A 72,089-nucleotide genomic window follows, 5' to 3' on the forward strand; every position below is an offset into this window, starting at 1 on the left:
AGGGCCATGCTCCTGCTGAGGCTCTGGGGACACTCCTCGGCCTTGTCTTAGCTCCTGGTGGTGGCCACCAATTCCCGGCATTCCCCAGCATCCAGCTGTAGCACTCCCATCTCTGCTGCTCTTATCCTGTGGGGTTTTCCTCTTTTTCTCTAATAGGGACACTAATTATATTGGATTAGGATCCACTTAACGATTCCTCTTAACTTGATCACATCTGCAAAGTTCCTATTTCCAAATAAATTCACATTCACAGATAATGGGGCGTAGGACTTCAACATCTCATTTTTGGTGGGGGACACAGTTCAACTCATGACAGATTTTTGTTTTGAGACGGAGTCTCACTCTGTCGCCTAGCCTGGAGTGCAATGGCACGATCTCAGCTCACTGCAACCTCTGCCTCTTGGGTTCAAGTGATTCTCCTGCCTCAGCCTCCTGAGTAGCTGGAATTACAGGCACCCACCACCATGCCCAGCTAATTTTTTGTATTTTTCTTTAGTAGAGACGGGGTTTCACCATGTTGGCCAGACTGGTCTCAAAACCCTGACCTCAGGTGATCCGCCTGCCTCAGCCTCCCAAAGCGCTGGGATTACAGGCATGAGCCACCACACCCAACCCATGACAGAAATCTTGAAAGTGATGCATGCTGTGCCAGTTGTGTTTCTATGTGGCAGACATGAGGCAAAAAAACCACAAAAAAACAAACACCCAAATTCCCTAATGAAGTACTGAGAAGAAACCTCAACCCTGTCAGGGGCCATCTGTATTAAGAGATGAGGTCACCTTTGGGCACAAACTCTGGGAGAACATCTTGAACAAGATATGGTAGAGACAAGGCGTCCATGACACCAGTGAGAGTCAAAGTCAGAACCAGTTACCCCGAGAAGGTAGGTATAGATTCCGGGGATAAGAGAGGTCAGATCTCAAACAAAACCACTGCAGCCTTGACTGCTAGTTAGACATGAGACTTGACTCCAGAGGGCAGAGATGGCAAAGGACACCAGTCCCGATGACCCTGATTCTTCACCAAAAGTTCATACACACTCCAACCTTTTTCCTGTCCACGCAAATGCCACTGAGAAAATTTAGGGGTTTCGAAGTACATAAAAGGACCGTTTCAATGATTGCATTGGATTGGACTCAGGACTACATAAAGATGTTCAGGTTTTCCACTGCAAAGGAATCTGCATAGACACAGTCCCATGGCCAACCTGCACTAACCCTATATATGAGTGTTGAGGACTCTTGCAGGCTATTGAGGCTTCATCTCTGTACCACCTGTGGGTGTGAGTTTACTCTCCCCGCGTTCAGTGTGCATGAGTTGAAAGGCTGGAAAGCACTGTTGGTCTCTCTTCACGGATCCTCATCTTGAGACCAAGACTAATGAGGAAGCCTTCTAAAGCCTTGGTATAGTCAAGATTGATGTTACAAGAATTCCAGCCAGGCGCGGTGGCTCACGCCTGTAATCCCAGCACTTTGGGAGGCCTTGGGAGGCCGAGGCAGGCGGATCACGAGGTCAGGAGATCGAGACCATCCTGGCTAACACGGTGAAACCCCGTCTCTACTAAAAATATAAAAAATTAGCCAGGTGTGGCGGTGGGCGCCTGTAGTCCCAGCTACTTGGGAGGCTGAGGCAGGAGAATGGCGGGAACCCGGGAGGCAGAGCTTGCAGTGAGCTGAGATCCAGCCACCGCACTCCAGCCTGGGTGACAGAGCGAGACTCCGTCTCCAAAAAAAAAAAATAATAATTCCTTCTGAATATGCAGGCAGAAGTAGAACAGAGCCAAGAGGGAAAGCAAAGGATGGCGCCAGGGAAGATTGATCTGTGGGGTGTTGAAGGAGAAAGGCAGAGCCAAAATGCTAGGCAGGCAGCAGGTGCGGGGGGCAACCAAGTTGAAAAAAGGGCCAGCAAGCATATTTTCACATGGCTGGAAGCTCTTGTACAGACCCTGTGCCTGGGGAGGGTTGTTTCCTTAGAAGAGCTGGACTGGAAAAGATTCCAGAATGAACCACTTTCTGTGCAGTGAGAACCAAGAAATTAAAATGTCCCAAGGGAATTGGAGTGGAAACATCAATAACTCAGATTGGCTACAAATGGGGAAACTCAATACAATTGGCTGAATCAAAATTCATAATATGCTTTAAATGTACCATGTTAGGAATTTTTTCAAATTTATCATTAATGTACTGAGACTTATAGGCTGAATTTGAAAGTTTTAGACTTGACGTTGCAACTCCTTTCTCCTTTTTAGTTTGTGAATACGTAATGCTACACACATTACCCATAATCTAGTAAGAAACTGGTAAAGAGCCATCTCCTGGTGATGTCTCTCTCTGACATTCATGAACTTTTATCCACAAAGAAAATGTGTGACAACCCACAATGTCTTAAAATTGAGACTTGAAGCAGGGAGTTTTGTACACTTAAATATGGCCTTTGCTGTCATAGGGGCCTCCTGGGTAGAGTCAGTCTCTATGCATTGTTATGGAAATATTTCTCTTCCCTCACATCTTATTCTTAGTTTTGTTCTTTTTGTTCAAATATTTAAATTTGGGCTAGATTGGAGAAGAAGAGGATTATTATTTCTGACACATGTTACTTGAAAAGAATGATTTCTTTTTCCCTAAGTGTAAAAAGTAAATTTATTTTTAAAAATGGGACAAACACATCCCTAGGCTTAGCAAATAAGAATATTTAAGTATTTAAACAGCTATTTATAGTTTACTACTTAAATTTACTTATTCCTCTTGATATCTTAGAGTCCCCAATCTTTTACACCAGGGAGCAATTTCATGGAAAACAATTTTTCCACTGACTAGGGTAGTTGAGGGGGGATTGTTTCAGGATGATTCAAGAGCATTACATCTGTTGTGCACTTTTATTATTACTACATTGTAATATATAATGAAATAATTATACAACTTACCATAAGGCAGTTGGTATGGAATCAGGGGGAGTCCTGAGCTTGTTTTCTGGTAAGTAGGTGGTCCTCTCTGGGGCTGATAGGAAACAGTGACAGATCATCAGGCATTAGACTCTCATAAGGAGCATGCAACCCAGATCCCTCGTATGCGCCGTTCACAGCAGAGTTTCGCTCCTGTGAGAATCTAATGCCACAGCTGATCTGACAGGAGGTGGAGCTCAGGTGGTAATGGCGTCACCCACCACTCACCTCCCGCTGTGCGGCTGGGTTCCTAAAAGGCCGTGGACCGGTACCAGTCTGTGGCCCAGGGTTGCGGACCACTGTCTTAGATAAGGAATATTTATTTACCATGAAGAAAATATCTGTAGGTGAAATGCACACATAAGTATGTATAAATATGTATTATATATATGCATAATTATACACACGTAATCACATTATATTTTAAAATGTTTTTCATAGAGCAATGCCAGGAACTATTGCTACAATATCTATCACCTGGGATGCTTACTGAAGATGCAGACTATTGGACTTCTACACTGATCTACAAAATCAGAACCTCTGGGTAGAACCAGGGAATATGCCTTTTTAAACAAATTCCCACCCCTCACCCTATGCACACACATTCTAATGCAGAGATTGTCAATCATCTTCTGTAAAGAACAAGATAGTAAATGTCTTAGGCCTTGTGGCCCATACTCTCTCGGTGCAATTATTCAGTTCTGTCATTGTAGCACAAAAGCAGTTATAGATACTATAGAAATGATTGTGCATGGTTACATTTCTATAAAACTTTTTTCAGGCACACTGGAATTTCAATATCATAAATATTCACATTATTAAATATTATTATCTTTTTACAATTAAAAAATAGTTTTAAAATGTTAAACTATTCTTATCTTCGGTGGCAGGACAGATTTGGTCTCCAAGCTACAGTTTGACGATCCTGAAAATTTGAGGGTAATTTAGCTAGATTGATGGCAAACAATATAAATGATAGGCATTTATAAATATTTGTCCAGAGCGAAAGATTGTTATGGTTTAATGTTACTTCAACAAGAAAAGCACACTAGTCCTTTCTATGTAGTCATGCTACATGTTTGCCAAAAGATTAACAACTTCAGCTAAGAATTTGTACATGTCTAATTCTTGCTGCTATTATGAATGAATACCAATATTTTCTCAACCTATACATCAAACAAATCAAAATAAGTAGCTACAAACTTATGCTGTAAACCTTTTGCTGGCAGATAAAAAAAGAAAGTGATAATATATGATAAGATGATTTGTGGACAGATGACCTGGATCAATCCATCCGTTGTATAGTCCAAGGAACAGTAGTGAGAAAACATCAGTTCAGGTCAACAACTTTCTCTCCTCAATTTGTTTTCAAATCCTTCCTGCTATTTATTTTTGAGACAGATTCTCATGCTCTCACTCAGGCTGGGGGGTACTGGTGTGATCTCAGCTAACTGCAACCTCTGCCTCTTGGGTTCAAGCAATTCTCCTGCCTCAGACTCCTGAGTAGCTGCAATTACAGGCATGCGCCACCATGCCCAGTTAATTTTTGTATTTTTAGTAGAGACAGGGTTTCACCATGTTGGCCAGGCTGGTCTCGACCTCCTGACCTCAGGTGATCCACCTGCCTCGGTCTGCTGAAGTACTGGGATTACAGGTGTGAGCCACCACACCCGGTTGGAAGAGAATGGATCTCAAGAGAATGACTCTACCACTGAGCCTTGAACAAAATCCCAGAATCCAACCTGGGCCCCACCACAGCAGCCATGAATTCTGCTTCACTGGACAGGGAGCCCATCACCAGTGACCTAAGCAGATGACCGGAGGACCTGCTCCTCTGTTTGGCTGGCACAGGCCCTTGAATCTGCATATGAACTGGGGATTAGCATGCACGAATGCTGCTGGAGCATCTTCACCTTGGTGAGTAAGATTAGAGGTTAGATTTAACAAACTCAGAATAAAATTGATTCCTGCTAAACAAATATTTGTTGATCAGCTGAGTATAATGTGGATTTTGTTTACCAATTTTCTTGTAACAATTATTTCTACATCAATTATACCCATATCATTAATTCTACATCAACAATCGCACAAATTTCAAGAATTAGTAATCAATTGTGAGTACAGTGATTTATTTCAATTTACTGAAGGAAACTTAATTTATGGAACAAGAAATAATAATTTTTGGAGAAAGCTTAATAATATGAAAGTCTCAGAATAAGCAAGAGTCTTACCTGATTCTTATATTTCGGCTACACTGAGTGCTACTATGACAAAAGGTGACAGTTTAGTAGGAATGGTGATGTCTCCGCAATAAAGATACTATGTAAGATTCCTGTATAATTTAAGCACCAATGAAGTTGAATGGTAAGTTGTTTAAAAAGCAATTAGATCACAGGAATTTCTTTCATTGTGTTTTATCACATTGGCAACATCTCACCACATTTGCTAAGGCTTGAGTTTGGGTTAATGAATTTGACTCACAGGATTTGGTAAGGGCAGGGTTAAGGTAGATTCGTGTAATAGATAAACGATGCTGATTTAATTATTCCTCCGTTTTCCGTACAGAGCGTACTTTCAAAATCTCCTTTACCGCCTTCTGAATTATAAGGCCATAAATAATTCAGCGGTGCCTTTACATGAATTCCTATTTTGTTAATCGTGACAACATGTGAACAGGTTTACAGATATGGGCAGAGCAGGTTATTACCCGGTCCATAGGCAAAGCATGAGAGGTGTGAGGGAGAGTGCCTGGAGGTCCTCAGGCCCTGCACGGCATAGCCAGGCTCCCCAGCTTCCAGCCTTGGCTTCTCTCTTGCTATCTGTGGGATCGTTACCACATATACAAGCCATTTAATTTCTTCCGACGTCAGATATTTTTTCAGCTGTACATACAGGAATTAATTACATTGACGGCTTCCAAACCTGGCTTATCAGAGTCACTTAGCAAGCTTTTAGGCAACATGGATTCTCTCATTCTCTGAGATTCTTACTCAAGGTGTAGTGAAGAACTAACCCTACCTAAAGGAGGTCTGACCTTGATCATCAGCTACTGGGAGGTGACACGTTGGCCACTAGGATGTCCTGCATGATAGAAGTGTCTTTGGAGCATTGGCAAAGTGACTTCTGATAGGGGCTTTCAGGCACACAATATTATTTTCAACTTTTGGAGAAACTGGTGACAAAAGGTCTTTAGCCCAGACCTCCCGAAGGGGAGGAAGAATGAAAGTCAGCCACGCAGGCAGTGTGTGAGGGAGCAGCTCACAGGGACAGAAGCGCACTTCCTTGGCTGGCCATACCCTGTGGTGCCTCCTCACAGATGCTGGGAGGGTATGCGCCTCTACCTGCGGCTGGCTCTAATTCTCATTTACATCCATTGCCTGTAGCAGACCTTACTGTGAGTACAATAGCTTTCACAGAGTTCTGTGAGTCCAGTGAATTATCAAACTTGAGAGCAGATGTGGAGACCCTCGAATTTGTAGTCAACTGGTCTTGAGCGAGGGTGGTCCCCAGACTTCTGGCCCATGTGTGCAGGGAGGGCAATCTTAAAGGGATTGTTTCCTTAGATTTTTGTTTGCTTAACCTGTTGTATCCCATGTGCTTAAAAGAAGCTGGAGATTGTTAACAAAAGTTTGCCAGGCACAGTGGCTCTCACCTGTAATCCCAGCACATTGAGGCAGAGGCAGAAAAATCACTTAAGCCCAGGAGTTTGAAACCAGCCTATTGCCTGGGCAACATAGCAAGACCCTGTCTCTACTAAATAAATAAATTAAAAAAAATTAAAAACCCAAAAGTTTGAAAGGTATTGCAGGCCATATGACATCAAAAGTTTCTTTCCATGTCTAAACTTTATTTATTTTTATTTTTTATTTTTTATTTTTTATTTTTGAGACGGAGTCTTGCTCTGTCACCCGGGCTGGAGTGCAGTGGCGTGATCTCGGCTCACTGCAAGCTCCGCCTCCCGGGTTTACGACATTCTCCTGCCTCAGCCTCCGGAGTAGCTGGGACTACAGGCGCCCGCCACCGCGCCCGGCTAGTTTTTTGTATTTTTAGTAGAGACGGGATTTCACCGTGTTAGCCAGGATGGTCTCGATCTCCTGACCTCGTGATCCACCCGTCTTGGCCTCCCAAAGTGCTGGGATTACAGGCTTGAGCCACCGTGCCCAGCCTAAACTTTATTTTTTTATCTATTTTATCTATTTGCTTATGCATTTGTTTTGTATTTAAACCTGAAGTGCAGAAAGCTGGGTGATCCATATTCCTTAATTCATGGAATATTATCATTTTTGGTCCCTGCAAAAACTTGTGCCTTTATCTTGTTTTGTTTTGTTACTCTTTATCCCAGGTTGACCTTCTCATTTCAGCGTGATGTGTGTTCTTGTGTGCACATGTATTGTTGGACATATATATCACATAGCATCGATTGTGGTTCATGAATTTTTCTTTCACAGAAACAATATGGCGCACTATAGAACCTTGTTTATGACGAGTTCATTCAGCACTATGTATTCAGATGGGTTCTGGTTCTTGTGTTATATGTAATTCACTTTTGGCATGCCTGCAAAGCCTTCCACGAAGGCATCCATCACATTTGCTCTAGTGTTGAACATGTGAGTTGTCTCAAATTCTCCACCATATCATATGACATCAGGATGAGCATTGCTGTCAGTGCCTTTTCATGGGCCTGGGTGAGGGTTACTTTGAGACCCACAACCAGGAGTGGGATCTGGGACACAGTGGCTATGCATACTTAATTTCACCAAGGACTTTCCAGGAGTTGTAACAATTTACACTTCCACCAATGGTGCATGAAGATTCTTAGACTGCCACACTCTTGCTAACATTTGGTACTATCCTACTTTTTAATTTTCACTTAACTGATTAATTTCCCCTCTGAATAACCACTTCATATCCTTAGCCCAATTTTCCGTTGAAGCTTTTTTAAAAAATCTTTTTGTTATTGAGTTGTAGGAGTTCCTTGTATTATAAACAGGTTTCACTATTGCAAATATCTTGTCTGAATCTGCCTCTAGTCTATTAAGTTTGTATACAGCATCTTTCATTTAATAGCCATTCTCGATTTTGAATCGTTAAATCCATCAGTGTCTTTCCTTACGATTTATCTTCCTGGGGTCATGCGTAAGAAATCATTTCCAACTCAAAGTCACTGAGGTATTCTCTATTGTCTTTATAGGTTTATCTTTTACTGTTAAGTCTTTAAATAGTGGTGGTAAATATTTAACTTTATTTTTGAGTCAGTTTTCCTGCATCATTTATTATTAAACAATCTGATCTCAACCACTGACTATGATGCTCTTTGATAATATACATCAGGTTCCCTCAATGAGTCATGTAAACACTTGAGGCTTTTAGTGATTTTTCTGTCTTCTTCATACTTTTTGTTTCTGTGCCATATTTGTTTTAATATGACTTTCAGTAATTCTTAATATGTAATATGGTGAAAATCCACACTTTGCTTCTCTTTCTGTCTTTTAGTTTTTATTTTATTTTATTTTATTTTTTAAAAACAGAGCCTCAGTCTATCTCCCAGGCTGAAGTGCTGGAGTGCAGTGGGGAGCTCACTGCTCATTGCAGCCTCGACCTCTTGGGCTCAAGGGATCCTCCCACTCGGTGTCCCAAGTGGCTGTGACTACAGGCATGCACGAGGTCTCACAATATTGCTCAGGGTGGTCTTGAACTCCTGGCCTCAAGTGATCCTTCTGCCTCAGCCTCTGAAAGTGCTGAGATTATAGCCATGAGCCACCATATCTGGCCTTCATTTAAATTTCAAAATAAGCTTGCACTATTTTGTTTAAAATTCTCTTATAATTTAGATTGGATTTACAACAAAGATTGTACCATTTGATTTTTATTTGTTTATAGCTTTTTTCTGTAGAAAATCCTATTCCGGTCTTGAACTCAAGTAAACCTCCCGCTTCAGCCTCCCAAAGTGCTAGGATTACAAGTGTGAGCTACCATGTGCAGCCAAATCATATTCTGAAGTTAATAATTTTGTCTCTTCCCTTTCTATCGATATGCTTCTTAGTTCTCGGGCTCGTCTTATTTCTTTGGCTGCATCTTCCCTCCGTTACCTTCCATACTGGAGGTGACAAGTAACCACTCTTACTCTCTGTATTCTTAGGTGGAATTAATAGGTCTCCACTGAGGACTATGTCTGCTGTTGGTTTTGGGATACAGTCTTTATCAAGTTGTAATATTTCTTTCTTTTCCTGGTCCCCTATGATTTGGTTTTCTATTACTAACATTTTATTTGGGATTTCTGTTTACTTCAGTAATCACAAGTGAAAAAGGCCTATCATGCTTTTTTGTTTGTTTTTCCATTGTTTTTATAAATACAGTCTGTAATCAATGTTACATTAACTAAGAAAATGAGCTGGGTAACCCTACTTCTATTTAATTTTGAGAAAAAGTATTTTTAAGATAGGAACAATGTGTTCTTTTAATGTTTAGTAGAATTCACCTAAAAAATTGAGTGTGAGCCTGTGTGTTGTCTTTCCTTTCCATGTTTTATTAATATTTGATATATTTGCATTTTTTATCTTCCCAGCACAAATATTGGCATCATACATTTTCCCAGAAATGTAATTATTTCACCTAGATTTTCAAATTTATTGGCATATAGATATTCCTAATATTAATTTGCCATTTTTTCAAATGTTCATTCTGTCTGTTTCTCCTTTTACATTCTGTGTTTTATTTATTTATAACCTCTCTCTCTTTCTCTTTCATTAGTTTTGCCAGAGATTTGTCCATTTTTAGTCTATAGTGAACTAGCCTTTAGATTTTTTTTTTTGAGATGGAGTCTTGCTCTTGTTGCCTAGGCTGGAGTGCAATGGCATGATCTCTGCTCACTGCAACCTTCTCCTCCCAGGTTCAAGTGATTCTCCTGCCTCATCCTCTCGAGTAGCTGGGATTACAGGCGCCCACACCACACCTGGCTAATTTTTGTATTTTGGGTAGAGATAGGGTTTCACCATGTTGACCAGGCTGGTCTCGAACTCCTGACCTCAGGTGATCCGCCTGCCTCAGCCTCCCAAAGTTCTGGGATTACAGGCATGAGCTACCACGCCTGACCTTAGCCTTTAGTTTTTCTATAGTTCTATATAAATCTCTATTTATTTCATTTACTCCCATATCTGTATTATTTCTTTCCTTCTTGTTCCCTTGTTCCTTTATGTTTATTTTCTTGCTCTTTTTCAACTGTTTTTTTTTTTTTTTTTTGAGGTGGAGTCTCGCTCTGTTGCCCAGGCTGGTGTGTAGTGGTGCGATCTTGGTTCACTGCAACCTCTGCCTCCCGGGTTCAAGCGATTCTCCTGCCTCAGCCTCTTGAGTAGCTGGGACTACAGGGATGCACCACTATGGCCAGCTAATTTTTGTATTTTTAGTAGAGATGGGGTTTCACCGTGTTAGCCAGAATGGTCTCGATCTCCTGACCTCGTGATCCGCCCGTCTCGGCCTCCCAAAGTGCTGGAATTACAGGCGTGAGCCACCGTGCCTGGCCTCTTTTTCAACTTCTTAAGTCAAATACTTACCTCGCTGTTTTCCAGCTTTCTCCTTCACCAAATAATTCATTAGAAGCCGCATGCTGTTTTAGCTAATTTATACATGTGCTGATGTGGAGTATTTTATTTAGTTTAAATAATTCATGATCCCCATATAATTTGTTCTTTAACCAAAATTCATTTAGTAGTAATCTTCTCAGGTTTCAGATATTTGAAATTCTCTTTAGCTCTTCTTTGTTACTGATTTATAATATTACTAAACTTAGCTTGGGTCATTGTGACCTAAATTTATTATTTCACTGGAAATGGCAAAATGGTAACTTGATTTGAGTTACTGCTTCTGTATTTATTAGCTGGAATTCTTCTATAAAGAAGAAATATCTCTTACCAACCATTTTCTTAACTTGAGTTAGAATTGGTAAAAGGAATTCAGGATGAATTTTTGATTTCTTGCCTTCACAAATCTTCAGAATCATGGGCTGCTGTATTAGCAACCTCTGGTGGTGGCCACTGCGCGTGCTTTGATATCACCAAGGCACCACAAGCTTTCAGTTTCTTGAAGCGTTGCTATTCATTGTCATCATTATTACTTTTCATGCTAAAATATCCCCCTATTAGGCCAACAGAAGCACCTTTAGATGAGTTCCTGTGTCCCTTTGATAAGACTCTGTTAGTCTTTAATGACTGCCTTACTTTCTAGTATAACAAAAAGTTAATGCCAGGAAGATTTAATTTATAAATTTGCTGCCCTAGACATAGCATTGGAAATAGCTCCAAGGTGTTCAGGGTACATTTAGTGGAAGTTGTTATTTAGAGGCCACAGTTCGGGTGCTAGTGGTCCTTCTGTTTCTAAGCTCAATGTTTCTAGTCTGGAAAATACATATATATATTTAAAGCAACATATAGAATTGTACTGACGTTTCTAATTAAGATTTAATATTATAATATTTTTACATTACCTATTTTGTTTCATTTGCTCAGAAAAGCTACTTCTGTCCTGGCATAGGTCACCCTTTTATTGTTGACCCTTATGTTGTTTCTTTTTTAAAAAAGTTGCCCTTCCCCTTAGTTACTTTGGAGTTGACATATAGCAAACACTATTCTATTATACTATTATAGTATATATATATAACATATATATACACACATATATATAATATACTATTATACTATTCTCCACTTTCCTTCTTTTATTTTATAATACAGTCTAGAAAGCCGTATTACTATATAGAGTTCCTCTCTATTGCTTTTTATAGTTAATTACATATATTCCATCTTGTGGATGTGCCAAAGTTTTTCAACCAGACTTCTGTTGATGGTCATTTGGGTTATTTCCAGTCTTTGCTAGCAGAAATAAAGGCTTAAAAAATATGCAAATATCATTTTATGTTTTTGTCTTTGAGGTAGATATAAAAGCCTCAATGAGTTAATTCATATGCAACTTTTCTGTCTCCAGCTGAATTCCTCTCCTCAAGTGTTGCATGATTTTGCATTCTTACCGACAATGAGCACACATAATTCCCCCGTGGTCTCGCCAATAGAATATGTTGTCAAATATTTGGATTTTTACTGAGCTCATAAATACTACATGGTATCTCAATGAAGTTAATACGCTTTCTTTTTCCCATGAGCAAGACTAACTTTTTTGAACGATCCCTTTTTCCTTGTAGTTTTGCTGGTTGTTTCCTGATAGACTGTGAGGCAATATTATTGGTCAGTAAGTGTTTATAATCACAAAATCCTAATATCTACTGTTATTTTATTACATAATGTCAGCTGTGAAATTTTTGCCTTGAATGTTTGTTTTGTGTTTGGGTCTCTTGGCCTTCTTTTGGCTTACATGTGTCTAGTGTATCTTGCTCAATCTTTTCATTTACAAATGTCCTGGATCTTTTGGTTTTAAGTGTGTCTCTTGTAAACAACATATTGCTCATTCCATTTGATTTGTAGATTACAAATCTGGGAATGTCTCGATCACTAAGTGCAACGATTTACGTATTTCAATGAGTCTTTTAGATTTATTCTTCCATCTATTTTATGCTTTCAAAAAAATATGTCAGTATTTTTCACTGTTTCCCACGGTGCTGGTTTTGCCTTTTCCTGAAAAACCAATAGTAAGTTATTTATTCATGTGTAATTCATGAAATACAGCTCATGAAACCTAAATATATTTTTCTTAATTCTTAGTTCTTTTTTTTTCTTTTGAGACAGGGTCACCCAGGCTGGAGGGCAGTGGTGCCAATCATGGCTCAGTGCAGCATTGACTTCCCAGGCTCAAGCTATCCTCCCACCTTAGCCTCCTGAGTAGCTGAGACTACAGGCGCATGATACCACACCTGGCTAATTTTTAAATTTTTGGTAGGGGCAGGGTCTCACTATGTTGCTCAGGCTGGCATTGAACTCCTGGGGTCAAGTGATCCTCCCACCTTGGCCTCCCATAATGTTGGGATTACAGGCGTGAGCCACAGTGCCTGGCCTGTTATATCTTACAGAGGGTTTTGTCTTGTAAAACTTCCTAGGATATATATGATGGAGACTATTAAGTAGAAAAATTCTAGTTTCAATGTTATAACAATACTGAAAATAACTCCATCATCTTCTGGCTTATTTTGTTGCTGATGAGAAGTCTGATGTTTATCTGATTCTTCTTCCATTGTAGGCGATCTGTTTTATCTTTCTAAACATTTTTAACTTGATGGCAGCAATAATCTGCCTTGGATTATCACTAAGGAAAAAAAATCACAAACAAAATGCTCTCCTCCACCTGTCCCCCATGCATGCTCCCGGCTCACTTTTTTTTGGGTCTGCCATCTTTCCGCATCCTCCAGGAAACAGCCACCTTCTCTCTTCCTGGAGCTGTCAAATAGCTTTAATGTCATTTTCTCACATCCTTCAAATTCTCACTTCCATGGAATCTCCAGAGCTGCGGACTGGGGAAGGAGCTGGCAGTGCCTATGAGTTTGTCATCCTGACAGGAGCTGGAACAGCACCAATTTCACTCAAACCTTAGGCAAACAGTCCAGTGTGTATATGTGACTTTAAACCAAAGTTACATAACTTCTGAGTTACTTTTTGTTGTTTTAACACTATTATTTGATTCTTTCAATATTCTAACCTACATCCATTTCCTTGATACAGGATAATTACATATTTGTAACACCGATGTCATTATTATTAAAATATTTTTCTTCAGTTTAGCTGTTTTCTTTATCATTTTTGCTAAATAACAAGGTATGTTCAATATGTTTGATGGAATTGTGAAAAAAATGATACCTTTTTTCATCTAATCTGGATGTATACGCTTGTCATCAACAAGCAGAGGAAAGCCTTTCATTGGTTTTGGTGAAAGAAAAATTTATTTCTTCTTCAGCCAGATCAGAACGATTCTCCTTGAAGCTATGCATGTACTCCCAGATATTTTCTCCTGGCAAACCAATGGCTGGAAATGTGCTTCGTGATCTTTTTTTCTAAGTGGTGACAGGGCTAAATGTTTCCTAAAACTGAGGCCTGAAGAGAGAATCTGGTCTGACATCCAGAATAGAGTAGAAGATATCTACCACCAGTGGGTCTTCTACCCTCGTTCCAAGGGAACACAGTTGTGAGAGAAAAACAGAGGAGACTATTTTATGTATAAATTATTGGGGGTAGTTGCTAGCTTTTGAAATTTGGATTTAAGTATTCTTTATTTTGAACTCTCTTACACTTGCTGTCTGTCCATCTGGCCATCTCAAATTAGAAAGAGGATTCTGACAGAAGAGAACTTAAGAGGAAAGACGTACCCTGACCAGAGGCACCCATAGTACCCAAAAGAGAAACACAGAGGGAAGACTACTGATACCAAAACATCTGTTTTTGAACATATGGAAAATCCAATTATAAGAACAGGGGTGCCTGTGAAGCACACAGACTAAAATGGTGAATTTAAACTGGTTCTGTGCATAAATTAAGCAAAATTCTTTTATCTCTTATACCATCGCCCTTTTTACATTTGTGTGTGTGCGTGTGTGTGTGTGTGCGCGCGTGCGCGCGCTTTATTGAGATTTGTTGCCCAGGCTGAAGTGCAGTGATGTGATCGTGGCTCACTGCAACCTCCGCCTCCCAGGTTCAAATGATTCTTGTGTCTAAGCCTCCCGAGCAGCTGATATTACAGGCACCCACCACCACGCCCAGCTAAGTTTTTGCATTTTTAGTAGAGACAGGGTTTCACCACGTTGGTCAGGCTGGTCTTGAACTCCTGACCTCAAGTGATCGGCCCACCTCAGCATCCCAAAGTGCTGGGATTACAGGCATGTGCCACCACCCGGCCTAATATCGTCTTGACTTTTTAAAACTCAGTCATTTGATACTGATCAAGCTGATCACGCGAAGACTGAGGGCATAGACAGGCAATCCAGAAGCATCCTGTGTGACCAAGCACGGTCTAGAGTCAAGCACCTGCTAGGATGAGTCAAAACAGGCACCAGGCATGGTTTATTTACAGAATACACGTAGTTCCCACCTCAAAGGAAATGTATTTCTCCAGGATGAATTTTTTACTATTTGTATATCAAACATTGTCTGTATTTAATAGACAAGGAATAATTAAAGCAATCAATATCTTTTTCTATAAATAATTTTTTTTTTTTTTTTTTTTTTGAGACGGAGTCTCGCTCTGCCGCCCAGGCTGCAGTGCAGTGGCCGGATCTCAGCTCACTGCAAGCTCCGCCTCCCGGGTTCACGCCATTCTCCTGCCTCAGCCTCCCGAGTAGTTGGGACTACAGGCGCCCGCCACCGCGCCCGGCTAGTTTTTTGTATTTTTTAGTAGAGACGGGGTTTCACCGTGTTAGCCAGGATGGTCTCGATCTCCTGACCTCGTGATCCGCCCGTCTCGGCCTCCCAGAGTGCTGGGATTACAGGCTTGAGCCACCGCGCCCGGCCTATAAATAATTTTAAGTACACAAATAATTTAGAATAACTATAGAAATCTAGGAAAACATTCTCTATAACGCCACAATCCCCAAATAAATATTATTTAGAACTTGTGTGGCCAGGTGCAGTGGCTCACGCCTATAATCCCAGCACTTTGGGAGGCTGAGGTGGGCAGATCACCTGAGGTCAGGAGCTCAAGACTAGCCTGACGACCAACATGGCAAAACCTCATCTCTACTAGAAATACAAAAATTAGCTGGGCATGGTGGCACACACTTGTAGTCCCAGCTACTCAGGAGGCTGAGGCAAGAGAATCACTTGAACCCAGGAGTTGGAGGTTGCAGTGAGCTGAGATTATGCCGCTGAACTGTAGCCTGGGAGACAGAGCAAGACTCTGTCTTAAAAAAAAAAAAAATATTGTGACCATTTATCTCAATATTTTACTATCTGATTTCTAAATCACACACACAGAACTATTCTGAGTTTATCAATCATATATAATTTTTTCCTGTCCCCTAGCTACTTCACATTTTTTAACGGCTGTGTAATATTCCATGTTGTGAATGTCTTATAATTTAGTTTTCACAATGCTTTTAAATTTTGAGACATTATTAAGAATTTTTAATGAGGAAGGGAATTACAAGGTATGATTAATTTAACTGATTTCTGATATATGGCTTAAAATATTTTGGTTTCTCACTTCTTAAAGGAGGCAGTAAACACGCATATGACATCTGCTAAGACACAAAAAGCTGCTCATTAAAGGTGGAGAAGATAATTATTATGACCAGGTGAAATTCCTTCAATTATTTTGTTTGTTTAACATTGAATTAAATTATAGTTTTTGTTAAGCTTTCAATATTCCTGAGACTCACTGACAGATGGCCGCGTTCTTACATTTTGCTTCCCTCTGCTAGGGTTGTATTTATGTGTATGTGCTCATGTAATTTTCGTGAACTGCATGGAGGAAGTAAGGCATTCAGAATAGAAGGTGTCGGGAACCCGTTTTTATCCACACCAAATGTCCTTGGCTGTTTCCAAAAATTTGCTTTAAGTCAAAGTATTTAAGTCTTCATTTTTAGGGCCCACTGATTCATTGTGTTTATAATTTTCATTTGAAATCCAGTTAAAAATCTTTGAAAAGCTCATTGGTCTTGAGTTGTTCTATCCTTTTAAATCAATGATGGATTATGTTACTTAAGATAGGAGTGAAATTAAACAGCGGCTTTTCTTTAATGTGTGAGGAGTGCAAAACAAAACTATTTTTTAGAATATTTATGCTTCTACCCATGAAAAAAATCTACCCACATATATGTTTCTTGAAAACTATGGTGTATCAATCAGGGTTCAACCAGAAAAGCAGAACCAGTAGAAGGCCAGTAGATAGGTAGGTAGATGGTTAAATGATAGATATATAGACAGACAGGTTAATATTTACGTTTATTACAAAGAATTGGCTTACATAACGTGACAAGGTGTGTATGCAAGTCTGAAGTATATACAACAGGCAGGAAGGGAAAGATCACAGGCAAGTTGCAACTCTGGGAGCTAAAACCTCGAGTCTTTGGGCTCCATGAAGTAGGCCTAAGCCCTCTTTTAAGGGGTTCATCTGATAAGGTCAGGACCGTCTAGAATACTCTCTTTTGATTCCTTAAAGTCAACAGATTGGAGACTCTACTTACGTCAACAGAATCTCTTCACAGCCACATACAGATTCACATTTGATGGAACACCTGAGTTTGACGGAAAACCATAGTTTAGTACAGCCAAGCTGCCACATGAAAAAAATTCATCACGTGGAAATTAAGTAAATTGAGTTTCAAGTCCTATTTTCAATGCTGATTGAAAAAAGTCTGACACTCTTGTTTTTTGTTTTTGTTTTTTTTTTCTAGCTGAAAAAATTAAAATGGACAGCATGACTTTTAGCAACTTATTCGTTTTCAGTTTGTTGGGTTTGTCTGGTATGCATGGTTGGGAATATACAAATTTTATATACCTTTACTCCATTGTTACTGACTGTTACAGTTTATAAGATCTTCTTTAAGCTCTTAGCCACCATTTGCATTAATATTAATATTTAATACAATTATGGCTAATATTATCCTCTGAATGCTTTTACATAATAATAGCTTTGCACTTACACAATACTTCTCTTCCAAAGAGCTGTGAGTGCTTTGTCGACATGAGCAAGATTTCTCCCCCTTTGTAAGCTGTTCTCTAGCCACCCCCAGAGGAAGATTAACACTTTAGAACACAACCTCTATGTGTGCTTGTAGCAGAAATGATCAGTGTTCTTATAGCATAAGATACTTCTCTAGTAGGTCCTAGGGGGATTATTTCATGTTTTAGGCACGACACAAAATCTTACATGGAATAAGTTATTCTTTACAGTTGTGAAACTGAACACAGAACAATGCACGCTGAGAAAGTCTGTATTTTTGCATGCTGGATAAGCTGTGCCAAAACAATATACTGTTCAGTTCAATAGCCTTTTCACATTGGTTTTTGGAAAGCAATGGGTGAAGTGTGGTTGGTGTAGCAGTCTTCCTACTACATACACAGGGGAAGGTTTTCATAGCCAGGAAGAGGAATGTTCTCAGTTTTAAAGGGATGCTAAAAACCCAAATGCTTTCTCTTTGGCTGGAAAAATCAGAACCAGTCTACTGTGTTCGGATGAAGGTCAGATCATATGCTCCCCTGGAACATATACCATCACTAAGCAATAAGTAAAGCTGATAATCCAGTTCAGATGACAATGGACTAGGGGGTCATGAAACTTCTTGCTGGTTTTGCCCTAAATAGTGCTATGATTTAAGCAATATGTCAACTTCTCTAAGTCTCTGTTACTTCATGTATATGGATAGATAATTTGTCTAAATGGCATTTCTGAAGTTCCATTTTGGGTCTAAAACTTGAGAATAGTTTAGAAGACAGCAGTAGAAATTACTTAGAGAAAGGGTATGGCTATTCCCATTTGATTTTGGAAATGTTTCCTTTTTGTTTTCCCCTTGATGCCAAATATTTTTTATACCTTATGGGCTAAAGACATCAAAGATACTACAATAAAAATGGATAAATTCAATAATTATTTCAGAAAATACAGTGATTTTATCTGGTTTTAAATATTTGAATGGTATTTACAAACTTGGTAAAATTTAACTTTCAACCTAAAATTACAAATCTAAGCCAATTCCTCATTTATACGTTTAAAATTGTAATCCCAAGGCAAATCTTTTAGATTCTCTAGGATGCAAAATCCTTTTAAACATTATAATTATCTAAAATACCAAATAAGGCCGGGCGAGGTGGCTCACACCTGTAATCTCAGCACTTTGGGAGGTTGAGGCGGGCAGATCACTTGAGGTCAGGAGTTCGAGGCTGGCCTTGTCAACATGGCAAAATCTTGTCTCTACTAAAAATACAAAGAATTAGCCAGGCGTGGTGGTTCATGCCTGTAGTCCCAGCTATTTAGGAGGCTGTGACTCAAGAATTGCTTAAACTCAGGAAGTATAGGTTGCAGTGAACTGACATCGTACCACTGCACACTAGTTGTCTGGGTGACAGAATGAGACTCCTTCTTAAAAAAAAAAAAAAATTAAAAAAAATAACAAAAACAAATATACAGATTATTATTCTCAAACTTAACATGGAAGTCTTCATACTATTTATCCCATCAATATACCTAATTTTAAACCTCCTGGGTTATTTATAGTCACCTATATATCCTTTATGGAAACAAATTTTTTATCCCAAGTAATTCAGGTTGCATCATTGATGAGCTGAGTTTGTGCATTCAAAAATTTTGGCTGGGGTATGAGAACTGGAGTGGAAATCCAGGGCAATTTTTCTCAAAACCATGAAAGACAGACTGAACTTTCGTTGATTGTGTCTAGGTCAAACAGGGCCCCACGTCCAAACACTACAAGTGGGTTGGATTGCATTTTGATTTGTCTTCAGCTCCCCTGATTCAGAGCTCTAATTGAGCCTGCAACTTCCACTTGGGCTATTTTACCCCTCGTTTAGAATCAATGAAGGCATTTGCTGTTTAGTTTCATTCTGATTTTTTTTTGCATACTCATCTTACAGCTATTAAGAAGTTATTGAATTGGATTCTGCCCAGCTCTTGTGTCTCTATCTGACTGTATCACAACCATGGCTACTTATTTCACTCTGAGGACATTGTGCATTTTTCTTCAAATATACTATTTCATTTGAGCCCTATCCTTTCTGATGGGGAGGACAAATGTATTAATGTTATGACTATTGTTGTCACGATTGTCCCTAACTTATTTGTTGAGTTTGAAGGATATCCCTAGAAACTAATATAGTAGCTACGTGGTACATAACAGGTCTGTGTCAACTTGCTAAATGAGTATCAGCTCTGAATTGTTATTATGAAATATCAGAGTTGTGTAGTTTAAAAAATCCTATCATTCATTTCTCCAATTCAGATAAATCTTCAAGATCCCCTCAACTCATAGAATATTGAATCCTAAAATCACAATTAAGTGGGCACGGACCTTGAGGCAGTGCATTCTGTTGCCCCAGTGACCAGCTGGGCAAGCACCCACGGCTGTAATTCTCAGACTTGGGTTCTTGCAGCCTCCAGCCCACAGGCTGGGCCTCTTCCTTACAGGGTGGGCAGCAGCGGACCAGCACTGCAGCTCCTAGACAATCCCAGACAGATGTGGGAGGAATTGCTTCTCCACATTGACCCCTCTAAGCACAACTCCCTTCTTCCTGAATCTGGGCACCTGACTTCAAAGGCTCCACAACATAATTCTATCTTCCTCCTCCCCTATGGGTTGAGCCTTTTCCAAATAGCCTGGATGGGAGAGGCTTCTGAATTCCTGGAAACTTCTGTTTTGTGCCATGCGCAAGGGTGTGTGCTTGTGCCCACACACACACACACACACACAGCAAGGAGACACAAGTCCTTACTGATTTGTTGCAGTGGAGAAGAAATGGCAATAGGTTAAAGAAAGAAACAGGAGTTGATAAGTCAACACATTATCTTTCAATATGTATTTTGAATTAGTAATTATAATAATAAAATACTTATTTAGTGATATACGCTTTACAAAATGCTTTCATATATACATATTTAAATGATGGCCATGCTCAGGACTCATCTTCGATGAATTGAATCAGTCTCTAGAGGTGGCCCAGGGCTATTTCTTTTTAGGGTTTTCTAAAGGATTTTAACATGCAAGCAGGAGTGAGTAACAGAACTGAAAACACTGCTTTTCTGATTTCCTGTGCCATGCTTTTAACATGGTATCGCAGTAATCACTGGCATGTGGTTAATACGGACATTAATTCTTGCTGCTCTGTGAGGTAGACAGGAAATGGTTTCTCTAGGCCTTTCTGTGGGTCCTCCGCCATCCAGGGAAGGGATTCTCCGAAAGCAGCGTGGCAGCAGGGAGCAGGCAGCAGACTACAGAATGCAGGTGCTCCTCTAGGTCCTGCAGATGCAGTTTCTCTTGACTCGGTGCAGATACTGCAGTCAGAAGTGTTCCTAAATGGGTGACATCATGAGCTGCAGGGAATTTACAGTCCCTCGGCATAAACTCGACTCAGCAGATCCCACAGTGTTTGAAATGCGGCCTGGGTAGCAGGTAAAGGGCGCAGCAATTATGCTTTTGTGTAGGGAATTGGCAAGCGTGTGCCCCAGGTGTGATGAATCTCAGCAAGATTTGGGGTTTCTTTCTCCAGTGGGCCTCTTTGTCACTATCAGTCATTATTTACATCACCTTTTTCCCTCTTGATCTATTTTGTGTGTGGGGACAGACACAGAAAAGCTGTGACTTCTTGCTGTGCTCTTGCTGCTCAGTTTATAATATAGTTTTTTAGGGAGGACTAAGGTGAGCAGGCAGCCTTCTGGAAAGGACAGTCTTCCTACTGAGGGCTCTAGGAGCTTTATTTGGGTGATACTGATTCCCCTCTATCAGTCGGTTGGAAAATATATTTGAAAACGCAGTTGAAGTCATTTTAAATGCACCTGCTTTATTGGGTGGAGGGTGGAAATCGTATTTACACAAGAACTAAGTCAAATGATTAGGGGAGAAAATCATTAAAATATGTGCGTTAAATTCTTTTCAGCTTTGGTTTTAAAAACTTATGTTTTGTGTAAGCTGATAGCACTACTGTCACTGAGGATGGAAAAACCTGAAGATTAAGGGGGTTAATAAGAAAAGCCATTGTTTGTAAAATAAAGATTTGATCAGGAAAGAGAGTGAAACTTGGAAGGAGTTGTCTCAAAAAGAAAAAAGAAAGAAAAAAAACAGCAAGTGAAGAAAATGCCTTGAGGCAGCAAGGGTGGAGGGTCTTCTAGACTGGGAGATAAAAGACAGGCTGGTTTCTTATTACTGTAATTGCTTCCTGCGTGTTTGGGTCCCTGGTAGAGAGTGGAAGCCAAGAGATCAGAGAGAAGAGAAAAAGCATTCTAGAATGATAAGGAGAGGAACACTGCAAGGTCTACCATTTAATTAGTGCAACTGGCCTCAATAGCTGAGTTGACCTAGGGTGGCTGATATGGAGGAGAAAACCTTGACAGATTTGAGACACTAGAAGGCCTATGGTGACAAGGTGGCCTACTGTCCCATGGCTGAAGGTCCTGAGATGCAGTGATCCCTGGAAGGGATGGAACCTTTAAATCCGACTTCACAACATGTTAGGAAGTTGCTTTCTAGGAAAGGATAGAGAAAATGGTGATAATTTCATTAAGCTATATGCTAGAGTTATACTCTAGTTATATGCCAAGGCTGAAAAAAGCATTTAAACAATTATGATAGTCTTTAAATGAACTTTTATGGGGGCTTCTTTTATTTATATCCTATTTATTATATTATGTACAAAAGATTAGTGACTAAAGAGCTGTGCTTGTTTATTTATTTCTCACCCACTAGTTAAAACTTGGTAATGCAGGTTACTCAAATGAAGCATCTACCTGCGGTAAAGTCTGTTCTTTGGTGAGGACATGCTAATTCTTGAGAGTTACAACCATGACTTTAGCTGTAATATGGACATTCCAAATGTCCTCTTGCAGGGTTACAAAGCCTTTTATTCACTGAACCAATAACTGAGTCTCCTATGTGCCAGGCACTTGCAAAGAATGGAAGTTTAAGAGATACAGAACATTCTGCCCTTTGGAAGCTCCAGTCTAGGAGAGAAATCTAAACGAGAAGTGCTGTAGAAAGGGTCAACTCGAGATACTATTTTAGAAAAAAATGGTTTGTGGTCTGGCCTGAGACAAAGATGGAAGTTATGGGAAGAGACATAGGCTGCTGTCCTCACCAAAGTAAATTTAGGTACAGATTTTCAGATTAATTTACAGTTTTATAGGTTTTCAGGAAAAAAATCCTCTCAAGCCCATGTGGGTGTAAAGAAGGTGAGTTTTAGAGTCATAAAAACTCAGGTTTCAGGCCATGCTCAGGACGAAGAACCACCTGGACCTGGCAAGTTGTTTACCTTCTGAGCTGTGGACAGAAGTTCACCTCTGTTACACGGACACGATGGTATCCAACTTACCTGATGTTATGAGGAAGCAATGAGATGACCTGGGTAAAGCAGTTGGCATCTAGAAAGGGGTTAATAATTTGTAGCTCTTCTTATTATAATGTCAAGAGTGGAACTCCAGCAATGTCTTTTACTTCAGAGCCCAAACATCTCCATGTGGAGAGAGAGAGCCTCCCATGTGTCTTGCTAACTTCAGAGATGAGTTTCCTCCCGGCCTCCCCTGGGTATTGCCACCAGCATGATCCAGCTGAAACCCAGAGCTGAAATGCTTCCCTCTTTCAACCCTTCAATGAGCCTACTGCCTAAAAATGAAGTTCCTCTTTCCTGCTTAATATACAAGATCGCCCAAGATTGATGGGATCTATTTCCCCCATCTTGTCTTCTCCCTCCCTCCTACCTCTTAGGACTTTCTACTTCACCAACCAAACAAGGCTGGGACGCTGAACAACAGCGCAGCCCTCTTCCTCTGTGCTTTGTCTTCTGTTGGCATGCCGCTTCACCTCGACTTTCTGTAAACATCTTTTAATACATCAGGCATTTATGGAAAAATTCCCTGGCTGTAACTTTCCATGATAACATGACTGTGCTCTGTACCTACTGCACACAATTGCTTGTAAGTTGTTTAACAATTAGATATTTTCACAATCCCTCTTCCTGACTACATGCATGCTTCTCAGGGTCTCCCGTGTGCCTCTGTAACCCTAATTCCCAGCCCAGTTCCTGGGACCTAGTTGGCATTTGGTACAATTTATTGAAGTCAGTGTAACTGCGGTTGCTCTTTTTTATTCTGACTTGGTTTAATGTATATTTGTAAATTCTTGTTTCCCTTAGGACAAAGCCCTGACAATTGCTACAGTTTGTTGTTAGCATTGCTGATAATTATAAATCTTGTTTCAGGCACTTTATCTCCATTATTGCATAACTCGGAATTGATTTGCTATGCATCATAATTTGTCTGGTTCCTCTCTGTGTCCTTGCATTGTCTGCAGTGACCTACGCACATCTCTAAAGCAATGTTGTCATTCCTTTCTTCCCCTAGCCCTGGTGAACCCCTCTGTGCCCTCTGGCACCTTTGGCCATTCACTTTAATTATCCTTCATCTTCCTTATGACTTGTTCACTATTGTTTTGAGGCCCATGTCTCCAATGTCATCTGGTGTCCCCTGATGATATATTCTGGAACCAACTCTGCGTGTCTGGAATGTGCGTCTCTTCGTCAGAATAACCTGTGCTCATCACCTATGCTGTCATACTAATAGCACTTGGGGATATTTATGGGTCTTTGTAAATACCACAATGGCTTCTGCTGCATCGCCTGATTGTTTTTCTGATACTAATGTTTGGATGTTGGCTAATTTTCTTAAGCATAATGCTGATAAAATAGGGCTATTATAGAAAAGTCCTCTCCACAGAGATATCTATTGACTCCTTCATCCTGCATGGTTTCTTGAGTCTGCTTTTTTTTTCAGACTTCCTAATCTTCGAATCACTTTTGACTTTGAGTTTCCTTGTGAGACATATTTGAAACAAATCATCATTTTCATGATTATCTTTATGTCACTGTCTTAAATTTAAATCTCTGATTCCATTGGATGAGACTTCCAATGAAACAAAAATACCACGTGCATTTATTACCATCCCTCACATCTCGACATCAAAAGGTAGACTGTTCTGTTGATCATTGCCTTTGACTTTCCCGTTAGTTTGCTGTCATCATTTAAAATACATAACATACTTTCTGCTCTTCATCATTTTAATAGACAGTTCCTGACTTCTCCCGAACACAGTTGTTTTGATACAATTCCTTTCCTTTTACTTGGACAATCCGAATCACTGATTTCTTCAGCTGACTTTCTATTTCTCCATGTGAGGCTTTTCCAAATCCTTTCTCCCCCTCGCCATTATTATTTTATTTACCTTGGAATAAAATAAAATCTCATTATATAAACTCCACAAATTTGGGAGTTGTATTAATTCAGTGCATTATAGATGGAATGAATTAATTTGTTCTCACACTGCTATAAAGATACTACCTGAGACTGGGTACTTTATAAACAAAAAAAGTTTAATCGACTAGCAGTTCCACATGGCTGCGGAGGCCTCAGGAAACTTACTTAATCATAGCAGAAGGCAAAGAGGAAGCCAGGCACATGTTACGTGGTACCAGAAGAGAGAGAGAATGCAGAAGAAACTGCCACTTTTAAACCGTCAGCTCTCGTGAGAACTTGCTCACTATCCTGAGAACAACATGAGGGAAACTGCCTCCATGATTCAATTACCTCCCACTAGGTCCCTCCCTTGACATGTGGGGATTACAATTCGAGGTGAGATTTGGATGGGGACACAGAGCCAAGCCATATCATGGAAGCATGCCTTTGCTCTGCAACTAAAAGACATACCCAACTCAAGAATCCACTACAGTCAAAGTAGGTTGAAAGCGAAACCGACTGCACATCATTTCCCTGTCTTCATCACTCAGTACCTACAGTGAAGCCCTGGCCATCTACTCACGGCTGTGCCTCTTTCATTAGTCAACATCACTTCCGTGGTCTCCAGCCCTCCACCTCTACCCATCATCAAAAACATTCTCTATCGCAAATGCCCTCGTGCCATCAATCTCTTCTCCTAGTGTTCCCTCCAGTTTCTTGCATTGTTACCTGGCTCTCTGCTGGGACCATAACTTTCCCAGATGCCCATCAATAGCTGCTGTATATTTTCTTGCACTTCATGTATTTCAGGGACAGAGAATGGCATTGGTTTCTTCCTGGATCCTCATTGCTGCTTCAGAACATAACCCCTTCACTTCTTTTGTAAAAAGAAAATTGAACAACAAAACCCCTAGTCTTCTGATGCTCAAGACATTTCACACTAATAACCATCTCTCCCTCCGTTGCTATCGTCTACCTTCTGACCATCAAAATATGAATTTTGCACACAACTTAACAGTCTTTTTCTTTTCCCCAAGTCCTCTCATCAGTGCAGGTGACTTCTCACCCCTGTGAGTAGGTCTATCCCTGGCCCTCCCTCTGTGGACTTCTACTTTGCTTTAGCTTGTCACTCCTGCAGTCATGCTGACAAGCTTGTTATGAGTCATAACTAGAAACACCTCCAAAGTCATGATTAGAGCAGTGACTTTCAACCATGAATTTTCTCTATCTCCTGCTAACTTGTGAAATTATTTCCACCATGACAGTTCTTCCATCTTGCCAAGCCTTCTACCCACATCTATTTTTTTTTTCTCTATCAGCCTTCTCCTTTCTTCACTTCCCTACTCATGGAGCTAGAACGTAATGATTCATCTTTTTATCAAATCTTGTCAATACCCAAAGCCCTCTTGCCCCTTAGTTTGTGTGTGGTTTCTTTTCCCCAAACTGGTCTGACAAAAATCCACCTTAGAAGGACCCAACTATCGTTCTTCTTTGACTGCCCCTAATTAGCTGAGTTCTTCTGGAGGATGCTACATATCAGGAGAGAAAGGATCTACCTTAAATTCATCACTAAATGGCCAGGTACAGTGGCTCACGCCTGTAATCCCAGCACTTTGGGAGGCCGAGGGGGGCAGATAATGAGGTCAGGAGTTTGAGAACAACCTGGCCAACATGGTGAAACCCCATCTCTACTAAAAATACAAAAATGAGCCCGATGTGGTGGTGGGCTTCTGTAGTCCCAGCTGCTCCGGAGGCTGAGGCAGGAGAATCGCGGGAACCCAGGAGGCGGATGTTGCAGTGAGCCGAGACCGCGCCACTGCACTCAAGCCTGGGAGACAGAGTGAGACTCCACTAAAAACAAAACAAAACAAAACAAAAAACAGTCACTAAAAGCAGTGCTACTTCAATCCTACTAGAGATTTCTTTAGTTAACTATTACTCCACTCTACACAAGAATGATTTCAAACAATTTCCAGTTTCCATAAATCTCTGAGCACTTTCCTGGGCACAGTTAGGGACACTTGGTTGCTGTCCTCATTTCCCATTTTACAAAAAAAGAGGTAGGCATTGGATAGGAGTTCTGTCATCTTCTGAAAAACACAGAACTTTCAGTACTGTTCACTCTCTTTGTGCTTCCCCCTTACATAATTAGGGAAACTCCTCTGTTTATTCTCTGGACTCTACCTTCTGCCATCCTATTCTTTTTCTCTGGAATGCATTTAATTCCTTTTTCTCCAGGATCATTTAAAATAGCTTCTAAATATATTCCCATTCCACAGAAATCATTATGAATAGAAGCAGAGTTCACTATAGAAGGGGAACAGAACACAGTGCTTAAGAGCACAGACTCAAGAGCCATATTGCCTGGGGTCAAGTCCCAGCTTAATCATTCTTTAGCTTTGTGACTTTGGCAAGTCTCTCTTGATCTGAGGACAAATGACATTTTTCAGGTTTGGGAAATTATTTTTCCATTGTGTTTTTGGAATCTCTTCTCTTTTCTTCCTTTTCCTGGTTTATGACACTCCTCTTATTGGAATATTAGACCTCCTGCACTTGTCTATCCTTCATATTTTCTGTTTTCTCTTTCTGTTATTTTATTCCATGTCCTTGAAGATGTCCTGGACTTCTTTCCCTTTTCATTGATGTATTTTTTTTTCAATTTCATTAATCATATATAACGCCTCAGTTATTTTATGATTATGATTTTTTTCATTGCATTCTATTTTATAAATATAGCATTTTCTCAAATCTCTCTATCAATGAGAAGATTTCTTTTTCAAAGTCTCTTTATTCTCTAAATGCCTGTTTCTTTCTGGGCTCATTTTTCTTTTCTTTCTTTTTCCTTGATCTTGATGTTTCACCTTGACAAGGCCCTTCATTGAAATTGGCTCTTTTAAAGGACTGAAGGATGGGGAAGCTGGTTGGGACCGTCTCTCTGGAGTGTGAGAGAGCACCACCCACTGCCTACCCCTCACCACACGCGATCATTTCCTGCTTCTCTTTTTCCTGGGGTAGACTCATGGAGCCTCTTAAATGTGGGCATAGCCTATTTCCTAGCTGGCTTCTGGTCAGGGTGAATGGGCAGAGTGCCTACTATCAGCTGCAAGCTCCTCTCCCCCATCCAAGAGAAAAGGTGAGAACAAGAAGAGCTTGACCCTGGACTGCCAGCACCCCCATTGTTTTTCCTCTTTTGTTGTTCCACTGGAAATAAATCCCCAGTTGTCTATGCACTAAAGACCTTCAGGGAAATGAATGTTCGTGGACTTGCCCTATTGCTGGCCCTCTTGTTTTCTCTCATTCTCTCCTGGATCTGGTTTTCTCTGCTGTCCCACAGCCTCTCGGTGGAGACGCACAGGACTGCTGCCCCCTTCCTGAAGCCCCTTTCCAGAGCTGTGCGCTCTGGACTGTGTTCCTTGTATGTGCTTCACAAGCCTATAGGCTTCCTTTGCTTTCCCTTTCCCAACAATTCACTGAAAACTCCTATCTGTCAATGGCCTCTTCTTCAGAGCTACGGACTTACTTCTTTTTATAAAAGTATTTGCTATTTGTATAAAAAGTCTGATGGACTTCAAGAGAGGTGAGAAGCAATCCATGCACTCATTTCTACCAATTTAAATTTGAGACTCTCATAACTAGTTAACCAATTCATTAACGAAGAATTTTTTTTTTGGTATGGAATGATTAATCACTAAGCATAAGGCTTGAGACTTTCATCTGTGTCATGTCATCAACTTCTCATAATGACCCTAAGTATCCCCAGTTCACAAGTAAGGAAACTGAAGTTTGGAGAAGTCTATTAATTTGCTAGAGGTTGCAGAGCTCATAAATGGCTGAACCAGTATTTGAATCCAGGTCCTCCAATTCTAAGCTGTTTGCTTTATTTATTTTACATCTGAAAACAAAGTAGCTATCATAGACTTTGAGGAAGGCTGAATATAATGAAGAAAGACAGAAATTGTGTATATGATCACCTGTGTGAGATATAGCACCTGGATCTCTTTGTACAATGGGCGAACAAACATCAACAATGAGCTTGTTCTTGGGAATTTACATTAACAGGATAACTTGACAGTCAGAAATAGGAGCAGTATTTGTGAGTCCTAAAAATATCTGAGGACAGAATTAGGATCTAAAATGGTCATAACAGGCATGACTGGCCAGGTGCAGTGGCTCATGCCTGAAATTCCAGCACTTTGGGAGGCCGACGGGGGCTGATTGCTTGAGTCCAGAGGTTAGAGACCAGCCTGGGCAACATGGCAGAAACCCTGTCTCTACAAAACCACAAAGAATTAGCCAGGTGTGGTGGTGCACACCTGTTGTCCCATCTGCTCAGGAGGCTGAGGTGGGAGGATAGCTTGAGCTTGGGAGGTCGAGGTTGCAGCAAACCGTGATTGCATCACTGCACTCCAGCCTGGGTGACAGAGGGAGACCCTGTCTGGAAAACAAACAACCAACCAGGTATGACTGGAAAAATTAAATCTAATCGAAGTGATTTAGTAGGGACAGGATTATCAGATTTAACAAATAACATTAAGGAACACTTAATTATATGTGAATTTCAGATAGATAATGATTAATGTTTTGGTACAAATATGTCCCACTAAAAATTGTTTGTCTGAAATTTAAATGTAACTGGGCTTACTGTACTTTGTCAATGCTACACAGAGGTAAATGCATTCTTTTGCATTCCAGCCTTAAAACTCAATTATGCAACTGTAGAGTCAGGAAGGGACTCCTAGGAGTTCATGTGACAAGGCTTATTTGTTTGTTTAGGTTGACTGCAGTATCAATATAAGTCTTATAATGTGGAGGGAAAAAGGTGAGTGACAGCTGAGGCCACATTAAAACAAATAGAGCCCCTAAGGAAATGTTTCTCAAAATACGGGTCGAGGAATACTTGTTCAAGTACTTGGGCTATTTTGTAAAATGCAGCTTTCTGGGCTCTGGAAATGGGCACTGTTGGGGCCAGGCTACACCCAGTAGGTCGGGGTCAGGTTCCAGCGCTGTTAGAAACACGTCCTGAGCGAGGAGACCAGGATGGTGGGGCATCTGCTACGCTGTGACAGGCGAAATAACAGAAAGAGCCCCCCCGCGCTGTTTAGCCTAGAGAATTTTCAAGACAGCGCTTTCTTCAAAATACAATTGTGGAAGAAAGTTTGAATTTTTTTTTTTTTCCATTTTGTGCGCAGAAGTTAGAATCACAACCGATGAAAACAAATTATGAACAAAGTTCGGTTTAATATAACCTGTATTGTATCTAAAAATAGAATGAAACTCCTCCGGAGATGGTGACTTTGCCATCAATGGGGAGTGTTTCAGAAATGAAGGGGGAAGGCTTGCCAGAGATTCTGTTGCTATGAATCTCTGGGAGGCTGGCTTCAGGTCAATTTTGTGCACCAGTACCAGACACTTCCTAAGGCCTTTGCCCACAAAAATCTTCATTTCAATATTGAGAACCAGCATGTTTTCAGAGATCAATGAAAATTATTTCAGTGTTGAAATTTTTAAAAACTAAAATAAAATAACCAGGCCTCTGGATTTTGACTGGCATAGAAAATGCTGAGAGTGACCTGATGGTTTTCAAAATCACGTTGGATACAGTTGAGAAGGAACTTAAGCTCCTCATTTTGAGGATGAAGAGAAGAAATGCATTGTCAACAGATGATTCCCCCCGCCCCCCCAACCCCTAACAAAAGGCAGGGTTGTTCAGGGGGCAAACTGTGGAATCTCCTTTTCCAGACGAAATCTTTCTGCAATGGCTGAGTCAAGTTCAGCCGAATGGAGAGTGGGCCGTGGGGAAATGTGTTACTTGTGTGTTACTCTTAGCAATCGTATGATCCTTATTTAACTTAAAAATATTTCCTTTAAAATTACACAGGCATAACCCGAGCAGCAATACCATCACTTCTTTTCAAAATGTGCATTCTTAATTTCATTCTTTTCTAATTTTAAATATTTGAAAGTGCCGACTCTAGTTCGACTCTAGTTCAACTCTAGTTCATCTTTCAGCACAAACCAACATGCCATGCAGCAAACTCACATTCCTTATTGAAAGGGAAAAGCGCTGTGTTTTTTGAGAGGGAAGGGAACGCTTTTAAGTGAAGCACTTACAGTTCATGTCGTTTTCAGTGGGAGATGAAGCTGCTGAGAAACGGAATGTTTGTTTGTTTTTTCCACAATACAATGAATTTTTAAAAGTGAGCTCACTCATGACCCAAACTACCCAAGTCTGACCCAAGTGAAGTGCCCCTGGAGTTCTGGAAAATGCAGGAGGCCTCCGTGGGCTGGGTGCTCCCCAGCACAGCCATCCCTTTTCTAGTAATTACTTAATAGCCTGTGCCTTTGTCTTTTGCTTTGTTTTCTTAAGGAAATGATTTAAAAAAAAAAAAAAAGAAAGAAACCGGTGGACAATAAGAAATGAGACTATTCAGCAAGCTGGCGGGAGGCAGCGCTGAAAGAGGCGGCGGCCGTGGATGCCACGGCGCTGGGTTCGAGTCCCGGTCCAGGGAGTTTGAGGGGAACGGGATGCGGTGGCCGCAGCGGCCATGGGGGTCCCGCAGACCTGGCCCAGGGTGCGGGAGGAGTTGCCTGAGCCACTGTTTTAATTCCAGTGAACTCATTAAAAGACGAGAGGGCCCCAGGGACCTCCCTGAGGACGTTTGGATTGGGGGAGGGGGGGGTTCAGGGCTTTCCTACCCTCCCCATTTCCATCCCTCAGAATGTTCTAGGAATCCCAGCACACAGAAAGACGCAGTGGCCGAGGCCAGTAGAAGGAAGCCGGCGAAGGGCGGAGGAGGACACGCGGGGCCGGGGTCGGGGGTGCGGGGCAGGTCCTGAGGCGCGGACACCCGGGCAGGTTCGGGGCGCAGCCCGGGAGGACCTTGGACGTTGGGAGAGGCCTGGCGGGGGGAGGACGGGGAAGGGAACGGGAACAGGGACGGAAACGGGAACAAGGGGCAGGGCACAGAGCGCAGGGGCGCAGAGAAGGGGATGAAGACGGGGCCGGGGGGCCCCCGAGGGGGTCTCCGTGCGGGAATCAGGGTCGCCACCCAGCCGAGAGCGGCCCCTGACGTTTCTGCCGCGCGCTGGGACCGAACCTACAGGAAGCAAAACCCTAGAGGAAGAAGTCGGTGGCTTTTTGGCTCAAAGACAAAATGGAGCCCCGCCGGTGCAGCCTGGGCTCCCTCAGGCACATCCCCAGCCACTGCAGGTGTCCCCGGAGGCCTTGAAGTCCTCCCGCGCGTCTCGATGCCACCAGTTTTTGTTTCTTTGGTGAGGAATCGGTTCACGGCGAAACTTCCTTCCTCTGCCGGTGGGGAGCCGAGGCTGGGCCGGCAGGCGAGGGTTGCGCTGGGACGCACTGCCCCCTACTGGCCGCTGCGCCGCATTCGCAGCTGCTCGAGCGGGTGGTTCTGTGAACTTGGATTAATTTAAACACAGCCTTAGATTTGGCTTTTTTTCCCTCTCGGGCGAATCTTATTTAAAAAAAAAAAAAAAAAAAGGTAGGGAGAGTACCAAACTTAAAATAATAAACAGACTGAAGGGGGATATTATTTCTTAACCTTTATATAGTCTCCTAAAAGAGTGAAAATTTTATTGTGAGAGTAAAACCAGAGTTTGGCTCTCTGGTATCCCTTCTGCTTTAATGTGCTTTGAGACTATCCTTATGAGACTAAAAATTCTTTGGTTAATGCATATTTTTTAAAGACTAAATCATACTACTTTCCAAAATATTAGGCTCTATCAGCAACCCTTGATATGTAAAGCAACCATCTTAGTTCTAACTCCAAGAGCAAAACAAATAATGCAGTGAAGTATCTTTAAAGTCCAAACAAAATGTTACCAGACATACTTGAGATATAGCGTCCAAATTACTAGGTTACATAAATTGCTCACAAGCAACCATCACCTGATCATTTAATGCTTTCTAATAACTTAATGTCCCTAAATTGTAGAGTACATTAATGCGTAATCGTCAAAGGAACTGTGCTCAAGTGAAAGTCACTTGCAAATCCTGGATTGGAATTAATTGTCTCAAAATCCTTAGCCTATTGCTTCAACTACAGAACAATGCCTTTATTAGTAAGCAGGAGAAAGAAGTTGCTGTGTCGAACACTTTATTGCAAATCCGAGGTTCAGCAGTGAATTCTAATTAATTGTATCATTTAAAAACTCCAAACTTGAAAACGTTTTTTCAAAGGGCGGCAACTGTGGCATGGAAATGGATGGATCATTGTTTATTTAAGGGATGTCTGTGGTAGAGTTAGTTGTGTTCTGTTGCGTATAATTATTTTGGGGTTTGGAGGAACCTGAGGTGGCTTTTCCTTGGGTTCTTCAAATTAAATAGCTGGGTTGCACACATCTTCATTGGGTTCTGGTTGAGTAAACCTCAGTGTATTGGAGTGTCACATCACTTCCTGGATGAACAGTTGGTTGCCGAGAGCAGGTTTATTTAAAGCCAGAAACTCGTTTAAATAAGTCTTTGGTCACGCTGTTGAGGGAGCTGTTAATGCAGTATGAGCAGCGACCATCCATGCATGGGGAAGCTGATAAAAGAATCTCTGGTTTTCTGACGATGTAGGTCTTAACGGAGCCTTTTTGGTAAATCTAAGACTTTATGTTCATTTTATTATACACAGTCTTAATTTGAGTCTGAAAAGGGGAGCTCCAGGGCAGACATAAAATTAACTTCTCTTTCAGCCTCCTAACCTTTGGGTTTTAATTTATTCACTTGTCAATCTTATGAATGCCTCATGAATCCCAGCGATTGATTTCCGTGGCCAATGCTATTTTTCCTGTTTATTATAAGATATTGTCCCATTGTTGCCGGCCGTTTGCACTCAGTCAGATTTCCCACACAGCGGACAGGAAACCGTTCCATGGCATCAGACTTCCTTAGATTGATTTTCACAGAGGCAGGGAGGGACCTGCCCACTTCTGGGCCCTTTGTGCTGAGACTACACAAGGGCCCCAGCAACCCGCCTGTGTGGACGCTTCCTTCCAGGCCCCAGTGCAGACAGCAGTCTCCCCAGGCCCTCCCACCGCAGTCCCACGCAGCCCCTGGGAAAAGCTCCCCTTATCACCGCTGAATGTTATGTCATTTCTTTTTACTCACGATGTTTATTGTCTTTAGAGCCTGCTCTGTGGGAATGTTCTTTTCAAGGGCGACAATGGGGAACCGAGGAACAACACTGGTGAAATCACACAGCCCTGGAGCACCAGGCCTTCCAGTCGCTTCATAATTAGAAAACAAAACACTCAGCTGCAATACAAATGATGTTTTTACACTCTCTGGCTACTGAATTATTTATTAATACAAAGCTTTATCACCACTGTATTACCTACCACCCTAAAAGTAGGTTACAGGAAAAACTGAGAACCCATTCGGGATGAACCAGAAGAATGAAAGGGCTCTTTCTAAAAAGTAGTCCATGTTTATGTTACTATTTTGAGTTTTGCTGAACACCCATAAGCTTTTTGGCAAACGTCAGCATGTGCCCAGTGAGCTGGGATTTAAGAGACACCTGTCCTACCTATACCCAACACTCAGCTTGAAATAATTTAAACTCAGCAAACTGACTGAGACAGCACATGTGGGTGTTTTACATTTTTAAAAAGTAGGCCGCTGCAATTATTGATTTGTTTAGATATGTACCATCAGACTCCAAATTATTTTTTTCTTATTGTAAATTTATCTTGCTAGGACTAGTTTATTGCAAAATATAACACAAAATGTACTGGATAACATTATTAAAAATCAGGCACCATCGTTTGAAAATGATTATTAATTTACACTCTGAAATCATGTTCTCCCGAGGAGCTCATTATCAATTAGAAAACCTCCTGCAGTAAATAGTTGACAGATGAAGCCAGTTCCACAACCACAGCTACAACCCCACGGAGAAATCTATATGTAAAAGACGCTTTAGATTTTTTTTGGAGGGGTTCTTCTTCTTCTTTTTTTATTTATTTTTTATTATTTTTTTATTTTCCCAAAGATTTCAGAGGTCATACGGAGAATGATGTAAATTTTATGGAGACTTTATCAAGGGAACTCGATGTCAAAACAGAGGAATCTACAGAGAAGAAACTCAATTTCTACTGCAGAGCTGTACATGTCAGCATGAATCATTTCCACCTGTGGAAATTGATGACCAATACATAGATCTGAGTGAATGAATGATTTTGATCATTTAAAAACCCAGTCTTCTTCATTTGCATCTGCAGTGGGCAGTCCTCTTAGAGTTTGAACTTCATTAAATCATTTCCATAGTTTAGAATTAATTGAATTAATTAATTACTTAAAACAAGGCTTTCAGATAGAGGAAGCTACAGACATATGCACTTCTGTTTTACTAATTTGGAAACAGAAGGCCGCAGGTACTGCGTATGCAACTGTATCTTCCCAGCGAGCAGCCTGGATGGGAGGCAGCCTTCAGTTCCACTGTTCTCCTTTTTGTGTGTGTGTGTTGGTGGGGGGCGGGGGGAACTTATCTTCTAGTGAATACATATCAGGAATTAAAATGGATGAGCTGATCATTTAATTCGACATGAATAGATACTGGGACATGTCCCAGATAGGTTCCGCTTCAGGATGAATATGGGGAAATGCGATGCATCCTGGGAGACGTTTATTCCCCCTCACCCACTTGACGAAGTGATTGATACTGCAGCTTACAGATTTGATCAGATTATTAATAGAGGCAGGTGGGCCATGCGGAAGGTATGTTACTATGTTAATTATGAATTTCAGTATTTATTCTCTAATGGATGTTCATGGTGTCATATTTCTCACTTACTTTGTTCTTAGGTCATAGTTTCAATCTTTTATAAACCTTGGCCAATATCAACAGATTATAAGAACTGGATCCAAGGATTTTTGTTCACAACTTTCTTTACATAGTAATTCCAGACGAAAGGCTACAAAAACGTTGTCTTGAATATATATATATATATATATTTTTTTTTTTTTTTTTTTTTTGAGACGGAGTCTCACGCTGTTGCCCAGGCTGGAGTGCAGTGGCGCGATCTCGGCTCACTGCAAGCTCCGCCTCCCGGGTTCCCGCCATTCTCCTGCCTCAGCCTCCTGAGTAGCTGGGACTACAGGCGCCCGCCACTGCGCCCGGCTAATTTTTTTTTGTATTTTTAGTAGAGACGGGGTTTCACTGTGGTCTCGATCTCCTGACCTTGTGATCCGCCCGCCTCGGCCTCCCAAAGTGCTGGGATTACAGGCTTGAGCCACCGCGCCCGGCATCTTGAATATTTTTGAGAACATGGTTCTTGTTCTCCTCGGAGAGTGCATAGGATAAGGATCTTAGGTGCCTTTCCTGGCTCTCTGATTTTAGAGTCCAAAGTGGAGGTGGGGCGCGGTGGCTCACTCCTGTAATTCCAGCACTTTGGGAGGCTGAGGAGGGCGGATCACAAGGTCAAGAGATCGAGACCATACTGGCCAATATGGTGAAACCCTGTCTCTACTAAAAATACAGAAATTAGCTGGTTGTGGTGGCGGGCGCCTGTAGAGGCTGAGGCAAGAGAATCACTTGAACCCGGGAGGCGGAGGTTGCAGTGAGCTGAGATCACGCCACTGCACTCCAGCCTGGCAACAGAGTGAGACTCCATCTCAAAAAAAAAAAAAAGAAAAGAAAAGTAAAATTGATCTCAAGAGGGTGGGGAAATTTAAATTTGTGAGCAAAGTAGGCCACTGGGGAGTGGGGCAAGGAATGTATGCGTGAAACTATGTGTTCACCTGGAGGGAGTAATCTAGGGATACCCTTAGGCCTCTGGCATCTTGATAGTGCTCGTGTCCAAGGCTGGGAAAATATTAAGAGGCAACACTTTTGGTTGAGGAATTAAGTAGGTCACAAGCTCAGTTGAGGATGTGTTGAGTTGCGGTGCTGAGTTTCAGTGTTGAGTTGTGGTGTTGAGTTGCAGTGCTGTGTTGCAGTGCTGAGTTGTGATAGTGAGCGGGAGGCACATGCAGATATCTGTGTCCAGAAAGGTAGTTGCTCCATGCACAGGGGACTGGGAAGGGTGGTGAATTTCTGGTTTGTAGATGATGTCATCAGAACCTTGAGAATACCTGAGATCCCACAGCGGAACGTGAAAAAATGATTCCAGGGGGCCAAGGAAAATACCCACAGTGGATACCCATTTTAAGGATAAGGAGAGGAGTGCCTACAAATAAAATGAAAAAAAAAAAATAAAGAATCATTAGAGAATAGTCACAGAAATTACGACAGTGAATCCTTGTAAAATCTTTACTCAGGAAGCCGTTTGTCATGTAACGAAGTCTCTTTTATATGAAAACTTCATCTAGTGTTGATACGCTTTTGCTAGGGGATTGTAGGCTTGTGAGGTTCAATCCATTACATTTTGAGTAGATTATATGTATAAATTGCACAGTGAGAAGCTGCAAACATAGGCATGTTTGTCACCTTACCTATTGCTTTGGGTCTTGAGAATGTTTTACATGCTTGTTTCTGCATAATATTTTTCCTAAAGTACAGCATAGAAGGAACTCACTTCTTAGAGCCCCAGAGAACATAAAAGTGGTTATCACACCATACTGTCATTATGAGTCATCTCAAAAATGAAGGAGGGAGGCCAGTCACCTCATGAGGCAAGAGCATTTATCCGCCAGGGCCACGGCACCTGATGGTGGATGAATTCCTTTTCTCAGGTAGTTTTTTTCTCTGCCTAAATTATGAAATAGTTCAAGGAAAGGAACACCACCACCAAAGGACAGAGAAAACTGTGTTTTATCTTTACCAGGAAATACATGGGTTTATTTCCATTGTTTGTTAAAAACAAACAAGGTAACTCTTCTGATTGAGGGCTGTCTTTGGGGCTTTAGAATCTACCTGTCATTGCCTTAAAAAAACAGGCTAATTAATACACTCATACTTTGGAAAGGAGAAGGGACTGTCCCTTGATATTTGGCCATGCAGTGTTCTAAAATACTGAGTGATGAGAGGGGTCCAGGAAGATAAAGGCTGAGCAGTGTTTACAAGCTCTGATGATAAAGACATATTTGGTGCTTTTTGTCAGAGTCTTTCTGGGAGTCCTGGGGGCAGAAAGCAGATGGCAGCCCGTAGGAAGAATGCATGGGAGGGGAGGAGGGGAGGAAGGGGATGGAGATATCACTTCTATCACTTGGAAGCAGCTTGGCAGAGAAGGGAAAGAAAGCTAGAAAGGTGAAGGCTAGAAAGGGATACGGAGTCAGAGTAATTTTTGTTTCTTTGTTTCACTTTGGGAAATAACTGAGATTGTTTAGAAGCGGTGGATAATTGTGTTCGAGACAGAAATAAGAGGAGAGACCTCAGTCTGCTCAGGCTGCTATCACAAAAATGTCATAGCCTGGATGGGTCGTAAGCAACAGAAATTGATCTCTCACAGTTTTGGAGGCTCTAAGGTCAAGGTGCCAGCTGACTCTAGGTCAGATGAGGGCTGGTTCCTAGACGGGCTGTCTTCTCCCTGTGTTCTCACCTGGCACAGAGGATGAGGCAGCTCTTGGGCTGTCTTTCATGAGCCATTTTAGAATTCTATTTTTTAAGGGATTTTACAGTTGCTTTTTGAAGGTGGAGTCCTCCTGACCTAATCACCTAGCAGAGGTCCCGCCTTCACATACCATCACACTGGGGGTTAGAATTTTAATACATGAATTTGTTGGGGGTGGTACAGACATTCAGTGTATACCATTCTACCCCTGCCCCCACCACAAATTAACATCCTTCGCATATGCAGATATATTCATTACATACTGAGAGCCCTCAAAGTCTTAACATATTCTAGCACCAACACTAAAGTCTAAAATCCAAAGTCTTATCTAAATATCTTCTCAAACAAATCTGGCTGAGGCTCAAGGTGCAGTTCATCCTCAGGTAAATTTCTCTCCAATTGTGAATCTGAAACCACACGTTACGTGCTTCCAAAATATAACAATGGGGCTGGTGTAGGACAGACATTTCCATTCCAAAAGGGAGAACGAGGAAGGAAGAAGTGGGTGACAGGCCCACATAAGTTTCAGCTACCGGCACACTCCATGAGATCCTAAGGCTGAAGAATAATCCTCTTTGGCTCAATGTTCTGCCCTCCAGGTCCACTGAAGTGGCAGTGCCACCCCATGGCATGGTGGAATGGCCCTGGGGCAGCTCACTGCCTGGGTCCTACCCCTGAGGTTTAGGGAATCTCCATCGCTTGACACCTAGGTGTAGTCAGCACATCCCCGGGACCCGTGTACTCTGAAAGTCAGTGAAGATGGCACCATGTGGGTGCCATCAAGTTTTTGCAACTTGGGCCCTCCAGAAGGGTGGCTGTTGTGGCCTTTGTTTCACTGAGGCCTGCTGGAGCCATACCTAAGGTGGCCAAGGACTACAGCACCAGAGTGTGGGGAGCAGAGCCCATGATGTGAGGAGGCACCGGGTAGGGTGTTAAGGCCCTGTAGGCACCAGAAACTGCTCTCTCCTTCTTTTAAAACTGCTTTCCAAACCACCTTCCCACCCCCCAGGCCCCATACTCTGGACCTATGATGGGAATGACAGCTCTAAGCATCTGAGGATCTCTGAATCACTTTCCAGGCAATTCTTCCATTGTTTTAGAGAATAACACCTAATGGCTGATCCATACTCATCTCTTTATTGGAGATTTAGTTCTCATATTTTACAGAATGTTCTCATATTTTACATTTAATGTTCTCATATTTTACAGAATGGATAGGCTGAGAAATTTCCAAATCTTTAAATTTTGTTCTTTTTCTCCTTACCAATTCTGTCTTCACGTCATTTCTCTTTTGTTGCATTTTACTGTAAGCAGTCAGGCGGAGCTAAGCTGCACCTTTAGCACTTTGCTTAGAAATCACTTCAGCTAAATGTCCAATTTCTTTGCTTTCAAGTTCTACCTTCCACAAAACACTAGAACATGAACAGAATTTGACCGAGTTCTTTGCCTATATCTGAAAGGTCACCTTTCTACATTGTCCTGTATGTTCCTCATTTCTGTCTGAGACCTCATCAGAATGAACTTCACCATCCCTATTTCTACCAACATTCTGTTCAGGATTATTTCAGGCATTCTCTAAGAAGACTGAAGCTTTCTCTACAGCTCTCTTCTTTTCTTTCTGAGCCCTTATCAGAATTACCGTTAATGGTTTGTTCATGGCAATGTAACTTTTTCTAGCAGGCACCTCAAAAATCTCCCAGCCTCTACTCATTACCCAGCTCCAAATACATTTGGAACATTTTTAGATATTTATTAGAGCACACCCCCACTTCTTAGCACCAATTTCTGTCTTAGTCTGTTCAGGTGCATAACAAAAATACAATAGACTGGGTGGCTTATAAACAATAGAAATTTATTTCTCACATTTCTGGAGGCTGGAAAATGCAAGATCAAGGCAGTGGAAGACTTGGCATCTGGTGAAGGTCTACTTCCTGGTTTGTAGATGGTACGTGGGAGGGGTAAGAGAGCACTCCAGAGTCTCTGTTAAAGTCACTGATCCCATTCCTAACCACCTAATCGCCTACCAATGGGTCCATCTCCAAATACCATCACAATGGAGGTTAGGATTTCAACATACTAATTTGGGGGGCAGGACACAAATATTCAGTCTATAGCAAAAGCATAAAAATATTTGAGCAGGGGAATGAGAGCAAGGATGAGTGTTTTTTCTTTTTTTTTTTTTTTTTTTTTTTTTGAGACGGAGTCTCGCTTTGTCGCCCAGGCTGGAGTGCAGTGGCCGGATCTCAGCTCACTGCAAGCTCTGCCTCCCGGGTTTACGCCATTCTCCTGCCTCAGCCTCCCGAGTAGCTGGGACTACAGGCGCCCACCACCTCGCCTGGCTAGTTTTTTGTATTTTTAGTAGAGACAGGGTTTCACCATATTAGCCAGGATGGTCTCGATCTCCTGACCTCGTGATCCGCCCGTCTCGGCCTCCCAAAGTGCTGGATGAGTGTTTTTTCTTATCACTCCTAAGTGATCTTAATAAGCACAAGCACTAACCCCCACGACTGTCAGATCTCCAGTCCGGGTTTCTCATCTGGGCTGATTCACAGTCACCAGGATGTTCCCTCTTAAAACTGTCTCCCAAGTCCTCATTAACAACACAGAGAGAACACATTAGTTTGATGAATTCTGGGAGATTGCATTAGACTTATGACTTCTTGACTTCTCCATACCAATTGCCTTCTAATTTCTCACCCCCTTTTGATCTAAAGATTTATGTACGTTGCTGAGGTTGGGCAAGGTGGCTCACGCCTGTAATCCCAGCACTTTGGGAGGCTGAGGCAGGCAGATCATGAGGTCAGGAGTTTGATACCAGCCTGGACAACAAGGTAAAACCCTGTCTCTACTAAAAATACAAAAATTAGCTGGGTGTAGTGGCCTTGGCATGCATCTGTAGTCCCAGCTACTTGGGAGGCTGAGGAAGGAAAATCGCTTGAACCTGGGAGGCAGAGGTTGCAGTGAGCCGAGATCTGGCCACTGCACTCCAGCCTGGGAGAAAAGAAAAGATTTATGTATGTTGCTGGGCCAGTTTTCCTAAATCACATTTGATTCTCTTGATTTAAAATTGCTTGGTGGTTCTCTATCAAGTATGTTCGGATAAATCTCAACCTCCTTGTCTTGAAAGATAAGACAAGATATATCATACAAGTCTGTCTGTCAATCTGGTTGTGCCCTTTCTTCATACACATTGAATTTGTGGTTATGCCGAACGTCACACTTGTAGCTCATTAAACACATTGTGTGGGCCTTGGAGAGTGTCAGCTGGTGTCACATTTCTCATCCACCACCTATGCGTCTTGTCAACTTGGGCAGGTTACTTAACATTTGTCCACGTTTTCTTATGTGTAAAGTGAGGTAAACAGCACCTACCTCGCTGTATTGTCGGGAATATTTAATATGGCAATATTTTAAAGTCCTTGGAACAGAGTCTAGTTCAGAATAATAGTTCGAGTTTTATCTATCATTATTATCAATGCTGTTATTATGATTACATGTCTTCAATTCATTCTCTTAATATTAGCTCTTGTCTCTTGGGCTATTCTCCCACATTTCTTCAAGTTGGTCAAATTCCTGTCTTAGGATTCAGTCAAAATGCGAACTCTTCTATCTCTCCTGAATGTCCTCAGGCCGTTAGCCTCATCCACACTGGTTTCCTCCCTTTTCAAGGGGTATTTCTGTGTGTACAGATTTCCCTGGCAGTCCTTTGGCATCAGTGGAAAGTAGTTGTTGATATGTCTGTCTCTTCCAGTGTATTATAAAACCTTCAACAGCAAAGGCCATGCCGTGTTCACATTTGTACTTCTAGCACTTCATAAAAATGTTACCATCTCAGTAAAATACAAATATTATACTTCAACAGTTAATGTGTCTGTGTTTCATAAAGTATTACTTAGACAAATCAGATATATGACTATATAAAAGAGATATAAAATTAACAAAAAGTCCTGTTTCCATGTGGCCTTTATAGCAATGTTTTTTGTTTGTTTGTTCATTTTTTGAGATGGGGTTTTACTCTGTCAACCAGATTGGAGTGCAGTGGCAAGATCTCAGCTCACCGCAACCTCTGCCTCCCAGAACCAAACAATCCTCCCACCTTAGCCTCCCAAGCAGCTGGGACCACAGGCATGTGCCACCACGCCTGGCTAATTTTTGTACTTTTTGTAGAGATGGGGTTTCGCCATGTTGCCCAGGCTAGTCTCCAACTCCTGAGCTCAGGACATGCACCCACCTTGGCCTCCCAAAGTGCTGGGATTACAGGCATGAGCCACCATGCCTGGCCAGCAATGTTTAAAGTGGAATTGTAGGCCCACTGATGGAACCACCACAAAACAAAAACCATGGAGAATCCTAAAGACCAATAGCATACTTGCCAAGGGAAAAAAAATTAGAATCAGAAGCTTAAGTTTCAGTCTTTACTTAACTTCTATAAAGTGAAAATTTCTCATCTGGTATGTTTAGAATATTTAAAACATGAGATTATAATTAGGAGTTTCTGTCACTAACTGTCTAACTTAGATTGTCACAGGCAGTCCCTTATACTGACTTATAATAATTTATACTGTACTTATTTCATTAACCTCTCACCTTTTTAACAAGCTGATCTGACTCTGTCAGTTTTATTCAAATATTCAGACATTACTGACTCATTTTTCTCACTCCCAAATATTCAGATTTTACCTTCACTGTTTGATGTTCAAAAGTGATAATTTGAGCGGGCATGATAATGAACAGCAAACCTCTGAGGAAGGTGTCAAGCATAGCAGGATATTTGTGCCTTTAGTGGTATTTTTCACAAAGTAGAGTTTGTGAAGTCACAAAGCATCCATATTGTGCCTTAAACTAATACACAGAAACATGATAGCTCCCACTTGAGAATAATAAGAAACTAAAGGTAGACCAAAGTATAATTTTGAAGAACTTAAAACTTTAAAGACATTTACATAAAACTTTCAATGGTTATGATGTATTTGATGTTAGGGTGTGATGCCAATGAGTTATCTCAGGCTGTGATAAGATCCTCTTTCCAGGAGCAGTGCAAACTTCTCTCAATTTGTTGCTAAGGTTCTCATCAGTTTTATCAGAACCCAAAATCTTTGTCTCCTTTTCCACCTGGAGACATAGCTAACCTCCCCTGTGGTCACTGGGCCAACTGTTGTCATCTCCTGGCTAGACAGCTCTCTGAGACTGGTCCAATGTAGATTTCTAGACAGCTTTCTTTCTATGTCCAATTCTGTTCCCATGAAAATTGTGCAACATTTTAATAAACTCTTATGATTTTTATTTGGTTATCACTGGTGGTACTGTAAGTGATCTTTGTTATTATTAATACTATTACTATTATTTTAGTAATTTTCTTTGAAAAAATACAGGTAACTTCAATGTGAATAAAAAATCTGAGTTTGTTAGCCTGTCTTTGTGGTTAACTGGGTTATCTCTCAAAGTGTTACCAGCAATGTATTAATATTTCCTCTCTCAAATATAAGTAAGTATATTTGAGACCAATTTTGAGACAGAATCCAAAATACTCTAACTTTTGAAATGTGCTATCACTGTGTGCCTCTGAGGCCTGGTTCTACCTAAAGACCTGGCTTTGCCAAGGAAAATAGTCACAGTATCAATTGCATAGTTATAGCATGAAAATGTCAAGGCTGTGATAAAACTGAATTTATCCAATGACAGATGCTCTGCAATGGTCTGCCAACAGATCTATGCAGTACCTGTGGAAACCACTGCTCATAATAATATTCGTACCACAATGGGGATACCATCTTACACCAGTCAGAATGGCTACGATTAAACAGTCAAAAAATAACAGTTACTGACAAGGTTGTGGAGAAAAGGGAACACTTATACACTGTTGGTGGGAGTGTAAATTAGTTCAATCATTGTGGAAAGCAGTATGGTGATTCCTCAAAAAACTATAAGCAGAGCTATCATTCGACCCAGCAATCTCATTACTGGGGATGATGTACCAGAGGACTATAAATCATTCTACCATAAAGACACATGCATGTGAATGTTCATTGCAGCACTGCTCCCAATAGCAAAGACATGGAATCTACCTAAATGCCCATCAGTGACAGACTGGATAAAGAAAACGTGGTAGATATACTCCATGGAATACTATGAAACCTTAAAAAAGAACGAGATCATGTCTTTTGTTGGAACATGGATGGAACTAGAGGCCATTATCCTTAGCAAACTAATGCAGAAACAAACAAAAACAAATGTCTCATGTTCTCACTTATAATTGGAAGCTGAATGATGAGACCTCAGGAATGCAAAGAAGGGAACAACAGACACTCGGGCCTACTTGAGGTGGGGAGGGTGGGAGGAGGGAGAGGAGCAGAAAAGGCAACTATGGGATTACTGGGCTTCATACCTGGGTGATGAAATAATCTCTACACCACATCCCTGTGACATGAGTTTACCTATTTAACAAACCTTCACATGTACCCCCGAACCTAAAAGTTAAAAAAAACTTTGTTAATTTGACAGATGAGAAAAATAATATTCTTCATTAGTATAGATAAATCTGTGAAGATAGTAACAAGCTTTATTTACTTTCACTCTTTCTCTTCCTTCTTTTACCTTGATCACATCCAGTCTGTGTGTGTTCAAAAGCCTTCCTCTAGGGTATCTTCTGATTTTTGCACATGAAGGCAAGACAAATTTCTTTATGGAAAAGAGATGTAAATCTATCATTCCTCTCCAGTTACCAGCAACTAGTTCCTTCATTCACGACGTATGTCCCATAAATGTGTCTTCGAAATAGGCCTAATCATAAATGTGATCGCTTATGTATTAACTGTATATTTACATTTAAATATATTAAAATATGAATTCCTGTAAGTGCGTGTTTTACCTACTAAGATGATCTATCTTTGCTCTCGTCCGTCTGTCTGTCTGTCCATGCATTTGTTCCTTTCTCTACCTCTGTTTGTCGTCTTTGTTTGCCCAGGTCTCAGTACACATAATAGGAAGACTGTGAGTCTTAAGTGTCTCCCATTCTGAAACCAGGAATATATTTTGGCCCTTGTCCTTTCAGGCTTTTGCTCTTACATATTTCTCCCAAATGATTTTACTGTGGAGATATCACATTTACTCTGCCATCTGGGGTCTCAGTGTAACTTGTTTTACTCTCAGATATTCCAGACACAGAAAGGGAGTACACTACATTTTTTCCCCTATCCTTCCTCCTCCTCCTCCTCCTCACATATCGTTGGTAAGGGAGGAAAGATTTACTCCAACATTTTTTATATTAAAGCATATATTATCAGCATATCAAATGGTTAACATGGCCACTCCAATGCTTGTTGCACATGTAGAATCCATATCCAAGGACAGGATGTAGCCATCTAAGGGATCCTGTAGCTCGTTGTCTGTGTGGGAGCAATCCATATGTCCACCCTTCTCTGGTCTCCTGTAGAATTTTATGATAACTTTGCCCTACTCTTTCTTGGTCCATGAGTCTAGGATTCTAAACTTCCACAGTTCTAGGATATGTCATTTTCAGAGTTTCTTCTGTGTTTCTTTCATGAAGCCGTTGGAATCAGCAAGCACCTAGGACTTGGGCAGCTTTTTAACAGGTGGTTTCACACCAGGAGCCTTTGTGCCCCAGCACCTTTGCCTGCCCTGACTGCATAACTGGGTGTCACGGTCTATGATCACAGGATATCCTCATGCAATTATCCCCTTTCTGATTCTGCTCAGGGTTAAAAAGTAGTTATTTGAAATAATAGACTGAATCAGTTTCTCCCTATAGTGGCTTTTAATCTTTCTGGCTCATTGAGAATCGGATACAACTTTTAGTAGAAAATTCTACGTGGATAGAGGATTTTACCTTCCATTTAGTGGTTTCAAAGATCCTGAAATCCATGGCTCCAGGTTTCCGCTTTAGAGATGTTATTTACTTAAATGCCTTGTCTGCTATTAGTGGAGAAAGAAAGAAAACAAAATCTTTCTCCAATTTATCTTCTGGATTCATTCAGAATTTTTTCACAGTGAACTTTATCTTTGTAGCCAAATAGTTAAGTACTTATATTCCATTTTGTCTTTGGTAAAGAGAAGAATATTTATCTAAAATAAACAAGTGATAAATAAAAATTTTCTTTTTTTTCCCTGCCTTTTTTGAGGAACATTGGTAGGGTGGAATAGTGGAAATAAATAACTGCAGTCTGAAGAAAAACAAGAAGAAAGCATTCATATGATATAGTAATAATAACGTAGATTGTTCCAAATCACAGACAGTAAATAAGATATTGCATCTTATAAAGGAAGAGTTTAACAGCATTATAAAAATATAAATATACCTTTGAAGGGACAGGTAACAAGTCTGAGAAAATGAATGACATCAGATAACGTGTTTTCTCTCTATAGAATTGCAATGGTGATGGCTACTCTGAATTCCTGGTATGTATTCCTGTAGTACCTGTTCAGAATAGGCCATTGTATCAGAAGAGGAATTGTAGAGGCATCATAATAGAAAGCAGAGAGAAATAAAGGGTAAAGGATGCATGCACTGTACAACCAAAGCTATAATTACAACTGAGAAAGCATCAAGGAAGAAAGATGGAATAGCAAAGGTCAATGAGGTAGTAGTGACTACTTTCTAGAAAAAGAAATAAGTTCAATAAATTTTACATTTATAATGGGGCTAATTTGCCTCATGAGCGGTACTTTCTTCGTGAGACAGTACCTAATTTAATTCAAAAGAATATCCCAGCTTCAGTATCGAAGCTTCACTTTTTACCAAAAGGTTTAGGCTTCTCATATAGAAAAATAAGTTTCTTATGCACAGTTCACAAAATCATCTGACCGAAAAGTATTTCCTATTTGTGCCATAAAGCTAAAGAGTGGAAGTTGGAATCCTGTGCTGGCCTTGTTTCATGTTGTATAACCAGGAAGGCTTGGAAAGGAGGCTTTGTCAAGATGCTATTCTTCAATTCCATCACAAGATCATTGATTTTCCATTGCACACTATAAGAAATAGTTCTGCACTTAACTATTTAACCAGCCAAGGCTAAAGCAATTAGGCTCATCTTTTTTTGATGTCCTAGAAGAAATGGTTGGATGAATCTCAGCTGCCCTGTGGTGATGGAAATGTAGTTCCAGCTGACTGCAGGTATTTTTACTGTTGTCTCCCCTTAGTTTGAAATTTTTCAAATAAATAAAGATTGGCCTTGCTGCTTTTTCTTAAAATTTATCCCCAGACTAGAAGTTATGTTGGTTGGTTGTGTTTCATGCACTCTTCTGATTAATGCATTCCCTTAACTTGATTTTAGCACCTTAAAATATTGCAGATGCAATACCTATTTTTAAAGATTTCTTCTTCAGTACTTTCTAAGTCCTCAGATTTACTTTTAAATATCTTCACTGTCTGATTAGTTTCCTTAAAGAATACTCTCCTTTTATCATAATTTTCTTTTCTTCCTGGAAGTGATTGAGGTAGTGAAGGGTCCTTGAAATACTGTAAGGATATTAGCCACATAAAATGAGAAAATGGGAACTGAGCTATGCATTTAGAAAGAGAATTTGTAGTATGTGGATATATGCCAAAAAGAGACCATCAGAGGAAGTCAGGGAATTGCAACGCTAGGTTATATTTTCCCCTTTGCTCTGAGTTTAAGAGAACTTTTCCTCTTATGAAGGAAAATTGCTCCCAATTGCTATTTATTAGCTGTGTAGTAATTTCTTTTCTTGCTTCAGGTCAAAGACTGGGTCATCTATTCACTCGGAAACATGAGGAAGGTGGGGTAGGGGAGAGAGACAGAAAGAGAGGAAGAGAAAATACGTTGTGTTGCTCTAATCATTAGTGGGTAAGGATCTATTGAAGTTTGCAGAAATTATCTCTTCCACATGTCTTATTACCTTTTGCCAGCAGGGCTGGATGTAACTTATGATGCAATAGATAGAAATTCATTTCCTTCAGTTGGACAATTTAAAAATAAATGAAGATAAAGATGATGTAGCTCTTCATGTCAGCCACGAAAGTAGCCACAGAATAAATGCGAAGGGAACTATGACTAGCCTTGGCTGCGTGAACCAAGTGATGGAGAAATACCCATGGCATTCTTCCAAACACAGCCCCATCTCTGTCCTCTGCATATGCACAGCGCAGGAGGAGGGAAGGGCACCAAGCTAGCAAAAGATGCGTTATCATTCATGTTCATTCATCTCTTTAACTTCTTTACCTGAGGAACATGTAATATTAGTTCCATAATTACCACGGGGTCATGTGTCAAGAATTTTGATAATTCTATCTAATTTTTGTGAATTTAGCAAAAATGTTCTTAATATCAGTAATTTACATATAATTCCACTTAAAGAATTCTAGCTAAAGAATGAGAAGAGGTGAAAGATAGGAAAATGTACGTAGCTTAAAGTCCCCTAATCCTTTCTTTTAATTAAAATTCCAGGGTTTTGATGACAATGTCTTGGCATTTTTTTGCAATAGATAAATTCATTCACATTCTCTTTAACACTGCTTTTCAGGAAACTATGAGGGTAGAGATCAGCATGGACTCAGCTATTAACTCACCTTTTTCATATTTTTAAAAGGTGTCTATTTTTTGTTTTAATCATTCAAAAACTTTTTCTCATCCTCAAGGAATCTTGAAAATGATTATATTGAATAAGAATGATATTTTTTCTTCTAAAGTCTCAAGTGGAAATTGGCAGAATGCCCTTTCTCATCAGTTAGGAAAGATGTTATTTAAGTAATTGAATCTGTCTCGTTCTTCATCTGTGGAAGAGTTATCTATATTCTCCCAGGCTCTTTTTTCTTAGGTCATTGTGAAAACCTCTTTACACAGTTTTAATTTCACTTTCATCTTTGCTGCTAATTGACTATCTTGCATCAAGGAACGTTGAAATCCATTCCTGAGATTTTTTTTTTTTTTTAAAGCAAGTTCAGGATGCTGGCCTGTTGATCTTTGAGGAGGTTGAATATCATCCTAGTCGAGCTGATAAGTACATCATGACCAGTGCTACAGAAAGTACCCTCATGTACCTTTTTATCACAAAGAACTTCCTGTTTCCAAGGGTTTCCTTTACCTCCCACATGCGCTACATCTCATCCCAATAAAGTGTCAATCTCGGGAGAAGAAACTTTCCCACATAAATGGTTACTTTCCCAATTTTCTTGTGAAAAATTTTCAAAATTGCTCCCTTGGCTCTGTGAAAACAGGGGCCTTGGTTCCTCTTTCAGTAACATCCCTTGATTCCAGGAAGCCACTAGAGAGCAGAAATAACAAAATGAAGTCTTGGACTTCTGTAAGAACTGGGGTCCTTATGGGTCACTTGACCTGATGTGAAAAAAGGAGAAGAGTTTAAGGTGAATTTTAGACAGGAGAAATCCCGCACCGTGGAGGAGGGCTGGGAGGAGAGCTTAAAAGTGGGCGACTTCTGACAGGAGGCGGCATCACGTAAAGTGGAAAGTAAGTGAGAGGGGATGAAGTGGAAAGTTGAGCATAAAAATAAATGTATGCTCCAGTTTTTGTATTCAGAGAAACTCTCGAAATAGAGTTTAAAGGGTTTTATAGTCATATGGGCCGGGTCAATGTATGACAAGGTGTGGAGCAAGGCCTGGGTGGATATCGGAGCTCAATCATCACATGGCCATTTTCATGACCCGTTAAGATAACAAAACCATTCTGTAGGTTGCCTGTTCACTCTGATGGTAGTTTCTTTTGCTCTGCAGAAGCTCTTTAGTTTAATTAGATCCCATTTGTCAATTTTGGCTTTTGCTGCCATTGCTTTTGGTGTTTTAGACATGAAGTCTTTGCCCATGCCTGTGTCCTGAATGGTACTACCTAGGTTTTCTTCTAGGGTTTTTATGGTATTAGGTCTAACCATGGAATACTATGCAGCCATGAAAAACGATGAGTTTGTGTCCTTTGTAGGGACATGGATGCAGCTGGAAACCATCATTCTTAGCAAACTATCACAAGAACAGAAAACCAAACACCGCATGTTCTCACTCATAGGTGGGAACTGAACAATGAGATCACTTGGACTCGGGAAGGGGAACATCACACACCGGGGCCTATCATGGGGAGGGGGGAGTGGGGAGGGATTGCATTGGGAGTTATACCTGATGTAAATGACGAGTTGATGGGTGCTGACGAGTTGATGGGTGCAGCACACCAACATGGCACAAGTATACATATGTAACCTGCACGTTATGCACATGTACCCTAGAACTTAAAGTATAATAATAATAATAAATAAATTTTTTAAAAAAAGAATAAATACTAAAGACACGAAGAGTTGGAAAAGAAAAAAAAAAAACCATTTTATTTTGCACAGGTGAAGCATAGGAAGTATTTGTGTTTTGCAAAGCCACAACCAAAGTATTTCTCTAGAAGCTGTGGAAAGTTCACATAGTAATAGTGCATTGCTAGGGCGTGTAGAGCCGAGGTCCCTGACCTTTTCGGCACCAGAGACCAGTTTCGTGGAAGACAATTTTTTCATGGAGAGGGGGATGTGGGGATGGTTTGGGGATGAAACTGTTCCACCTCAGATCATCAGGCATTACTTAGACTCGCATAAGGAGCATGCAGCCTGGATCCCTTGCATGTGCAGTTCACAGTAGAGTTTGTGCTCTTATGAGAATCTAATGCCACTGCTGATCTGACAGGAGGGAACCTCAGGCAGTCATGCTCGCTTCCGGTCACTCACTTCCTGCCAAGCAGATTCCTAACAGACCATGGACCGGTACCAGTCCATGACCTGGGGGTTGGTGACCCCTGATCTAGAGAGAAAAAAGTAGGGACAAAGTTTGCTTTTTACCTCAATCTTCAAGCTATCTTAAAACCTAAAGCAATGTTATGCTTTCCTGAGACACAACCTATTTTGGGCAGTTGATCATCCTTCTTTGTGCCCAGCACTGCCAGGCCTGGCCCACACTCAGTGACGAACAGGACAGAACTTCCACACATAGACATGTCCCACAACTTCCCCTGCTTCACATTCACCTTTGCTCCTTGGGGTGGTTATTTCTATGTGACAACTCAATTGGGCCAGGGTGCCCAGATATTTGGGCAAACATTATTCTGGATGTTTCTATGAGAGTGTTTTTGAGTGAGACTAACATTTAAGTCCGTGGACTTTGAATCAAGCAGATCGCCCTCCATAATGTGGCCAGACCTGAACCAATCAGTTGAAGACCTGAGTAGTACAAATCCTGACCTTCCCCATGCAAGAGGGAACTTTCCAGGCTGATGAACCTTGGATGTGAATTGCAACATGGCTATTCCCTTAGTCTCTATCCTGATGGCCCAGAGTACAGATTTTGGACATGGCAGCCTCCATAACTGCCTGAGCCAGTTCCTTCAAATCTCTGTTTTTCCTCTCTCTCTCTCTCTCTCTCTCTCTCTCTCTCTCTCTCTCTCACATACACACACACACACACACGCACATGCATCCTGTTAGTTATGTTTCTCCGGAGAAACCTGACTAATGTACTCCTCTGTTGCACCCACAAATGCATCCCACTTAATCACAGGGTTTGGTGAAGTGAGACTCTGTCAGGTCAAAACAGCCCTTAAAAAGAAAAGTGAAAACCTAGAGCTGATCACAAAAAATGAAATGTGTCACTGATTCACTAAAATCAAATCTTGAGATATTTGTGAGACATGAGACACGTATATGCCAATTGTTAATTTCCAAAGGATGTTTAAATAGGATAGCATATGTACTCATTTCTGTTTTATTTTGCTTTATTTTTTATAAAAAGCAGTTCTACACGAATTATACCATGAGGGGACAATAGAATTTTTAAGAATCAAGGCCAACTTTGAGAGGTGCACAGCCTGGTGAAAGAGTAGCAAACTTCCCTGAATTTTGGACGCAGTGTGGCTGCCCTATAGCCTCCTTCTCTTATTGACTGCAACCCAACCACCGTAATACTTGCTTGTTTAAACATTGTTCATTGGTTCTCTTTTGTCAGGTGGATAAACTCCAGGGTTTCTCCACCATCTGATTTAGAGACCATTCTCTGTCTCCTCCATCCCCTATTTCATCCTATTTCAGCCACAGAAAGGCCATGGAACTCCTCCAGAAGGGCCTGTGAGCTCACTCCTCTCTTTTGCAGCCACGCTTCCATTTATCTGGAATGCCTTTCCCTCGGAGCATCCTGCTTTACCCGAGTCATCTCAGCTCAGACGTTCCATCTGCTGCTGCAGATCTCTGGAAGCAATATTAGATTTTTCTCTGATTCTATATTGCATATTTTTATTAAAATATTTTAACCAAGGTGTATTAGGTACATGCCTATCTCTCCACCACTAGATTCGGAATCCCTTTTCAGGTAGGTGCCCATTCCTTACATATCGTTGCATACCTTGCACACAGCAATACCTGACAATTAGTAATTATTACTATTATTATTTTCAGAGACAAGGTCTCACTCTGTCACCCTTGCTGGAGTGCAATGATGTGATCACGGCTCACTGCAGTCTTGAACTCCTTGGCTCAAATGATCCTCCCACTTACCAAGTAGCTAGGACTACAGGCGTACCACCACACCTGGCAGATTTTTGTATTTTTTGTAGAGAAGAGGACTTGCTATGTGTGCTCAGGCTGGTCTCAAAATCTTGGCCTCAAGCGATTCATCCACTTCAGCCTCCCAAAGTGCTGAGAATACAGGTGTGAGCCATGTTGCCCCACCCAGTAAGCCCTCTTTTTTTTTTTTTTTCTTTTCTTTTTTTTTTTTTTTTTTGAGACAGAGTCCCACTCTTGTTGCCCAGGCTGGAGTGTAATGGCTTGATCTCGGCTCACCACAACCTCCGCTTCCTGGGTTCAAGCAATTCTCCTGCCTCAGCCTCCCAAATAGCTGGGATTACAGGCTTGCACCACCACACCCAGATAATTTTGTATTTTTAGTACAGACGGGGTTTCTCCATGTTGGTCAAGCTGGTCTTGAACTCCCAACCTCAGGTGATCTGCCCGCCTTGGCCCCCCAAAGTGCTGGGATTGCAGGTGTGAGCCATGTTGCCAGGCCCAGTACGCACTCTTTTAAAGGTCAGAAAGGAACACATGCACAGTTCTGATAGGATTAACTTGATAAGAGAGTATTAAGTAGTCCCTTTCGAACTTTCAAATAGCTCCCACTCGCATGAGTGAAAAAGGAAGCCTTTTAAGCAGAAATACCAAACAAAATGAAAACAAAAGCGTGTGCACAAATAACAGGGTTCCTCGTTATGCAGAAAACCTTTATTCTCATCTCCATTTGGGAGAAAGTTAAAGCTTTTATACTTCTTTTTTAGAAGGAGTTAGAAATGGAGGAGAGTAAATAATATCATTCAGAATGAGGAAGCACGGGGTCTAATCTATGCTCTCTCAAAAAGAAGGAAAGGGCTTCAGAGTGAGAAGGGACAGAAGGAGGCGTCAGAGAGGGACTGCCCTGGTCATGACCAACACCAAAAATGTGGTAAGAATTTCAAGGAAGCAGGAAGTCTTCAGTCTAAAACTCTTTTTAAATCTCTCTTATAGACAAGTTTGGAGTAAAAAGCTTCAGATCCACTTCAGTATTTGAGTTCCAGGATAGCTGCCTTCAGTACCCAAATGCATTTTCAGTGTCTACTTATTCCGAGGCTCAATTGGTCTTAGCTTTAAATTATTATGCTAAATAAAATGATTACATTCTGTTTTGAAAAATACTTTTCATGGTTGTCAATATAAAGAGTATTTCATGCAGAATGAAGTTTTAAATGGATTAAGGCGGGAAACTCTCCTCTTAATTGGTGTAATGGTAAACACTTTCTGAATTAGGAATGTGTGCAAAAATATGGGCATGTAAATGGGCGCTCTGCGCTTATTCTGTGAAGACGCACTTTGTGAGCTTTGGAATCTTGCAGATAGGAAGCACAGACCTACACAGAGCTATTGGGGAAACTCTACCCATCCTCTAAGCGTTCTCTTTTCTAAAATATAAATTGGCTAGTACAGCGATAACCACCTCCTGTATTTAGAAGAATGTTAGTTTTCTTACAAATGAAGTTGGACTACATTGTCTTTGGAAAAGAGATGGGGAGATGTTGCTCAAAGGAAACAAAAGTTTAGTTAGGCAGGAGGAATATGTTCCAGAAATCTATTGTACTGCATGGTTACTATAGTTAATAATAATGTATTGCAATCTTGAAAACTGATCAGAAAGTAGATTTTAAGTATATATTTATATGTAAGTAAATATATAGCTCTGCCATCTGATATTTTTGTTTATATATTTTATAAAATAAAAATATATTTATTATATGAAATAAATATAAATAGAATATAAATAGAATACTTTATAAATATAAATGTTTATAAAGTCTTTATATATTATTTACAAATATATATTTATAATACACAAATACATGAGTATTTATATATAATAAATACATGAATATATATATATGCAATTTTTGTCAGTTATGCAACTTACATATGCAGGAAGTGACGTGACTGTGTCTCCTGAGCTTGTCGTACTGGAGATCTAAGGATGCACTAGTGAGCCAGAGGCTGGGATGATCACTTGAGGTCAGGAGTTCAAGACCAGCCTGGCCAACATGGTGAAACTCCATCTCTACTAAATTAGCTGAGTGTGGTGGCACGGGCCTGTAATCCCCGCTAGTCGGGAGTCTGAGGCGAGAGAATCGATTAAACCCAGGAGGCAGAGGTTGCAGTGAGCTGAGATCATGCCACTGCACTCCAGCCTGGGAGACAGAACGAGACTCCCATCTCAAAAAAAAAAAAAAAGCATATAAGTACAACTTCACTCATAATCAAAGAAATACAAAATAAACGGTGGTGAAAAAGCACTTTAAGCATTATAAAATAGAAGAATGTATAGTATTGACAGTTCAGGAAACAACAATTGAATACATTGCTGTGTAAATTGACATAGTATTTATAGGCTGTTTTGTTAGAGGGCAAATTAGAATTATAATTGGATAAATAATGCAAATTGGATGGTAGTATATGTTTCATAGTTATGAAAATATAGAAACACATTTTCAATAATAGAGAATTACTCTGGAAAATTATATCTGTAGAAATAAATATTACATAGCAATGAAAAAAATGCAATGAGAAGATATTCATTTATTATTCCAAGTGTAGGAAAACATGTCTTATACTTATGGAGGGAGGTCATTTAGGGAAAAATTTAACAGCATGGGTCTGTGAAGTCAGACTGCCTAGATTTGAATCTCTTTTCCATCATGTACAGTATATGAAATAATGGCAAGTTACTGAGCTTAGTAATAACGCCCTAAGGCTTAGTCTACACGACTGTAAAAGAAAGCCATAATAGCGTCTGCTTCAGAGGGTTGTCATTAAGATTGTGTGATGAAATCCATGTAAAGCACAGGAGAGAGCCCCTAAGACACTAAAATGCTCCAGAAATGCTATAGCTGCTGCTGAACAAAAGGAGAAATGACTGTTTCTTTCAGGTGTGTGTGTGAGTGTGTGTCTCTGTGCGTGTGTGTCTGTGTATGTATGTGTGTCTGTGTGTGTGTGCACATACATGCGCTTTCTGTCCAGGAGAGATGCGTTGGAGATCAGGAGAGTGGCCAAACAAGAGCAGGAAAGAAGGAGGAGGCCATTCTTCCCAGACAGAGCCCTGAAGCCTGCCCTGGGTCGTCCTGCTGGAGAGCTATATGGCCTTATCCCACACTGAGTAACTCACACTTTGGAAATAATCCACTGTGCATCAGAAACAGATAAAGACTGATAAACACAGTCACACCTTCACCTGGGTGTCTGACCTCAAACATAAATTCTTAATGACTTTCAAACCAATGCCTCCTGCATTCTTCCACATCACAGCATAAGGTACGTTTATCCTCCAAGGCTGCTCAGGTCACAAAAACCTTGGATTCTTCTTTAACTTTTCTCTTTCATGCACAATCTGCATTCAATGCATCAGCAAAACCAGAATCTACTTTCAAAATACTGCTGCTCCGTGGCTAACTTCAGGGGCTCATTTCCTGCCATCTCTTCCAGACACGATTTCAGAGACTTTTCAGGGGGTCTCTGCTTCTGTCTTAGCCCCTGCATCGTGTTCCTAACCCAGCAGCACTAGCCATATCACTCTCATCAAGCCCTTCAGCGTCTTCCTATTTCATTCAGAGTGAAAAGTAAGCCTTCACAGTGTGGGACTTACTCAGGATAATAATGTCCTGCTCAGGCTCCTTCTCCTTCGTTGGCTGTTTCCAGGTCCCTCTGCCTTGGTGCTGTTCCTCTGACTTCCAGGCAGCCCCACTCCAGGGCCTCTGCACTTGCTGTGCCTCTTGCCTGTGGCACTCAGCTCCTGCTGGCTGCATGGAAGACTCCTACATCTCATAGGTCTTGGCTCAGTTTTATCTCCTAAGTGAGCCCTTTTCTGACACGCTCCTTTTAAAACTGTAAACCCTCTTGACTATCAATTTACTTTTCTTGCTTTAGTTTAATGATTTGCTCAATATCTTACTTTTATAATTTCAATATACTATCCTTCAAAACAATATAAACCCTATAAGGGCACACTTTTTTTTTTAAATTTTGTGATTTTATGCTAGTGTCTAGATTTTTGCTTGAAGCTAATACATATTTACTGAATAAATAAATAATTCTGTGCAAAAGTAATGTTTCCATGTTCTTTCTTTGAGACGGAGTCGCGCTTTGTCTCCCAGCTAGAGTGCACTGGCAGGATCTTGGCTCACTGCAACCTCCATCTCCTGGGTTCAAGCTGTTCTCCTGCTTCAGCCTCCTGAATAGCGTGAGCCACCACGCCTGGCCTCCAAATTTAAAGAGTCATATATCAGGGTAGGGGCAGCTTTAGGCTTAGAGGATAAAAGAAATAGAAAACTTCCATCATGTTAAAGTGGGCAATGTTTCATGAAAGAGGTTCATGTGAATGTTCTGGACATTCCTGACATAGAACAGAATGTCATGAGGCGGGGGGAGTTGTGCATTTTGGGATGTTGACACTTTCATCCTAGACCAGACCTGTAACTGCATACTCCACTCTCCTCAGCCTCAGGGATAGGCAACGCCTTGCTGATGGTGTCCTTATAGTAAATGTGCTTGTGCTTCTATTTATATTCAGAACCCGTTTCACTCTGCTTGCTTAGTGATTGTATTGCTTTCAGGATCATTCCATAGTATATAAGTTATGGGTGTATCTCAATTACAGATAAATAAGCAAATAAACTAACAAATAAAAAGGTAAAAGCACCTTGACTATTTCATAGAATCAGAGCTAAAATTAAGCCTCTCTGGCCTCCCAGCTGGGCTGTTGTAATATTAGAGATGATTAGGACCACTTCATTCATTCACTCGTTGTGTTAGATTGTCTTGCTAGCTTCAATCACCTCCAGGGGTCAATATATAGATATCTGATTCACTAATTGTTAGATGTTATGGGAGGCGCATTTTGGCTCAAGTCTAGCCTGTCGTGATGGCTGTGAAGTTGCCTGTGACAGCATACTAAAACAGGCCTTAGAAGGATGTCTTGTTCTTTCCAGTGGCTGTTATATTTCCAGAACCATTGTCTACATTCTCATGATAGATATTAACTCTTAAGTTCCAAAGGTCTACAAACACTTAGGAAAGTTTTGGTGAGCAATAAATCCCAGAAAAAAGATAAACCAAGACCCCCAAGCAAGCTAAACAAACCACAGAAATGTAATTTAATACTGCCCATAGTGCATTTTAAAGTAAGGAATATAGTTAGATTCACTTAAAAAATAAAGATTCTTGGACATTTATGAAATACACAATATTCAAAAAGCATATTAGGTAATTCAGTAGATGGCAGGGGAAGCAACCTGGGGAAAGAGAAAAGGGTAGAAGGAGATGGAAGTGTAGTGAAAGAGCCTCAGATGGGAGTCACGTTCTCTTGCTATTCTGGACCTCCTCTTTGTTAGTGGACTCCCATCTTCAGCTTCACATGGGAGATGCCATACCCAGTCCAGCACATCCAAACTAGAGCTTGCTATCTTCTCCATTCAAAAGCACCATGTTTCCCTATGTCTCAATGTCACCTTCTTTGAGACATAAAATCTCTAAGTGATGCTTTTGCACTTTCCTCTATATTCACTTAGTGGTCAAATCTTGTTGAATCTGCTATTAAAATAGCACTGGAAAAAATGTTCAATTTTGCCTTGCCTCTAGTGTCTATTGCAACTGAACTCCCTGCTTCCAGTATCTTTTTCTTTCTGTCCTAGATTCTGCTATCAGAATTTTCTTTCTACGCCAAAAGTTCTCCATCTTTCATGTGCTGTGACACTCAAGATAGATGACTTTCACATCAGCAACGTACTCCAATGAACATAGCCAGATTTTGACACACTGAATGCATAAATAAAACAAATATTGCAGTTTTTCAGTGCAATATTCATTAAAATCTTTTAAAATCATGCATGTAATGAAATCAGCCATTTGAAGATATCAAAAAGTGGCATTTAACTGAAAAATAAATATGACAATTTTGATGTTAAACATTTTTATATGAAAGATTTCAAATATGCAGCAAGCCCTGAAAACAATATACAGACATCCTGTACCCACCATTCAGACTAACAGATGTTTACATTTTTTCATATTGCTTTCAAAGTTGTCCTTTATGTTTTAAAAGAAAAATAGCAATACAGCTAAAGCTGGGCTCCCATTCATTCCCCTCCTTTTTCTCCCTGGAGGCTTGAGTTTTGTACATAATTGCTATACATAAGTTTGTACTTTTTGTATGTTTATATTCATAAGCAATATATATTGTTCTGCTTACATTTTTTCTTAAATTGTATCACACTACATTTTCCCTTTTGCACCTTGCTTTTTGTAGTCAACATATTGTGATACATGTTGACATAGTTTATTTGATCAATGGTCTTGTAAGATTCTAATAGCCAAATAAGCCAGCTTGTCTATACATTGTCCTGCTGAGGCATAGTAGTTTTCTTTCAGTTCTCACATTATTTCACTATAACAAATACTGCTGCAACACACATCCTTGCTCACTTACGGGAGACTTTCTTGTGTAGAGTAGAGAAAGTCTACTTCAGAAAGAAATACTCTTCACACTCTATAGTAGACCTCTAGAAGTAAACCTCTAAATTTAGAGAATCTTCATCTTCAGGTTTACTAGGTATTACAGAGTTGCTTTCCATATGGTTGTATCAAATAACCAATGGCATTATAGAAAATTTCTTTCCCTCATTGCCAGGAACACTGAATGATTGATGGTTTTCCAGTCTGATGAGTTGAAATGGAATGTCATCATTGGTTTAATTTGCATCTCTCTGGTTCCTACTGATGTTGCAGAAATATATTCATATGTTTATTAGCTATTCTCGTTTTCTTTTTTATTTTCCATGAATAGCAGAATATTCACAATTTTTGACCACTTTTCTTCTATTGGGCTGTTTTTCTTTTTCCATTAATTTGTAACATATTCTATATTCTAATTTTTTCTATTTATTTATTTATTTTTTATTTATTTATTTTTTTGAGACAGCATTTCACTCTGTCACCCAGGCTGGAGTGCAGTGGTGCAATCTGGCCTCACTGCAACCTCCAATCCCTGGGTTCAAGTAATTCTCCTGCCTCAGCCTTCCAAGTAGCTGGGATTACAAGAGTGCACTACCATTCTGGCTAATTTTTGCATTTTTAGTAGAGATAGGTTTTCACCATGTTGGCCAGACTGGTCTCGAACTTCTGACCTCAATTGATCCTTCTGCCTCGGCCTCCTGGGATTACAGGTGCGAGCTACCACACCCGGCCTATATTCTAATTTCTTATAGTAAAAAGGGGTATATACACTCACAATATTTTCTTCTAGTCTACAGTTTATTTTTTACATTATTTATGGAGTTGTTTGTTAAGATTAGTTATTATAAATTTTAATTGAGTCAGTCTTATCAATCTCCAGTACTTAATATTTCTTCACATAAGAAAAGCTGTTCAACACTGATAACATATGTTTTCTCTTAAATGTTTTATAATTATTTTGTATTAACATTTTTAATTCAAATAAAAATGTGTGTGTGTGCGTGCACATGGTTCAGATAAAAACCTAATTTTATCATTAGTATTTGTATGGTCTATGATCTTAACATATTTATTGAGTAGCCCATTATACTTTTACTAAATTTTGTAATGACATATCTATCACATATGTTTCCATATATATGTGGGCCTGGTTTTTGATCAAATACATATTTTAACAAAATAATCTGATGTAAAAAATTGAAATATCCACTTACACTTTATGTGCTTTTCTGTATATATGTTTACATTTTTTAATAAAAAGTTCTAATAATAATTTTGAGCTTTTTTCAGATCTCAATAATGTGTATAGCTTTTAAAAAAGCAGTTATATACTATTAAAGAATAACTACACAAACCTGTATTTTAAAAGATATATAGTAATTGAACTTACATCATTTCAACATACCATTCAGTATGACTACAGTATGTCAATTTCACTTTAATAATTACTTGGCCTTTGGTTTTGTTCACCTGAATGAAATATTTCTGGAATTATTCTAACCTAGGCGCAATGCAGAAGTGAATGGAAGTTGATTACGCATTTTAAACCCTTTTTTGTCTTTCTAAATTCTCTATAGTTTAAGATGGGAAGTGTTTATGACTATAATAAACTGATGTTAGTGTTAGTACTAGCAGAATCGTGATGGAGGCTTTTAACTAGTGCTGCATCACAGATAGGCAGCCCCAGGGCAGTAGCAATCACATAAGCGGGGGCTGCTTACAATTTTGCCCCTCTTACACCAAATAACTTGAACGCAAGTGATTGGAAGGTACGTCATTGTAGGTTCGTATTTGGCAGAGATATTTACTGCTTTCAGAATATCCATGAGCTCCCCCACACTTCCCAACCCTCCTGCAGTTACATGAAGCCACGCGACCACTTCTAGGGAATGAGCCACAAGTGGAAGTGAAATATATTCCCTTTTGAGCCAAGGCATCTGAGAGCTGGCGCCTAACCCTTCTGTGCTCTTTTCCTCCAGGGCAGCAAACGTTAGATCGTGCGTTTGCAGACGGTACCATTGTGAGATATAAAAGCTCCGATCTCTGAGCTGCTACTGCAAGGATACCATTGAATGCAGTGTAATTCCATGAGGCAGTGGTCTTGTACATAAAAAATCACTTTCTATTTGTTAAGCACTGATACTCTAGAGATTGTTTGTACTGATATTCCACGGCATAACATACCCATCCAACCGATCAATGCAAGTATTACCCAGATTGACGCATTTCTTGAGGTGGGGGTGGGAGCTCCGTAAAACCACTAACAGATTAAAAAAGATTTCGGTCATAAAGAAAATTCAGGTCGGACATGTGGCTCACTCCTGTAATTTCAGCACTTTGAAAGACTGAGGTGGGATGATTGCTTGAGTCCAGGAGTTCAAGATCAGCCTGGGCAACATAGTGAAACCCCCATCTCTACAAAAAATAAATTAGCTGGGTGTGGTGGCGTGCACCTGTAGTCCCAGCTACTCAAGGCTGAGGTGGAGGATGGCTTGAGCCCAGGAGGTCAAGTCTGCAGTCAGCTGAGATTGAGCTACTGCACTCCAGCCTGGGCAACACAGTGAGACCTTATCTCAAAAAAATAATAAGAAGACGACACTTCTTCTAATAGGCAGATGACACTTAAGAGAACTTGCAATGTGACTGTAAGAGCTATATTCATACTGCAAACAGTGGCCTATTTTTATAATCATGTCATATTATATTTCTGTTATTGAGTTTTATTGGCTTAAATAAAAAGCTTCCTTTTAATATAATTTATAGGTGAGGTGGGATTTTAGAGATGTTTTATAGGTGTAAGCATAAGGAATTTATCCATTGTTTGATGTTTACACATCAGATTTATAATAAAAATAATTAGTTTCTTATGGCTGCTGAAACAGATTTCCACCACCTTGGTGTTTTAAAATAAAATAAATGTATTATCTCACAGTTGTGCAGACCCGAAGTCTCAAATTACTATCACTCGGCTGAAATCAAGGCATCAGCAGGGCCACACTCCTTTGGGAGACTCAGAATCTGTTCCTTGCCTCTTCTGGCTTGTGGTGGCTGCCAGGGTCCTTGGCTTGTGGCCACATCCTCAAATCTTTGTCTTCTCCAACTTCACTTGCCTTGTCCTCTTTGTGTGTCAATTCATCCTTTGCCTTCCTCTGGAAAATCCAGAATAATCTCATATCTCAAATTTCTCAACTTCATCACATCCCCACACCCCTTCCCCACTTTTTTACAGTTGAAAGTAACATGTACAGGTTCCAGAGAACGGGATGTGGATATCCTTGAGGGTGGAGGTACATTTTTCAGCCAATCATAAAAACTTATAATGAAGATGATTGGTCAATATTGGAGATCCATATAAAGTTTGCTTTGCTTTTTTGATTTGTTTTAGAGTTCATTATCACACAACTTTTATAAAATTCCATTATTATGGTAATAATATTGATTGTACTTTAATGTTACGGCAAATAAAGCGTTTAGAAAATTTGGTACTTGTCACATTCTATCACCAAGTCAGTGACACACATCAGAGGGTTAGCAGTATCTTAGATATTAGTACTTGTTTTAAAAGAAAGATGGAATCACATCATTCCTTCTCAGTTGGCATTCAATGACTTTTAGAACCTGGCTCTCAGCTACCTTTATAATTTTATTTATTTATTTATTATTTATTTTACTGCACTTCTCCATTTTCTTCTCTTTCTTCTTTATCTCTCCCCTCCTCATGTAGACGTCAGCGGCACCATGCAGGTATAAATAGTGGAAGATAATTGTCAGAAATGTAGCTCAAACCGAGGTTTACCAAACCCATTCAGTTAAGGGGAGAGGTGGGGCAGAGGAGGTGGCCCGCAGAAGCAGAGGTTTGGGATGAGAGAGCTGGAGGTGGTCACCATAGATGTGATTGACACCTTCGTTGATGCAAAGCAACATTGAAACCCCACTAGGTATTAGGAGTGGTTGATGTACAACTGGTAGCTAATCTTGTAATGGCTCTAGAGGAAGAGTTGAATTCTGAGTATGAACATTGCAAAAGAGTCTCAGGGATGGGTCTATGGCTGGTGCAGAGAAGCTCACATTGACTCATTTTTGGATTTATTGGTATGTTTATCTCTTTTACCTGGATAATCATTGAATTCTTGGTGAAGTTTGATAAGATAAGGGATCATATTCAGTTCGCCCCTTTGTATCTAGAGTCATGAAGACAAAAATGCTTTGCACACAGTAGGAAGTCCTTAAATACGCGGATTGTGAACACCTTCCTTTGCGTCAGATACCATTTCACACATATAATGATTTCCACCAGAAGACTGAAATTTTCCTAGAAAAAGCAGCCTTAAGAAAAAAAAAAATTAATCCGAAAACTTACTAGAGATTCAGAGCCCAAACTGGAGATTCTAAGATTTTTGGCTATGTTCAAAGATATTGTAACAACTTGAGAGATGTTTTTAGGTCAGTTGTGTGGGTGTCTCTACTGCACCCTGGCAATTCTCCCTATATATTGTGTCTTGTTTTATTCTCAGAGATTATTTTTGAGTTAGAATAGGATATGATCCAATACTAGAAATTTATTATAGAGGAAAAATAATGCTGCCTAAGGATTACATGGACTACATTTTAAATTTAAAATAAATCCAAGTCACTTTGCTTGCAGGACTAACTCCAGATCTCAGTTATGCGTTTACTTTTGGAAGCTCTTTTCAGGTTGATGGTCTCTTGATATAAAATATTCACGGTCAGTTCAATTTCTTTAGTGACGATTGAGGGTGAAGCTAATCAGTAACACAGTATAAGCAATGTGATGTATATAGTACCGTTTGTGGTTGTGATAATATCGTACCTCACATGCTTCAAACCAGATGCAGAATGGTTTGATCCTTGAGTTTTAACTCTTCTTCATGAATCTGAATCCAGGAGCACTGAATACAAAAGACCACTTAATAAGTCTTCTTCATAGGGTCTATGACAGCTGTTCAGTATGTGGGCAGGCTGGGCACTCAAGTGGGGAGTAGGCTCTGGGAAGAATCCCCTTGCTAGCTTCTAGTGATGGCCGTGGATCCTTTGCACTCCTCGGCTTGCAGGTGCATCAGTGCTGTCTCTGCCTCTGTCATTTCCTGGCGTCCTCTCCGAGTCTCTGTGTCTTCACATTGGATCAAGGGTCCTTCCTATGCAGTATGGCTTCATCTCAGTGGAGCTAAATACACCTGCAATGACCCAATTTTCAAATTTGGTCACATTCTGAGGTACAGGGGGTTAGCACTTCAAACATGCCTTTTGGGGGGACACAATTCAACCCCTAAGAGCTTCTGATGAAGAATTTCTTTCTAGAAATACTGCTGTTGATATTTAGAGCAGCATTTTTCACAAGTAATTTTTGATATTTGCAGCTACTGGAAGAGAAGGAAAATTTACTCACAGGTTTTAAAAAACAAAATCACAGAATCTTAGGGCTGGAAGGGAACTCAGAAAACCTGAAGTCTGGTGATTTGTTTTTCTATTATTTAAAATGATAAAAATAACACATGCTCATGATAAAAAAAAAAATCCTGTTGTATGGAAGAATAGAATTCTCTGCTCATACTCTCTTCTTCTTCTTGGGAAAGTATCAGTGTTGATTTTCATAATGACTTTTCCTGAACAGTTCTGTTTAAGAATATATATGCATATATATGCATATATCCATGTACGTATATATGCATGCACATGTACACATATACACACGTATATGTGTGTATACATACATATGTGTGTGTATAAATGGAGTTATACTAAATATACTCCTGTACAATTTATCTTTTTTATATTCTAAGGCTTGCAGTCCAAATGTGTAGCACACCAGTTTTCAAAATGAGCTTTGTACAGCCCTGGGCTCTCCATAGGTGTTTCTGGGGCAATAAAAGTTAAACATTTATTTTTGCCAAACAATTTAAATACATACTACCTGAAAGTCCCTTTCTACTACTTTTATTTCTATATTTATTTAATATTTGGAAATTCCTTAATAGAATTTTATTTAAAATAGGAGTTTTATTGAAGAAAACAGGTGGAGTAGAAAGTGATAGAAAGATTAGATTAAAAAGGATTCATTGATTTTAATCCCTTTGCTTTATTGCTTAGGAACTATAGGCCCAGAGAGGGGAATTAAAGGGAGCAATGAGTGCATCCCGCCCTGCCCAGAGTCCTCCACCAGCCGAGGGTTCACCTACACTTAAAGAGATAACTTGCTGAACGTCTGAGGCAGATTAGCGAGGACTTCTTACTTCTTGCTGTTTTTTTTCTTGAAGCGTGGACCACTTGGCTTTATGCTGTTTGTATCAGGATTCTGGAGAAGAACTAGGGTTGGGATTTTGTTGCAGGAGTGTGGGTAAGAGAAGGTAGCTTAGGAGATCACACGGAGAGACTAAACAGAGTGGAGGAAGGCTGACGCCCACAGGCTCTATCGGGGAGGAGAAAATGGGGTATGAGCAGCTGGGGAGCACTGCCAAAGACATAGTGGGCACGGGAATGAAAACTGAGAGGCGAGGAGGTTGTTGGCCAGACATTGAGGCCCCCAAGTTGCAGATATGATGGAGAGAAGCCAAACTGGGTAGTGAGTTTTAAACTCCAGTGTAGTAGATGAGGAAGGAATGAAAAGGAGATGAAGGTCATCATAGCTGACCGTGTGGGAGACTCCATGTGGATAGTCAAGAACTTCATGACGTTGGTGGCAGTTGGGATGTAGATTGCCACTGACACCTTATGAAGAAGGTTTCCATAACTGGAAGATGCTGACATGCCTAGATCTTGGCACTGCAAGGAGCGATGGTTGCAGTGTTTGGACTAGTCTTCGGTCCTGAGTGTCTCAGGAGGAGATGACTCCCCTAAGCAACCTGGGCAGGAGTCAAATACTCATGAGATCCTGGCACCTCGTTGAGGAGATTGCTCTGCTCTTTGGCTGGTAGGACCTACATCATGGCTGTGTGGGTAGTCACTGAGAAACTCAACATGGCTCCCAACAGAGAAAGGGCCAACCTTGATAGAGTCTGTAAGACTCAATGTTATCAACAGAGTCCTATTATCACATGCCCAGGCATCCACTTGGTTCGTTTAGGTCAGTATATTTCAATTAGCCACACTAGTACACTTTCCATTTTCAGCTCACAGTTTTGAATGCATCCTCTTGCCATCCTCTGAGAATGTCAAAGGGTAAGAGTGCTATGGAAGTGGCCGATAGGAAAGATGAGATGAACTTTTACCTACCAGGCTATTAACCTGTGGCTTTCTTTTATTTTCATTATCTTTAGCATGTGGAAAACTTTCCATTATGTGTTATTTTAAAGCCATGTGTAGAAGATGTGGCTTTTGATGAAAAGTGCCCCCTTGATAGATAAAAGAGGATGCCAATTACCTAAGCCCAGAGCAATAAGGTGTCAAGGATCACTCCAGTTCCTCCTGTCAGAGCACTTTAATTGTGTTCTGTGACGGAGTGATAGGAATATAGATAAGGGAAATACATAGACAATCTGTGTGGACTTAAGGCTTTTGATCATGGATAGCACCTAGCAACTGATTCTACACCAATCTTCGAAGTAAATAATGCCAGGACCAGAATTACTTAATAGCTTAATAAATAATCTATTAAACTAAAGAACTTGGAAAGAATTTATTGTGACCATCCACACTAAAATAGATATGCTTGTTGTGTTTGGGAAGGGAAGAAGGAATGGACTTTAAAATAACCCTGAAGAATTAGAAAAATTACATCACAAAATAAGACATTTAAAGAGATAATTTTATGGCAATAGATTTATAATCCACTGATTGGTTTTATTTCTTACCTTTGAACCACATTCATGACTCTAAATCTTTTTGATGGTTTTTCAACATTGAAATATTTTTTCTAGAAATGGTCTTAAATAAAAAAGTCCGTGGTAATATAATGACAGAATTTATTTTCTCCCATTTTCTAGGTGCTCCATATCAATTTTTTACTAAACTATCTGTAGTGAGAAGACAGGTTTCTAAATTCCCAATTCATTGTGAAACCATGCAAAAGAAATGAAGTACTAGGAAAATGAAAGTTTAAAAAGGTGTACAAAATACAAGTGTCAATTTTTTTATTACTGGATTCGACAGACCTAAAATCACTCTGTCAAACTGTTCTAAATGCTTCCTCTCAATTGCAGTGCCTGTCTACTGGAGGAAGGTAATTGCTTTGGGCCGATGTCGTGGCACTGAGAAGCAGGCCTATATTTTAAGCTCTCCCAGCAAAGAAGTCTTCAGTCCAGGCTCTGGTGACCACTGAGTGCTTGTCAGGGAAGAAGAGCCTGCTTTCTAGCAGCGAGCCCTCTAAGAGCTCATCCTGACAGAGCTCACAGTTTGATGCTAAGTTTCTGGTGAATTGGGTGCCAGCTAACTCTAATTCTCCTTAATTTTGTTAGAAACCTTTTTTATTAAATCATTATTTTTATTTTTATTGTTTTTTGTAGAGACGAAGTCTTGCCATGTTGCCCAGGCTGGTCTTGAACTTTTGGGTTCAAATGATCCATCTGCCTCAGCCTCCCAAAGTGCTGGGATTACAGGGATGAGTCACTGTACCCAGCCTAAAATTATTATTTTTAAATGTGCAATAGTGAATTTGATAGTTTGCAAATGCTTTTTTATTTCCCATAACCATTTATTGCTGAATAATTTTCAACATGTATTCCAGCTTCAATCCTAGATTTTTCTAAAAAATTTATCCTTGGGAATTCTCTCATTCTCCTTACTTTATATATTTCTTGTTGCTCAACAGGAAAAATATCTTTGTATCTTTCCCTATGCCGCTAAACTCCATTCTGTTTATTATTTTAGTGTTACAGTATGTGTTCTAACACTGTTGCTAAAGGGGATAATTGTGCCTCTTAGATTATTGTTGGTTCATTTAAGAAGTGTATAGTCTATTTCCTATGTGGTAAAATTGAACATATTAAATAGTACTAGATCCCAAACTGACCTCTTAGAAAATCCCATTTTATTAAGCTGTAAAATTGAAATGTAATTATAATAAATTGGTTAATATTTGAGTAAAGCACCACAATTATGTCTGTTCCCATGTAACTTTATTATGACCTCTAGTCCTAGTTCATATTTACTTAGATTATATAGGAAAGTTAAAGAGACAATAAACTTTAATAGTGAAGAAATATGTTGCCATTTCTGCCCTCTAATTTACCAGGCTATCACTATCGTAGGAGGAAATTATAAAACTTTGACAGTCTTTTGCTTCTCGACGGTCAGTGAATTATTATCTCGCACGATGCGCCCTCCTCAGTGCTTGCAAATTGATTTTTGGATGATTTGTTCTAGTTTTTTCAGGTAAGGAAAATAAGCTGACGTCCATAGTTCCAGGGTCATCGTTCATCCAGTTTTTAAATATAGACACTACATTTGCCCTCTTCAAGTCCTCTGGTATCTCTCCAGTGTCCTCCATGTGTTCTTAAAAATAATCACTGGTGGCCTTATGAATATTTCAGACAAGGTCTCAAAGTGCTCTGAAGTATGCAGTGTTAGTCCCCTGAGTTTGAACAAACGTTCCCTTTTCCAGTGCTTTTTAAAGTAGAAGGAAGCAGGAAACAGCATAATGAAGAGGATAAAGAAAGAAAGTCATTAAATTTCAGAAGCCTGTCTGCTTCTGAGAGAGGATCACCAACCAGGTTTTCATAGAAAGGGTCCATGACAATGCAATATTTTTTCTTGTAAAAACAGAACATGATATTCAAACAGTGGTTTGTAAATTTTTGTACCCCTCTCCCACAATGAATGTATAATATCAACAGCACTTGTCGCTCTCATCAAGACTTCAACTCAAATTGCAAATTTTTACAGCCCATATTCTAGAAGTCCGGGCCCTTGACAAAAACTGCCTCAGTACATCAGAACGAAAGCTTATACTTAGATGCTAGGGAAAAGGGACCATGAGTTCCCTGAAGGCAGAGACTGGTGTTTCTGGGAGAACTCCAGGACATTTATTAAGCACTAAGTAATAACTGCACATCTCTGGTGGTTAGCTCTGTTTGGAGATTTGGCCCAGGTGACCATGTGGCCTGACTTCAACCTCTGGGAAGTGCGGGTTCTTTTCATTTATTAGGATGCTCTCTGATGCCCTTCCCAGAAACTACCTCTATGTCCTCACTCACTCATGGGGATGGAATTTAGGGCAGAACTCTTTTTAGATTTCCATTGACCTCTCCGGACCAACCTAATGAAGGTCTTTAACTTTCAGGAAGTCCTGTGTATTTACGTCTAATTTCAAAGTGGTTTGCCACCACTGCAGCAATAAGAATCAGAGGTATAGGGGCCTCAGATTCAGTTTTATGTATCTGTGTCTTCTGGTACCTACTCCTGAAAAATAGATGTTGAACTAGTCATCTGGCAAGCTCAGTTTACGGGTTAATTTGCTTATAAAATATTTAAGGAAAGAATATCTGTTTCCTGAAGCACATAGACATTTACATACATAAATCTGGCTACTTGGAGCAGATAATTTTGCAAGATTCTTCCTAAATCTACAATTCTGGGAGAAATAGAATGCATGTTTTCTAGGCTTTCACAACCATCTGGAGTTGTGGGGGTGAGAAAACTGCATTGACTGAATGAAGCTCTAAGTCTCCCTACTAAAGCCAACCTTCCTCCCCCATTTACCCGGCCCTTCTTATAGCAAAACATGACAGGTAGACCAGAGGTGTAATTCATGAACCTCTGCAGCATTAAACATGAAACATCGCTTCTACAATTCCCCAGTTGCCCAAGTGAGTGCATCATTGATAATCCATTTTTATTCAAATCCCAACGAGGAACATTTGATACATAGGATGCATCAATTATACTCAAGGGCCTAATGATCAATGAACAGACCAGCCATGTGTTTAGCATGCTTGGACTACTGCTGTATCTTAGTACTTTGAGATTAAGATAATGAGGGTTTAGATGCCATTGCCTTCATATGTTCACGTCCTTCCATCAGAGGGAATGGGAAGTCCATCTGGTCACACTATGCATTTTCAGTTTCATTTGGCCCATGTAAAAAACAGATACATTCACTCTGTCAAGGATGATGGCCATTCCCATGTTGAATTCTGGGCATTGCTGGTTAAAATGCTATATATGCATTTTGTAAAACTTACACGTTTAGAAATAATTACAACTCGGTAGCATTTTTATGAAGAGTGTAGGTGTAGCAATTGGAGAATGTACAGACCTTAGTTTTGTGTCACCAGTGGAATTTGGTCTTCAGCTAAAGGGAAAAAAGAAATGGAAGGGTAAAGATAAAAGGAGAGACAGGGGTAGGGAGGGGGAGAGAGCGAAAGAGGGAGACTTGTTTCATCTTTTGTCCAATCGCACTGAAAGGAACTGGGCATTTGACATGCCTTGAACTGAAGCTGACCTGGCAGAGCCAATAGTAAGCAACATTTTGTTATGTCATTTAATGACCCTCACAGACTTCTATCAAGGTGTCTGAGGCAGTTTTCCTCTTTCATACAAATCTCATGGTAACCTTTGCTCCCTAGTGGTTTAAATCACATTCTTAAGGGATTAAACTGTTATGACAAAAGAAGAATGTTTAGATATTGTGCTTTGCAGCTCAAAATTTGTCAGATTAGAAACTGTGTATTTTATAATCTTTAGATCAAAGAAGCTCTCCATCAAAGCTTTGTGTCTACTACAATATTTTCCCAACCTTTGTTGAACCTGAATTGTTTTGGATTATCTCACATTGGGTTCACTGAGTATGCCTAGACTAATGTGAAGGGAAAAGCTTTCTTCCAAATATTTTAAACATTTCACGTGTACAGGACTCGGGTGCTAAGCCCCAGGTATTAGTTTACAGAGTGGTGCAGCCCGCCTTGACAGTCTTTTTAACTCTAGTTTTATATGAGATGCTTTTTGAGATTAGTATGACAGATAAAACCCTATAGGGCAACCGTTTATCTTCCATTAAGAACACTGCTCACTTTCTTTAACAGGCTGACCGGAGTGCTCTGTAAAGAGGCCTTTTTATAGAGTTTTTACATCTCGATGGATTAGGTATCATTACCCCGTTGGAAAAAGAACAGTTCAATTTTCTCAGAAGAATGGTTTGTCAGAGTAGAGCAGTTTGTCTTTATCCATCTCTAAATCCAGCAATCATGTTTCCCAAATAGGCACAAAGCAATGATCATTCAAAGTTCAAATTGCCAATTAATTTAGAATCTGCTCCCTGAATTCTTTTCTTATTGTACTGCCATGAATTCACTAAAGCAAGCGTGAGGCCAACATAGTGGTATCTATTGTAAATATCTTTGTATGGTTAAGGGGAAAAATCAATGCAATCTTTCTGTTAATGGAAGACATTTTAAAATCTTATTTTTTAATGGATAAAACATTTCTAAGGAAAACCAGACTTAAGATTAATTGCTGTAAAAACCACTGTTTTAGATAATAAAAATGAGAATGCAAGAATGGTAGCATGTGGAAAATATAATCCAGTTGCATTTGCTTTTGCATTTAAAATGTTTTCCATTTGTATATCATAAAGTATTTATTTAATATACAATTTTAAAGAGGTGAATGACTTATCATTCTATTCCAGAAAAGCAGAAGACTATTTCTTCTTCTGTTTGTTTTTCTTCAGAACCTCACCTTCACTGTAACATACTAATATATTTCTCGAAGGAGTCTATGAGCACCAGGTTTGAGAGATGCTGTCATTTAATTCATTGCTACCTGTAGAATCATGTTCATCACAGCAAACCCACTAGTATTAGAAAT

Source organism: Macaca mulatta, chromosome 17, assembly GCF_049350105.2.
Source record: "Macaca mulatta isolate MMU2019108-1 chromosome 17, T2T-MMU8v2.0, whole genome shotgun sequence".
NCBI classification, from domain to species: Eukaryota; Metazoa; Chordata; class Mammalia; order Primates; family Cercopithecidae; genus Macaca; species Macaca mulatta.